Genomic DNA, 62,443 nt, shown 5'->3' with positions numbered 1-62,443 from the left:
GCTTGAAGGCGTTCATTTACAAGACCCTCAACGAGGTCACGACTAAAGCGATCAACTATGGCGCTGTTGTCAAGGGAGAGGCAACACTGGGCCTCTGTAGGCGTTCATTTACAAGACCCTCAACGAGGTCACGACTAAAGCGATCAACTATGGCGCTGTTGTCAAGGGAGAGGCAACACTGGGCCTCTGTCCCGGCCAATTAAAAACAGCCAAAGTATCGCTCGTCTACAGCGTATGTATAGAATAGAATAGAAATGTCGGCACTGAGGAAATAGGCCCATGGCCTGTTGCCGATTCTTGAATTTTTCGTGACTTGATTCACAAGGGATCTGGCCTTTGGATCCCGATCTTTCCATAACTGACGATTGATTGAGATGCCTGGTCCGTAATTTGCTAGGCATTTTAAGACTAAACACATGCTCCTGCATAGCTTCGTCTAGTCTGTTCTTGAAGGCGTTCATACTCGGAGCTTCAACGATGCTATCAGGGAGGCTGTTCCACATGTCGGTGACTCGAAGCGAGAAGAAAGGTTGTCGCATGGATGTGTTACAACGCAATTTTTTTAGTTTATAGCTGTGGCCACTGGTGTTGGTTCTTGTTTCAAATTCTAGTAAACCTTCTGGAACCTTGTATAAGTCATGAGTATACTTGTATACGTGCTTCATAATCTTTAATCTTTCCTCATATATGACTTGCTTTTCAAGCCCGGAATTATCCTTGTTGCACGTCTTTGAACACTCTCTATTAAATTTCTGTCCTTTTCAAGTTTCGGTGCCATGGGGCAGCGAGCCCACATACAAAAAATGTAACTAAGGACTCACTGCAGTGAGTGACAGAGAGCGCATTTTCTCGTCGACGAAAACATGAAGTCACGGACGGACAGACAGACGGACAGACAGTCGGGCAGAAGGACGGACGGACAGACGGACATGGCGAGCACAATAGTGCATTTTTTTATAAATGAAAAAAATGCGCTAAAAAATAAAACAGCGAAAAGAAAACATGTCAAGACAACGTAATGATTATGCAAAATGATCTTACTAAAACTTTGCGCAAGCACGATTTTAGCACATGTCACTGAAAGTTCTATCAAATGCTTATGGCTACATCGATCTGTCTGATTTTTGGTGGAGAGATGCAGAAAAACATAGGGAAGAAATTCTGACCTTTCAAATTTTTTTAACTCTATTACTTTTCGAGTTACAGTCATTCAAAGTTGGTTAACGTTTTTTTGGGACACCCTGTACATCATTAGATTTGTCTCAATGACCTTTTCAAAACTATAATTAGCCTTTTGAATTATAAATTACACTTCAGATTGCATGATTTTTTTGATTTCCCGCCTCAAGGCAGCAGGTTTAGTTTCTAGTTATGCGTATTTATGACCCCTTATCGAGTTATTGACTCTTGCCTTGCCAAAAGTTGATTTCAGTCAGCACTAATAAGATAAAAGTTGATGAGTTTTTATTGTGTTTGCTGAAATCACGATTAGGTACAAATTCTCTGCACATAATATCTGGGTTATGGACGGAACTGGAACGAAGTTTTTTTTCTGATCAACTAAATATATTTTTTCTAGTCAAGGATACATTTTTTTAAGTCAAGGATGAATTTCTTATCGCAAGGATATATTTTTCAAGTCAATGATATATATTTTTATGTCAAGGAAATATTTTTCTTCACGTCAGTGATAGATTTTTTAAGCCATGAGTATATTTTTTCAAGTTAAGGAGATGATTTTTTGAGCTGTTAATAAATGAATGAAGGTCATATTTTTTATTACATTTTTTAATTTTAACTGTAAAGTGTTGTTTTATCATTTTTAAATAAAAAATATGCAATTGTGGTAAAGGGACCAAGGGTGGGCGCCTTGCCCCAAGCCCATGGGCTCATTGCCCCAGGAGTGGGGCAATGGGCCCATTTTGACACTTTTTTCAAAATAGTGTTTCATTAAAAATTGAATAACTCTATAGGCGTCTATATAATTCACATCATACATTCCCCATTAGTTGCACCTTTAAACAAAACAAAGAACCACCTCGTATCAATTAAAACTTCATCGAAAATTTAGTTTGAAAAAAGGGGGGTCGCGCTGCCCCATGTTGCCCTACTGCAAGTGCATGATGTAACAGAAAGTGACCATATGTGAAAAGATCATCTTGAAAATATTTCGAAGGATTTGACCTCAAATTGCGATCATCGCTCGTATTTTGCCATTAATCAGATGACACTTAAACAGGAAAATGCAGCTTTACCTTATTTTCATGTAATTCGTATACATACAAGTTTAAATTACGCGTACAAATATGAATGTTGCAAACAGGTTGAACTGTTCTGATCATATCCCACTGTCTGCTGATCTTTTTGTGTATGAACATGAAAGGAGTGAGGTAAACGTAGCTTTCTTAGGAGTGAGACTAAAGCTACAGAGCTACAATCGAGCTACGGCCACGAGATCGCACTACGAAGCAAAGATTTTCAGTAAATTAAAAGTTCAACAACGGATTACGGAGTGGTTGATTCGATCAATTATTAGGTGAAGAATTAAGAGTGATTTCCCCCATATTGATAAATGCCGAGTGATAAATTTGTTTACGTTTCTTATTTTTGCAACAGTGATTTTTTCGCGTTATTATGTGCTTTGATTTTCTACAGGTCGGTATTATATATTATATATAAATATATTTTATTTTCATCGACTCTTATGTTCTGTAGTTGTCGTGATCAGTTCTTTCGTCTAAACGCTCCTTATTGACCGTCTCGAGTCAGCTACGGTACCAACTTTGCGTTGGTTTAAACTTTAAAGCATTGCAAGTGAAGAAGAGATTGTGAACAAAAATAATGTAAAATAATAACATTAAACAGAAGGTATCTGGCTGAACTGAACAAATTATATAACTTTTTGGTCTTTACAAAATAATATTGGAGAGTTCTGAAATTTTTACCATAATCATTTTTCATCTACTTCAATAATACAGTGACGCGCACCAGAATAGAGTAAATGAGAGTCATTGATAAATTAACTAAATTAGAAAGTTATTGAAATCATAAATTAGCAAATCATTAGTACAATCTGATCATTAGTACAATCTGAGTATTGACTGAGCGTCCACGAGGGCAGGTTGTGTGGTGCCTAGAGCTCTTCGATTGCTCGTTGTTTGCTCTGTAGCCTTGCACGTGCCTTGCTCCCATTCTCTCGTTTCGTTCTTGCTGACGCGGCGATTTTATTATTGACACGTCTTTCTACTGAGTGTGCTCGTTATTCTTTTGCGGCGTGCCACTTGCTTGACTGGTTGCACGTAGTATTCGATCTAGCATAAGCGTAATTTTGATTGTAGCCACAGCAGCCGTTCCGTCTAGGCGCCTCTGTCTGATGGCGGGGCCGCTGCCCTGCACCAGGAGCGTCTCCGAGTCTCCCTCCTCCTGAACTGATCATTGAGGCTCGTTGAAGGCACCTCTGTCTGATGGCGTGGTCGCTGCCCTGCACCAGGAGCGTCTCCGAGTCTCCCTCCTCCTGAACTGATCATTGAGGCTCGTTGAAGGCACCTCTGTCTGCATGATGGCGGGGCCGCTGCTTGCGCTGCTGCTCAAGTCGTCAAGGCAGGGACAAGGCTTCACTGTACTTGAAGGACAAGTGAAAATTATGAACGTCAATTTGCTAAGCAAATTGACGTTCAATGAATACGAAAATTCTCGCTCCTAGCTATGGTGGTCCAAGAATAAGGAAAACCGCGTTGTTTTCTACCATAAAATTATGCACAAGCAACATCAGCAAGTTGATGCTAGCATCAATAATGAAATGTGTCAGCTAAAGTTGTACCTGTTATCATAACATTTTTGCTTTTTGTGCTTGTTGCTCATCCCCGTTATATAGGGAAACGAATTTAAGTGTAGAATTTAATCACATCTCAAAAACGCAGTGGATCTGAAATAATGACGGCACAATGGAATCAGAAACTAGCTGAATATGCAATGAAATAAACAACATATCAAATATGATTGCAATAGTAATGTCGCAATATAAAAGAACTTCTTAAATTGATCACAAATTAACTTACGTAAATACTTGGCCCTAAATTTCAGAATCCTGAATAAAAGATTTTTTCGCCATTGAATTTCATTCTCTGATGCGTACTATGAGCATTTAACTAACTCATTGAAAGATATCTGCGCGCAAAACCAATGACAAAATGATTGAACATAAATATACATATAACCAGAGGGGCAGTAGCGCGCTACATGTAGCGGTAGCGGTAGCGGCTCTACATTTAAGGCAATGTAGCGGTAGCGGTAGCGCCCGCTACATATTTAAGTAGCGATACGAGGTTTTGCCGCTACAGCGCTACCGCTACATTTATAGATAGAGCCTTTAGATTTTACTTAAGGGGATAGGCTACCCTCCAACAAAACTTTTTGGTTTACAGACGAATCGTTTTTAAACTTGGTACACATATGTAAAACAGAAATCTAAGACCTTTTTGTTCATGTAAATTTAAAAAAAATGAAAGAAAACGTGGAATTAATAGAAAACGACATATAAAGGGTACTCTAAAAAAGTTTATAACTTTTGCAAATCACATGCTACAATGTCGAGGCACATATCATTCGATTTGTAACAACAATATCTAGCGACTGTAGAGCCCCGATTTTTTATTTTCCTCATCCTTTTTTTTATTCGCGTTCTTTTAATTTTTTTCACATTTTCACCCCCACCCCCTCCCCCTCCCATATATAAGTCAAACCCTGCTCATATTAAAAAAAGGCTTCTAGAGTCGCTAGGTATTGTTTTTACAAATCGAATGGTATGTCTCTCATTGCCGTAGCTTGAAAACTGTAGGAGTTATAATTTTTTTAAGATGGCGTTTTTTGGATTTTCAAATTGTTCAGGGGAGCCAAATAAAGTAAAATTCATTTAAAACAGAAGAATATGCCCAAAAAGTCTTGATATTGTAGCCCAAGCTTTCTCATTGCCAATTATTTGCATTCAGGGTACCAGCACGCGTCTTTAGACCTATTGATGTTCAATTTAACGTGAATTATAGGCTATAAATGGGACTTTTTATATATAAATATATATATACATATAAAATATTCATTTTACATAACTTTACAACTGCATTACGCAAAAACTATTGCATGTACATCCATGGTAGTAGCTTTGTTAAAAGCGTCTTGTTTGTAGCTTTCAAACGAGTGCAAACACTTTGCAATTAACCTAAATAATGACAAAAATACCATTTATTTGTAAATAATGATATAAAATGATCATTTTATAAAAGTTCAAGACTGCATTACACAAAAAAGTATTGCATGTACATCTATGGTAGTTGCTTTGTTGAACGCGTCTCGTTTGTAGCTTTCAAACGAGTGCAAACACTTTATAATTAACGAGACTAATGATCTATATATACAGATTTAATTCAAATAAATCTTTGTACATATTGTTAAAAAATGTTCATATATATATCTTTAAAATTGTCTTACGCAAAAATTATAGCACGCACAGACATGCGGTAAACTGCGTTAGACGCGCCTTTTCATCAGCTACACAATGAGTCAAGAAAACGGTAAAGTCAAAATTTCCGATTTTTAGGGTAGCCGGTCCCCTTAATAGTATTAAATATTATTTAAAAACCAGCATGATACATACATAATATAAATTCTAGAATAAAACTGTACGAAAGATTTCGGTGTAATGTTGTCAACCTCAGTCTGTGACTAGTGTCAACATTTCAGTTGTTACCTGTTAAGTTGTTACCAGTTACCACTTACAGGTTTTTTTCATCTTTCAGTTTGCTTAGTTATTTTTACACAGTTATTTTTATGTTTCACCTTCCCTAAATGGATGTCTACTTTAATCTACCAATCTCAAAAATAATCCAAATATATACTGTATACAAAAAAGACTGATTTTTATATGTATATGTGGATAATTTTTTAAATTGGTAGATTAAAGTTCACATCCATGTAGGGAAGGTAAAACATAAATATAACTGTAACTTTTATTTACTGTATCTAACCCATACTAGTTCGGTTAGGTTAATTGCAATAAAGTTGCATTGATATGTTTTAAAAATGTTTTATTATCATTAAATGTTAATGAGTAAATCCCAATAGCAGAACAATAAATATTAAGAGATTTCTAATATTTTTGGCCATTGTAGCGGCTAATGTAGCGCGCTACATTTTATTGTAGCGGTAGCGCCCGTTACAATCTAGTGGATGTAGCGGTAGCGGTAGCGCCCGCTACATTTAGAGCATGTAGCGGTAGCGGTAGCGCCCGCTACATTTAGAGCATGTAGCGGTAGCGGTAGCGCCCGCTACATTTAGAGCATGTAGCGGTAGCGGCGCTACATTTCAAAGTAGCGCAGCCCAGTGTTGCCAGGTTTTTTCTAGGCGAGAATACCAGATTGCCTAGCTCAAAATACCAGAAATATACCAGAAATTCTATCGTTCAAAAACAGACTAATACCTCCAAATTTAATGAAACTATTCGTCAGAAACGTTGGTTAGAAAAAAAATTATCATATGTACTGTGCATTTATCTGGCTTGACGATAATTAGCCAAATTGAACACGTTATATTTTCCCCCCTCTGTTTGGAACATTTTGACACTTTTCTTTTCCTGTGTTTGATTACATTGACACTTTTTCCTTTTTTTATCAGTGTCATTGTGGCCCTTTTTCTTCTTCGCTCAACATGAGCAAGCCACCGAAACAGGTCATCTTCATTTTGCTTATTTTCGTACATGCTTGCATATCGCATTATTCTAACATTTCGGGTGTGATCACTTGTTGCGGTTGAGCAGATAGCTTTTGGTCCGAATTAGGGACTCCAGTACCGTAGTTGAAATTTTATTCCGTTGCTTGTTTCCACATAGGTGAGTTGTGATAACACTTGCACCACGAATGCTTTGGAGACAGGTCAAAGTAGACAAGTGATGCAGTAGGCAGCCAGTTCCATGAATGGATGATAATTGTCAAGATCAGTGAAATATTGAATGGCACCCCAGAATTCAAGAGGCACGCCAATATGTGGCACTCTAGAATTCAAAACCACCAAGCAAAAATGGTGGAGCTTGCGTCGCAGAGATCAGTTAAACAACCTCTCTCGTCCTAGGCTATATCATCAGTTCATCACTGATCAGTAATCAATCGAGGATCATCACTCTCGTGCTTATATTGCGCTAAGCACTTTTTTAAATGTTAACAATTAAATTGGGGTTATTTTATCAAGCGGTAAGCTTGCGGTTCCATAAATGGCGGGAAAGCTCTAGTCGCGCCACTCTGATGGTAATCTATATAATCCACGCCTACGTTGGAGGAAATTCAAACTTCAGAGGTGGAACTTAATTCAGTAAATTTGCAATAAGTCAGAAAATACCAGAAAAATACCAGATTTAGGCAAATATACCAGATCTAAAATGTTCATACCAGACACCTTCTGAAAATACCAGATTTGTGAAATCTGGTATAGAAATATACCATCTGGCAACGCTGGGCCGCAGCCCAGCTCTGCATATAACAGTCATGATAATGATCAAATAACATTTCAAAGTAGTAAATTTGGAATACTGGAAAAGACATGACACCAAATGCTCTAGTCGTCGAGTGTGTCGAGATTAAGAACAACTATATATAGCTGACGGGCAAGATGAAGCGGCTAATCAACGGTTCTTAGAGTGTTGCTCTAGGTGCATAAAAAAATACACATAAAGAGAACTTAATACTAAAGAAAATAAATCTTGTTACATGTTAAATGTTACACGTTAAAATAAATCCAGATCAACATGTTTACGAAATAATCATTCCATACATTTACCAACGCCGTCAGTTCAACGGCCAGTGACGTATTATTTGTATAAATATCATATTGAATGCGTCTCTCCTTAACAAATTATTGTAATCTTATCTTCATATCGTCACATTCATAAATTGTAAAGTAAATTAATGAAATGAGAGAGAAACTTTTCTGTTGTTTGAGGATTTTGACAAAAATTGCGTTTAGATGCATGATTAAGAAGTATACGTGACCCGACGTTTACGTGACGACAGCGGCAAGATGAGTAGCATTAAGTATGTTGGTTACATCGATTGTGATTTGTTCTGTCATTGATAGTAATTCCCAAATAAAAATTAAGAGTGGAGCACCTATGTTTTTAAGATGACTATAGGCGGACGCCACAGGTGGAGCAGCTATGATTTATACAGTGAATTAAGGGTGGCGTGCACCACCTTTACCACACCTTTAACCTGCCTATGGCCCTCCTAACCGTAAAGCTCTTCTTCCGCAAATAACTACCCATTGGCACCAGTGGCACATTGACGAGCCACCGATGGCCACTTTTTAAAATGAAGTCTTAAAAATTTTTTAATTAATTTCTAATCCGATGCTTATGTATTTACTGACATAGTTCCACACAGTCAGCATTGTAAGGGCTGCGTACATAGATCTACCACGATAGTACAAGTAACAATGTCGGACATGTAGCGGGAACAAATTTTCAGAGTAACATACACATACCTCGTGAGAAATCGAGTTGATGAAACTCCCTGCCTGCAGGATTCGAACTCCGGTCTCCCACACGCGAAGCAGAGCCTCTACCGTTGAGCTATAGGAGAGGACTAGGCACTAAAGTAATTTTAAAATATTTGACAGAAGTATTGCAAGTACTAATTTCATCGAATGACAGAAGTTAGTGCTACCACCGTGAAGATTAGATGGTTCCATCAACAATTTTATTTGAACATGCTGCTACATTCAAATAAACAGCCACTGAAACAACCTCCGTTTATTCGTAACGAACGATGGTTCAGCTCAGAGTAAAGGCTACGGAAAAATGCTTAATAACCATCGAAGTTTCATAATGTGAACATTACACCAATTTTGACAGCGGTTTGATTCGAAATATTTTATCAAGAACATTCTTGCGTGATATAAGAATTGATATCGCTTGATTATTTTGAAATTTCAGGCGTGAATTACCTGCTCCACTTCGTGTCACTATTTTTCTCTTGCATAATCTTCAATCTTTTGCGTCCAAAAGATACCAGGACCACTCTAGTAGAAATTTAGACTTAAAATCGAAATAATTATCGGACTGTATAAGCAAATTTCCTAAATAATTAAATTCCACTGTCGAAGTAAGCGATAGAAAGACGAATTTTTATTCGTATTCCGGAAAGTAAATAAATTCGTATTTATTCGTAAATAACCCGGAAAGCACGTATTTCAAGCAGGACATGGTAAAGATTAGTAGGAAGCAGATCATAGTAAAGATTAGTAAGATCAGTAGGAAGCTCAACGCCGACTCCCGTAAACCCAACTAGTGTGAACGTGTGCTTACTCGACAGCTCTCTGTGCTTGGGAGCCGCCTAGCCGCTGTGCTTTAGAGATGCCTTACGGATGCCTTACCTCTACAGACTACGTCGACGTGGCTTTAGAGTTTAGAGTTTAGATAAATGGGGCGATTTGAGAATATTGTCAATATTATATAACACACTTAATCGATCCATACAATTTATACTTAATGATACAATAATTAGTCTGAATTTATCGCAATATTTCCAACACAGCCAGTTGGCGTATAAGCATAATTCGTAATAAATTTACTCAATATCTCATGTGAACATAAAAAATTGGATTCGCTGTCTACTTTTGAGAAACAATTTTTTGCGACAAAAATTTTCCATTGTTCTGCGGACAATTTATATCAGAAGCAGTGTGATACATGCCCAGTGGCTTCACTTTGGTTTGGGAAATTTGTGAACACCTTGCTTCTATCTGTCAGTTTTACTCGTACCTACTGAATTCACGCTAAATTTGCGCTAAATTTTCTTAACAGAACTTAATCTTAAATGCTAAGCACACAGAACGTTTCGTCTCAGAACGCCGAACGAACGTCAGAACGCCAAGCACAAGTCATGGTTTCGTCTTTATCTCGAATGACTTGCAACCCAAAAACACCTCTCTACGTTGGATAAATTACAGTGGCCTATACCTTCGTGCACTGTGCAGTTTGGGCAAACGGTTATCGGTGGCTCACAAGAGATTTGTCTGCAATGAGCCATAGATGTTTCAGACCCTATAAATCATCGATGATTCATCGATGGCTCCCACCTATACTCGCCACTCTTTCGATTTATTGGTGTTTTATTGTCGATTTTCAGCAGATCTGGCCACCCACCGTTACGCCACCTATAATCTACTATCGCCACCTATAATCATCGGTGCTCCACCATTAATTTTTATTTGGGTTGTTTCGTTACCTGCTGATCGGAAATCAAAAAACAAACGTTACCTGCTGAGCGGAACAAAAATCAAAACACCAAAAATCACTCCGAAAACAGTCTCAAGGTTCTGACAAATCCAGTAACTTGTAGGTTGATGGCTGGCGTCCTATCCTTAAGGGGAGCGTCTACCCTAAAATTTATCTCGGCTATTTACGAACAGATCACTTTGAAATTTGGTAGACATATGTAAAACAGAAATCTAAGAATTTTTTGTTCGTGTGAATTTTTCGAAAAAATGAAAGAAAACGTGAAATTCTTAGAAAACGGTCAAAAAAGGGGGTACCGTAGAAATCCTACTCCTCCTAGGGTTTTAGAGCTACAACATTGAAACACATATCATTCGATGCGTAAAGACCATATCTATAATTCATCGTGAACGTTTTTTGAAATTCTCATTTTTGTGGGTGTGGCGGCATTTTTTGTAAATTGTTTGGAAATTTTTCGATTTCCCCCCCACACCCCCCCCTTTTGGCGGAATAAAATCCAAACTATAACGAAATTGGAAAAACGTTTACGATGAATTGTAGATCTTTCTTTTGCAAATCGAACGGTATATGTCTCATTGTTGTAGCTTCAAAACTCTAGGAGAAGATAGGTTTTCCGTGACAATAGGTGTGAATGTTGAGGAGAGCGCGACAAAGTCCCGCGCGCACCACAATATGCGCTCAATGTAGCATAGATGCCAAACTAAACGTTTCTGGAGCTTGATTCCACTCAAGGATGATGGGAGCAACTACATGCGCATCTCTCCCTACAAAGCCCGGAGGCACACTGAGTCAGACCTCACAAAAACACTATATTTGTAGTGGTGGACAGCGAATTATCTCATATCTAATTTGTGTCGTGTACGTAAAAATCGACGTACAGAGATGGTAGTGGTACCATTGGATAGGCCAGAATGTCAGCTTTAAGATGAGACTAAACACGTAACTGCAGCACAACTCAAGTAGACACTATATATAAAGAGCTCACCATCTAATTAGTTCCTATCTAATTACTTGAAGAACTCCCCCACCCGCCCCCTTTCATGAAATGTCGTGAAATCATAAATCAACGTAAAGAGATGGCAGTGGTACCGTTGGATAGGGCAGAATGTCAGCTTTAAAATTAGTGTGAAAACCGAAAAAGTAAACATTTTCAATTTTAGGGTAGACGCTCCCCTTAAAGATGAGGGCCTCAGCTATCGCGAGTCGGTTGGCGTCGGGGCATCGCATGACGACGCTGGTGCATTCCTCCAGCACCGTACGGGAGATGGTCTCGTTGTGAGCTTCCATCAGGTGGTTCCTTGGTCTACCAGACTGAAGGTGGCACGTGAGACGTCGGCCTAATGTCGTAGTTGTGAGCCCGATGTAGTCCATATTGGGGAGAAGTCTACAACCTTCTCTATTGCAGGAAAACTTATAGACTACATTGGTCTCTTGGAAAACTCCTGTTTTTTGCAGGGTTATTGTTCATTACAAGATTGTTTATTTTCTTGTTTTTATAATAGATCAGTAGTTTAATTTTATTGTTATTTACGCTCACGATGTTGTTGTGAACGATGGATTGGAGGATCCGTTCATCTGCTTTATAACCGCTGGTCATTTGATTCTCGTAGTAGATGGTTGTAACGTTTGCATTAGTCTCTGGTTCGTTGTTGAGTCTGTTTTGGATCGATCGAAGTTTTGAGATTTCCTTGTCAATTGTTCTATTTGCAAATGTATTATTGACTAAGGTTCTTTTGCAATTTTTCAGCTCCGAATTCAAATCATTTTCAGAGGAGCCGGTTTTGAGTGCTCGTTGGATGAGAGCACTTATTGCGCTTCTTTTGTGCAGTTATTAGCCGTCTGGTCCACATGACTTGTTGGGATTTAGAGCTACCAGGCGCTTGAGAACCTCTTCTTCGTGTATTTCAAAACCTGTTAACTTCGAGCCGATTGGGCGCTCCTCAATATCTGGAATACTGTTCAAGTATGCATGAGTCGACTGTTTACAAGGTGAGAGGGAAGGAGGGAGTGAGTGAAAGTTGGGTGCCTGCGAGAGGTCTGCGAGATGGGTGCTCCACGTCACCCATCTTGTTTAATATATACCATCAGGCGGTAATGAGGCAAGCGGAGGTGGCGAGAAGAATCGGTGTGATATTTCTTATGCTCGTGGTCTGCTCATCATTGTATGAATAATTATTACATTACATAACTAGACATCACTGAATTTCTGATGCCACAATCAACCTATGGTCGATCGTACAGGCTTCCTTTTGTTTCGATTTTGATATGAGTCTTTACGGCCCCACGGTATAATTTAAAAAAGAAAGCAATAGAGTAACTCTAGATTCATAACTATAAAATCTGAGCGCAAAACAAAACTTCATCTTCAAGTATTGTAAGGTTAATCGTAATAATTTGTTGTAAGGTAAGGTTATAAGTATAGTTTTGTGGCTCTGCTAGGTTAAATAAATGATGAAACACATGCTCTCTTTAAACTTTATTTCAACCGCAATGGCCTCGTCGAGGTATAATTGTACTTATTTTACAAAGTTTAGAATATTTACCGTCGGTAAGTTTAGTATTCGAGTATATGGACTTCGCTAGAGCGTTTCACAAAGTTGACAATGTAGTGCTTTTCAGAAAATCAAGACTACTGAAAATCGTAGGTGAATTGTTGGCATAGATCGGGTCGCCTGCCGTAGACCACCACTGCCCTGGATGTAATGGACCATCATGATTCCTGACTTCCGGAACGTAGCCTTCAACACTTCAAGATGTCCGTATTTAGGCCGTGGGTCGAACCAGCCCTCGTTCGAACGGCCGCTTGTCGAAGGACGATAAATTTTGGAACAGAACCATGCTATCTGAAACCTAACCTCAGATGCGGTGAACGTAAAATTACGTAATTTAACGATGCCCGGAAGTCATATTCTATCCGCGGCCTGGTGGTGCACGGCAGGGGGTGGTCAAGGCCGGAAGAGGCCAAAGCCGAGTGGTGCACGGCTGATTGGTGTAGGTCCGGAGAGATCCAAGGCGTTCGATTCAGGGCTTATAGGTGCACAAAATTGGTGGTGCACGGCTGCGCTCCCGCATGGATCCATGGCTTCCTACTAGAAAGACTACAAGCTGTCGTTGTTGGAGGCTCGAGATCGAGCGAGGCTAGGGTGAAGAGTGGACTACCACAGGGTATATACAGTATCGGTACTGGGCCCAATCCTCTTCCTCATTCATATCGCCGACATAGATAGGGCAGTGAACCGCGCTTCTGCATCGTCATTCGCGGACGACACCAGGGATACTAATGACTATCACGGACAGGACGGACTGCGAGAGATTGCAAGAAGACGTCTTTGTAATATATGACTGGGCCCAAGTGAACAACATGCAGTTCAACGGGACCAAGTTTGAGGTTATGAGATACAGAGGTACCGGATGAGCTGGAATGGAGCACCGCTACCTGACACCGGACAACTCGGAAATCGAAGAGAAGCGACTCGTTCGCGATCTAGGAGTGTTGATGAATACTCAGGTCAAGTTTGGTGATAACATAGCAGCAATAACCGCATGAGGTAGACGACAGTTGGGGTAGATCTGGCGGATGTTCACAACATGAGAAGTGGAACCGATGATCACACACTTCAGGGCCCTTGTAATACCTATCCTTGAATACTGCTGCCTGCTCTGGACTCCGTTCACATTTGGCGCAGTGCGGCAACCGGAAGGTGTCCAGCGGCAACCTTCACTTCCAGGATCAGAGGGATGGATGAGTTGAACTACTGGGAGAGGTTGGAGCGACTGGGTCTGTATTCACTGCAGAGGGGACGGGAGAGGTATGTCATTCTGTTTACCTGGAACACGATAACCGGAATAGCACCAAACTTTGAAAGAGAGACCTTCGGTATTGAGACCATAACGATAGAAAGGGAGACTGTGCAGATCTGAGGTCGGATTTCAATCCTTGCGGGAAGGATCCCTTTCCGTGGCATGGCCGAGGCTGTTTAACGTCTTACCAAATGTTCTAAGAGAGGGTGAGTTCACCCTGGAGACCTCCAAGAGACGACTGGACTTTTTCTTGGGCACAATCCCTGATCGACCGCCCTGCACCACTACCAACGGCGAGCAGCTGGCAACAGCATCGAGCATCAGCTGGCCCAAATCAGGGTGGATACGCGATAGTCAGAGGCGGCGATCCATCGTGCTCTGGGACTGCTACGTCCGAAACAAATACTAAGGATACAAGTGTTGGCCCAAAAGCTGTCTACTGCACGGTCTGTATCCTTTCAAAAATCTAGTCATCTTGTAGGCAATATGCATCCAATATTGAATGAACACACCGTGACTTCTCGTCGTCAGGACTTGTTAATTGTCAACTCAGCGTCGTCTAATCAAGCCAACTATATTTTTGTGGCTATCTACGGCCATCGTTTGCAATCGAAAGAACTACTATAAATATAAATCGACGTAAAAAACTCATTCTTCCATTTCGAATATTCAAATTTTTTGCTGCAGGGCCTCTTATCGTTCGTATTCCTTGAACGCACTAAAATGTAAATTTGATTGATCATAAGAAGGATACGATTCCATAACATAGGATTAACAATAAAAACTCTCACTGCATCATAATCACAAATCACATTGAAAAACATGTCTAAATAAAACATAATTCGGTTAGAAAAACCCACGTATAATTGAAAACAAGGAAATTTATTCGATAACGATCAAGTTTAACAAACAATATATATTTTTTTCTTTAAACACCGAATTATGTTATCGTTGTATATAGGAAGAAACACCAATTAAATTTCGTTATTGCGGTTATCAACAGTCTATAAAGTTGAATAGAATAAGTAGAAATAGAAACAATTCGGGAGAACCCTATAAGTTACAGAAACTATCCCTCTATCAAAAACTATCTATCAGTCAAGCCGCGAATGCACAATCATGATCGTCCGAGAGACAGATTCTGTGAGCAAAAGCAATGGAATAATAATGATATTGACAAGAATTTACATTTTAACAATGACCAGCCTTTCTAACAATATATTCTATTCATGCATCCATGCAATACTTAGGCTGACAAATCCAGAGCGGCACAACGTTGTTTGTTTTCCCTGCTTTGAACGTGGATATTGCACTATATAGACTCTCATTTCAAAATTGTAAAAATTAAATTATATAAATTAAATCAAATTATTATTTTTAATTTAAATTATGATATATCAGTTCAAAAATCGAATTTCAGTTTTTGATCATATTTCCCCAAAGTTTCTCAATTTCTTAATTATTATTCTCCAACAAGCTTCTGGTAATATCGCGACATGATTAGTACATGTGGATACGCGCCCGAACAGGCCTAAGTTATGTGGGGCTAGGCATAAAGTTTAAACACACACAAAAACTTTGACAAATACATGTATGTAAGATTATATGTACTTCATAACATCAACCACATTGAAATATAAATGAACGTTCCTTACGACCAAGTCACGACATACTTTCCGTCTCCGTAGTCTTCATCAAATCCAAAATAAAGCTGGAGATCTTCATTGGTCTGCAGCTTAATAAATTATCATCTAATTATTATTACACAACAATTATTAACACGTTCATAATATTCAAATGTATCGCCTCAAGAGGAAAGTTTGAACAAGGTTACTTTTAAAATCACCCCCTTTAGTTCAAGAAATGAAGAAGACATCACGATATCGTTTTCACCTGTGGCTCTCAAGTAGTCATTATACGCTTGCGCAATGTCCCAGCCGCAAAAGTACAACGATCCAACTAAGTATATTAAAAAAATATCTTACAAACAGCTTAGGTTACGGTTCAAATTTTTAACTATACGGACACAAACGATTACATTCATTGTTGAATACATATTCAATAATAAAGCAATTAAAATGAAGCTAGAATATCATCTATGTCTATACTTGAGGGCCCTAGTCTATCTTTTACAATTATCAGCATTAAGTCATGTTAATCGCTAGAATTCTATTAATCGGTGCGACAAATGACACAATCATCAGTAACATCACCTTCAAATGAAATCAGTTCATCAATTAATGATTTGCGCGGCACTCGGGCTCACAAAATTTGCTGCCCTAGCCTTGCCCGCGCGGTACTGATCGGGGCCTATGCTTTCAAAAAAAGTTAAGAGATCGTAAGTTCATCAGCCAATCATTGACGGCCTTCCGAGCAAAGTTCACCAATCATAAGCAAGAAAATAGAGTGTAAGTACTTACGTTCACTTAGCGAGTTTTGAAAGTATGGCCCCGGGCCACTCCAAGTTGCTGCCATAGCCTGGTTGGCGCGGTACTCGGGTCACTTCACCGCGTTGCCCCCCTAGCTTGCCTCGCGCGGTACTTGGGTCACTTCAAGTTGCTGTACTAGCCAGGCTCGCGCGGTACTTAGGTCACTACGATGCTGCCATTGCCTGGCTCGTGCGGTACACGGTCAATACAAGTTGTTGTTCTAGCCTGGCTCATGCGATACTCGGCCCACTATATAAGTTGCTGTCCTAGTCGGGCTCAGGCGATACTCGGCCCACTATAAGTTGCTGCCCTAGCCTCAATCGCGCGGTATTCGGGGCACTGCAAGTTGCTGCCCTACCCTGGCACGCCCGCTTTTTATTTTAGTGACACGTCAGTGTTGGGTAAATCATAATGCTGTCAGGAACCGTCATTTTTATACAAGCAGTAGACTCCCGAGGTCAATCTTGTCAACCTTGCAAAGATATGTAGCAAAGTCCCAGCGCACATTCAGAAAAGTAGACGGGTCATATTTTCCAAATATTGGCACTTTCTTACCAACAGCACGAGGATAGAGCAAACGCAGCACTGATAGGTCCTTGTCTAAGGTCAAACCTTCAAAAAATGGGAAAAAATTATCATATAATAATGGGATAATGTCATATCGTAAAAATGGGAAACATTATGTGTCATTGTCGCCTAATTCGAGGAGCTCGTATGGATCGTACATATCATAGTCAATGAAGAACAAAGCATCATCTGCTCTATAGTACTTCTCGACATTCAGGTTTGGCATGCCAGCGCTATTGGTAACATACCAACCGCTACCTACTAACTCCAAGTCAGCTTCATCTCTATACATCACTAGTTGATTGAAAGGTATCGCATGATTGAGTTGTACTAACTGAATTTTCCACATAGCATATGGACTTAGCATGGAATCACCTGCTTTGATTTTATTATACACCTGATTCCTATGTATTGGTACTCCATTAACGTCTTTTTCAAATGAATATTCGATGTTCTGGCTAAGACTGCCTATAACGTACAACTTATCATCATACCTATAATATGAATTACCAAAGTGGGTAGCACTAACCTTGAAGCTTCTAAGTTTATCGTTTAGCTCCAGCTGCCTGGTCGCATTAGTTACTTTGAGGTTGATTTCTAGTAAATTGAACTTAATGGCATCTTTGTCTGGTGCACTGCCTTTTATGTCAGCTTTAACTACTATTGCTTCGCCAGACAATAGCTTGCTTATCTCCATTTTGTGGTCCTCATTTCTCCATACGAAAAACGAATGGGAAGAATCGTGATGGCTATAAAATATCCTGATGGTCATATATTCATCTATTCGGGCTTTTATATATTCTATTTGTTCTATGGCCTTTGTAGCCAAATCTTCAATATTGCCATAATTAAACTCAAGATGGGATGGAAACACAAACCTTTCTAGATAAAGACCAGCAAACGGGAACACCCACTGCTTGAATGCATTAACAGCTGTTTTGTATTGCTTCAGTATAAGGTTAGACCTAATGACTATTTCTAATTCAACTTGATCAACATCATCAGGACCATGGTAAGCGGCGACGGCTGCAATATAGTTGGCTAAGTTTTGTTGATCCTGGTACTCATGGATGCGATCATATATCTGGATTAAAGTGGTCATAGATTCTTCCAACTTTTCAATGCAACGCTTTAAATCTTCACCTACTTGGAATTCTTTGGTTAACTGATGCACGGATAATTTTATGTCTCTGAGCACGCTCTGAACCTGCCATTTGTTTACGTCAAGCGCAACTTGAGATTTTGTAACCAGCTTGCTGTCTATTTCGTTGAAATATTCATCCATATTTTCTAAGGTTGGTGCTAATGTACTTTCAATTCTATTTTCATATTGCTTAAGCCTCTTGTGCTCTTCTTCTGCCTGTTGGATAGCGTTGCTCAGCGCATCAAGTTTCGCCTGATCATCCTTGTTTTTGACATACGTGTCAGTGCTCACTTCACTAATCTGGATCAACTGACGAACTTTAGCTATGGCCCCTAATGCCTGTGCTGCATTTTCTTCATCGATTGTTGTATTAGTCCTCAGTTCGTTTTCTTTCGTTAATAGTAACTTCTTGATTTTGACCATAAGCTCCCCTGAAAACTGTTTGAGATTTGGTGCTCCATTAGCATCACGAATTGGAAATTGACCCCTTTTAATTTTGTGTAGGCTTTCTCGTATGTCATTCAGCAATGCATTTGAAGTGATTTCATGACCTATGTAATCTAATATTTGATTGTTCTTCGTCAGTTGTTTGTCCTTGGTACTTTTGACTTGAGCTTCCAACAGCCGGAGGTCAGCCGTAACACGCAAAGGCAAAGATGGTGGATGTTGTTGCGCGGTCTGATTGCCTGAAACAAAAGCGTCCGATACCGAAGTTAAGGCTCCTATGAGCCCCTTCAGTGCCTCTCCAACAGTTCCCAACATATCTGCTACTTGCCATACACTTTTTAAATTACCAAACAGGTCAGAAAGAACTAATGCATGTTCTAAATCCTTCTTCTTCTTGAGTAACTCAACCCTCTTGTTGTCAGCCTCTTTTTGCAGTTCTTTAATTTCAGACAGTAGCAGGTCCACTTTATCATCTATCTGCTCGTGCATTTGATCTATGGCAGGTGTAATCTCTTCTACGATGAAACGCTTAAATTCTTCCATTTTTTTGTCGATATCGACTTTATATTGATCCCTAAAATCGTTTAATATGCTCACCTTATTATATTTTTCTTGTAATTTTGCCAAGGCGTTCATATTAGTCTTCACTATATCAAAATATCCCTTTATATCTATGATCAAAGTTGCGTCTGAATCGCTTTTCAAATCATAAAGCTTACTCAAAACAGCTGTATACACATAGGCGAGCGTCTTATTATGTTCTTTCAATATTTCTTTAGTTGTAAAATCATTTGCATATGCATTGATCCTATCTAATAATGATTCATAAAAGAATATCAAATCTTTCTCTTGTAATAGATGAAATTGTCTTTCTAAGCCTCGAAGCTCCCTTAAGAATCCTGACGTATCATACAAGCGTTTAACATCACTACTAATGTCCAATTCACTGAAAAATTGGATGAGATCATTTTTCCTAATGAGGCCACCACGATCAACTTGGAGGTTTTCTCTCGCATAATTTTTATAGTCGTTGATAATCTCCGCTTTAAAATCAATGATGGCTGCTGGTTCTGGGCTTTGAATATTTGTCCTATTATCTCCATCCCTTCCATTCCTTCCAGGAAGAGTGTATCCGCCATTTATTTCTTCTTCATCTAGGAAACTGTATTTTGGAATGAAAAAGCAGTAAGAGGCTCTGCACTTCACTTTTAGGGAATTCCCACGCTTTCCACCAGCTCCTCCTTGACCACCTCTGCCTGATATTCCATCTCTCCCATCATTATTAATGCTTGTTATTCTTGAATCACCACCCAACGTAACTATCTTAATATCACCTGATTTACCCCCGAGTCCTTTTGGTCCTCCATCCCCACCATCTCCACCATTTGTGCCATCTTCACCTTCAATGCGAATTGTGTACATTAGACTGAGACAAAAAATTGTAGACATCTCTACCCGGCTTTCTTCATCACAGTTGTGAACACAGTTATTGGCGCCACAGTCGCAAAAAACCGACTGTGTCATCACAGGTGTAAAAAACCAACTATTATTACGAGTACATACATCCCAGCAGGCGCATTCTGACCTAGAATTGCGAAAACTTCTTAAGGGAGAATTCCCTTCACGACCATCTTCCCCATCGCCGCCATGCTGACCACTTCCACCATTTCCACCACTAGCAGTAATAGTTAACATATTCCCATTATTAAATGTTGTGCCAATGCCAAAAAAACTGCCAGCCGGCCCACCGTGGAAGCCTGGCATACCGTCAGCTCCACGAGGACTGTAATTCTCCCAGTCTGTGCTGCCGTTCCTTGCCTTCGTGGAATTATGCAGCTGACCGTCAGCTCCACTTAAGTTTATAACTCTTTTACCTATTACCTCCCATGTCGGGGCTATCATGGTAAGTTTGAGCTTTTCCCCTATTTTATTTAAATTTTCGTCAATAAATATTTTGTTCAGAGCAAATATTTCAACGGTGTTGCATTTACAATTCGCAATTTCTAATATTGCTTCACTAAATTTGATGGAATCTCCTTTTATAGTGAGTTTATTTGATTGGCATGATGCTTGAAATCTTTTCATCGTCAGATTCGTAACTAGGCTCAATTCCTTGACGCGCAAATCATCGACCGTTATATTTTCTATGTCTTTATGTCCAATCACATCAAATGGTTTTAACATAACCAAGAAATGTCTGAAGTTGTGATGCGTAATAGAGATTCCTTGACGTTTACCTTCTTGCCCCCAGTCAGCAATATTGGCTACGTTGTATCTACTTCTATGTGCTTGTACGTCATATGTTGACAATTTTTCGTACAAGTTGTACAAGAATTCATACCATCCATATGATTCCTTGATATAGGTTGCTGCTTCATGGAGCGGAGTTACCAATTGAGACGCTAACTGCGTGTCTAATCTTTTATCGCTTATACTTTGTAAAAACGTCAGGTGTTTTTCCAAATCAAATAAATTGTGCATATAGCGACTGATTCTATAGATATCAGCACAGGAGAAGATCTCTCGCAACTTCCTTGACAATGTTACCAGCGTGGTTGAACGTTCCATTTCTTCTTTTAAAGTCAGGATGGAAGTGTAACCTGTACCTAATTCAATTAGTAATTGCTGAATTTCCGTAGAACGTATTTGGCCCTGGTAATATTCCTTAATTTTATTCGCGATACTTGATATGTTAGTTTGCTGTTGATAAATTATTTTCGTTGCGGCATCATTGATATCCTTGTGAATGCCCTCTTTGGAGTCAGAGATATAGGACGCAACGGGCTGCAACAAGTCACCCCATGCCCTAGTTCTCTTTACGCTACCACTCACCACCTGCAAAAATTCGAAATACTTCCCTTGTTGTGCAATAATTAGCATAGCCTGAGCAAATCCATCTGTACCTATGTTAGGGAAGCTATTGTTGATCTTTTCAGCCAACTGGTCTGGTGTTATATTATTAAATTCCTCCATTAATTTTGTTGTGAGAGTATGCCCGGAATAAAAATCCTGAAAAAATGAATGAGCATGCGATGGATCTACATCATCAGCCTCGGTAGCGGTAGAAAAAGAGCGTATCTTGCCACGCATTTCCTCTACTACATGAAGATAATAATCCTGCATGAGCGCTGAGAATGTTCGAAGATTTGACCAGACATTGTTGTTAATTCCTTCTATGAGCTCGCCAATATCCACCTTGGACGTATCAGATATCGTATAACCAAAATCTCCAGCGCTCGTTGTAACAAATACGAGGTTTTCATTCACTATTTTTCCTACATGCTCTTTCCCCTGTTGCAAAAGCGTAATATTACTCAGTGGGCCAGGCCCATCTGGTCTTCTAAACATGCCAATCCTCAAAAACTGTTCACCATCCTTGATTAATAAAGTGTTCACAAACTTTAATGCTTGCACATAAAATTTCTTTCGTTCATCGTGAACACTCACACCGCCTAATCGCTCCACGAGCCCCTGCTTGACCTCCTCTAGAAAGTCGCCGATGGTCCCAATAACGACCTCATCTGGCACTAAACTATAGTCACTACCAACTTTAATAAGCATGTTATCAACTTTTGTTACCATAATGGCTATGCTATGTCGAAATTTATCAATATCATTAATAAGATCAGTAGCATGTCTGAGTAATTTCATGAAATCTTGTCTATCTACACCCTTTCTAACCGAAGGATAACTAACAACAAAGACCAATTTAACTCGCTCAGCAAAATCTGCCACTTTTTTTATAAAATAGGTTGTGGCAATTTCCATGCTAAAACTTCTCGTGTCACTAAATCCAGGGCAATCATAATAAGCATCATCCATTTCAGAGTGAACTACTAACTCTGGAAAAATTGTCTTGGACTTTATTGTCGAATTGCCGATTCTATCGTCATCATCAATGAGGTACTCTCCGGTTCCCGCCCTTATTTCTTTTGCTATCAACTTGTCATTGTCCCCAGCGAACCACTGAAGAAACGTACTCTTTCCGGCTCCTGTATTCCCTAATATTAAAGTTATATTCCTGTATCGTTCACTTAACTGGATTTTCTCTTCCCCTTCGTCTAAAAGTTGAAATGTCCTGCTAATCTCACTATTGTTAGTGGAGGTTGACTCCAAAGTGTAACGACGATAGCGTCTACCTTTACTCTCGTCGGAAGTGGACCCTGTTTTCATATCCATGCGCATGACAGAATGGTTAATGCTTTCTACTTTTGGAGGCTTAACGGGGCTTTTTCTTTTCTTTTCCTTCAAACCCTTGAAGGCGGGTTGTTTGTATCTGTTGGGATTTATCGTCACCTGTTGAGAGTTTTTTGCGCTGGAAAAAGATGTTGTCCCCATACTCAGGAGAAGGGCAGTTGCAGAGGATGAAGACTGGCGTTGAATGTCAGATCTCGGTGGACGAGCTGAAGAAGAAGAGCTGCTCCTCATCTGCGCGCCTTGCATCGGAGGGTCGGAGGCCTGAGACTCCAGCCCAGGCATCACCACCACACCCTGAGGACGAGTTGGACTGATGACCAGGAACTTGTTTGTTATAACAGGCGGTACTCTAACTGCTCTTAAGCTTATTACCCAACTGAATCATTATTCTGAATGACATTTAATTGCTTACCGATGTGTCGCTAAAAACTGATAAAATATTGAAAAAAATTCTCAAGATTGCCTCAAATTTCATGCCAAAATAATACTACGCTAGTCAAGTATTTTACCTTTTAAATGTTACTGCAACAAATTTTTCATACGGTAAATGCAATAAGTATCTCATGCGGCTAAAAACTGCAAATAATTTCAAGGAAAATATCATGTTGAATAAATAAATTTGATGTTAAAACCATGATTGCTAAAGGGTAATTATCGCCTTCTCATTAATTTACAGTTTCCTACCCTGATTACTTTGCAATACTCACAGTTCGTACATTAACGTAAGTTTTCGTGGCCACCTGGCTGCCTTCCAGCGTCAGAACCTGTACAAATAAAATAAAAGTTAAATTTGTTTGTTATTTAAGATGCATTTCGTGCACGCATTACTAAATATCAGTAATTAATTTGGGGGTGGGGGAATAATTATGATTGCAAACGAGGTGGAATCGCGCGTATGTTGATTAATTATGGAATTTGCAAAATGAGTTGAAAAATAATTGTAATTTATGGGATTTTAATCAAAGGAATTGGTTTTTATTAATCATTCAGAAGTGCAAGAAGATATGAAGAAGAAAATAGATATATATGAAGATGACAGTGAGTTACGAAAATATAATTTTTTCTAAATTCTCATGAATTAGCTGCATCAATAATCTAATTACAATTTCTGTCTCCTGTTGAACGCCCAAATAATCGCAGAAAATTTTTTCAGTACACTCATTTAATCAAAAATAGAGCTGCAATTATAGTAACATACAATTATATGCTGAGGTGGGCGGCCGCTACTACCCAGTTAAAATTTAAGGCCGTGGCGCGGTTGTTCATCGGCGTGGAGGGCGATTATGAGCGCACAACGGCAGATTGCCGCTTCTCTTAAATCTCGGCGATATTACACTCGTCGGCGGGAGGCGATGGACGGGCCGCTTTGCGACCATCGGCGATAATTTGCGCGAGACTTTAAGGTTGTTTACAAACGAGGGGCCACCTGCTACTTACGACCATGTTTCGGCTGCTATATATATATATATATAATCGATTCCTCAATCGAAAACGTACTTGCGTAAGTTGGTGTTCGAACCTAAACTTGAACTTTGACATTCACTCCTGTTGAACAAAAGACCGTTGATGATATCGTATACCGATGTTTACACAGAGACATTGCATTTTAGATATCTCAGAACACTGTCATTTTCTTGTTAAATGGAATACTTCTTCTATCTGACAAAAAGAATGTGAGCTCAGTTCATAATCAATTTAAATGATTTGAATGCTTACAGTTCGACTAAATGCTCATTCTGCGTTGATGTATGTACGTTCATGCGTACGTTTGTCAAGGCATATGATGGAACGAAATGAGAATTGATTGTACCAATTTTTTAAGCTTACGTGTTGTAAGATAATAATTACATTAATTATAGGACAAAAATATCTGGATTTATTTGGCTATCTTCAAAAACCTCAGGGTGCTTGAAGGCATGGAAATATGATTAAGAGGTGCAAGAGCAGGAAAATACTTGATAAGTACGTGGCAGTAGAAAAGTAATGCTTGCAGCTCCAAGAGATAAATTTATAATTCATGTCATATAACACACATAAATAATACGTAAGCTGTTAATTGGCAGAAAAAGCAACAGATGAACTTTCGGTTATGCATTCAGGGCCTATATGCATATGATTAAATGTTCAGGTCGCTATGAGTTGGGTTGAAACTGCTTGATATTGTGATTACAGTGCATTGCTTGATCACAGGCATTAAACAATGTACCTTCAGTTATTCAAAAAAGATCTAAAAAAATGTAAGATTTTCAGGTGAGTTTCACAATTGTATCATATCGTGTTGAGGTTCAAATAATTCCTTCAGTGAATTAAAATCGTTTTATTCAATGGCGGTTACTGGGCGTGAGTGTCATACACAGCGTACATAACTCTGATCAGTCATCTCACTACTTTTTGAACGAATTAAAAAAAATTTAGTCATTAGTTTAAACAACCTCGATGACAAAACCTGGTCAATGCTTTACGGTTCTTCTTCCTCATAGTTACTTTATCATGTTCGCAGGGCAAAATTTGTTGCTAGCCTCTTTAAATATTTAAATATTATTCCTGTTTAACGTGACGCAGCTTGAGGCAGTGAGTAGCTTACACGAAGTTACATGTACGTTCGAGTTTGAATTGACGCAGCTGCCCGGTGGGCTGCGCTGCATCCGGCGTTAGTTCAAAAGTTGTAGTAGTGATGACCACACGTGAGCGACGAACGTTGCTTATTGCAATCCTGTAATAGTAGTGGGAAAAGTGAACTTGTGAAGTATTCGACTTGAAAATTATAGATTTTAAAAGTTGAACTTTACTAGAAATGTATTCGTTTTTCTGTACAATGGTTCTGCAAGTGGAGTTCATTGAGAAACACGCCAGGGCTACCGGCATTACGGGAACCTAGCGTCGCCATAATGCCGGCATTCTACTTCGCTTAGAAGATTCCGTAACTGGCAGTAATGGAAATTTTTAACTCTAGGTATATGCTGACATGATCATGTTATTTTAGCTGCTCGTGTCTATATACTTCAGGTTTTAATTTCTATCTCATCGAGAAAGCTGGATCCTTGTGTGGAAATGCCAGGTCACTCAAGTTCAACTGTATGGTTAGGCTTAGTCTTCACCAGTCAAGCAGTCACCATGTCGCTGCAAGAGAAACGCGTACAAACACGGATAGAAATCCTATAGTCTCAAGTTCAACTCCGTAAGTAATCAAGTTACTGGTTCATTGTAATTAAATGCTTGTTTTTCGTTGTATCGTTGGGTTTGGTACCAGAATGAAATCGAAGTAATGTGAATTTGGTGATTTTAGAAGAATTGCATTATATTAGAGCATAAATTTCCGAACTTTCCATTGAATATGGCAATGTTAGGAAGGTCACAAGTTCCTACTAAAATTTCGACGATAGCATTTGATCTATTCTTCACAAGCACTGTAGAAAGAATTTTATAGACTCTTGCAAATCAGTTCGATAGACCAATTGGCACGGATGAATGTGTTAGTCTGTTAGAATGTTTCGCACATGCATAATTAACTGCACGCCACCACTCATGTTTGAATGTTCCTCTTTGGCATCCAGTTCCCCCAATTGTCGCAGTGTGCAGTCATCTTCAACACCGCTCCTGTCACCATTTGACACGTTCACAGTTGCACACTCCCGACAACTTGTTACCAGATGGTCAATTCTCGCCAAGTGTTGATTAGTCTCTCATTAAACTGAGACCTGAGAGTCTAGTTCAAATAAAACGTTAGCAGGGCGGTTATCACTTCGATGCTGTGACCTTTAAATGTTTTTTTTCAATACATTTTTCAGCTGCCAATCGTTTCATTGTATTCAAAACCTTACTTTTGTTTATGTTTTATGGAAATTAGTATTTGATCATTTTAATATGTCCTCGGCTGTATATCCCGAGATTCTTTGCTTGTACTGTCATGCTGGAAATGCATGCACGTTCACATGAATGTGTATGCATATCCAGTATGGTAGTGCAGAGGCAATAATCTCGGCGATATACCGCCGAGGTTTTTTTTTAAATAGTCGGAGGCAGCCATGTAAGTTGCGCCGGAGTTTCATGCACGTCGCGCCTATGATAGAGGCGCTGCCGCGCGCGGTCAGTCAATGAAACGCGCCGCAGCCGCGTGCCGTTTAAGAGCGAACCGTCGCGCATAAAAAATGGACATTTCGCCGATGATGCGGAGATGTTACTCGGGCGCATGTTATGTTATGTTAAATGTTAAACACAATGTTATAAATGTTAAAGTTAAACACAAATGTGTATTTCACAAATAGAACCCATTTAGTGAAACAATATGCTTTTCAGCTGTTTCAACCGTTTCAGCACTAGAAACCTAGGACGTCTCGAGCGAATTTACGGCCGGATTCGTGGCCGGTCTCACGAAAAATCTCCAAATTCAATTATCAAGTAATATCTCCCAAACTAATGAACGCAGCTCTATGAAACTTGAAACACCTATTTATCAGAACCTAACTTTGATGTTTAGCTCGTAATTATTTCAAATTTTACCTTCATTCGTGAGTTACGTGTACAATGCGAAACAGGCCGAAATTCGCAGTGATCAAAGAATTTCTTCCAAACTATTGAACAGATTTGCGCGAAATTTTCAATATACATTCCTAACTACCAAACGGTGATATTTTAGCTTATAAAGTTTTTTTCGATTTTACCTTCGTTTGCGAGTTTTTTTTTTCACCGTCATTCTTGACTTCACATTTTCTTATATTCGCCCCGTATCGCCGTGTAATTTGAAACTTTAATTCACGGCGATCAAGAAATTTCTTTTAAACTACAGAACAAATTTCAAGGAAACTTTGTATATAAATACCTAACCTATCAATGAAGATGTTTAGCTCGTGACAATTTTTCTATTTTGCTTTCGTTCGCGAGCTATACAGATATAGGAGGAACGACCGGATTTTCTACCGGCCGGTTTAACCAAGAGCCTTATACGTATTGCCGTATAACTCGCAAACGAAGGCAAACCAAAAAATTGTAAACATAAAATATGTAAGCGCGACTGCTATGCCTGCCGCTCTTACGTCAGCGCCAGTCAGACAACCAAACTTTAACCGTGCAGGGAAGTGAACTTGGAGGACTTCTGGCTGGCGCTGAAGTAAGAGCGTTCGGACGTCACCGTCGCGCTTACATATTTTGGGGGCTCGTCCGGGATTCGTTACTATCTACTGGATATGTTCGGCGCCAGAAACCACGACATATCCGTGCAGCAGGATTGTACACAGCCTGATGCAAGTGTGAGATCGTCACGTGAGCAGATTTGTGCACTGGAATGTAAGCGAGATTCAGGTTCCGTGGATTTGAGTGCTATCTTGAAATTTCAGTCTCTTCTAATGCAATTCATTCATCCTAAAGTTAGGAGTGATTTTCTCGGTGGACTTTTGAATGTTCAAGCGTCTATGAACCTACTGAACGATCTCGATCATATTAGAGCGGTAGTTATTCCACCCTGGAGAGGCTCCTCGACCGTTACCTTGCGTGCTCAACTTAATCTGTCCCGTGCACATTTAACGTCTTTGGTGTGCGGCACAGCCGATATTTTTGAACTTCGGACGTCTACGATGTGGACTTACGGTGCTTGGGCGAAATATCTGAATCAAATATCCAACTCAGATTATTGGAAATATACGCCAGCATCCAGTTTGTGCATCGAACGTCCAGCAGTTGACACCAATCATAAGGACCCAGCGGATGTGCCGGTACGTGAAGTAAGTGTGGAACACAACCCTTCCCTGAACGTGGTGCGTGAGCTTTCGCCTCTTAGGCCAAACGAGGATTACTTTCTGCGCTCATCGTCACCTCGTTCGCCATCAGCAGGGGAGAAGGGAATAGCGAGGAAGACTGACACAGAAGAAATTACATTTTCCGACTGTTGCCAGCGAATATCTTCAGAAGAAGACTCCGGAGATTCCAGTGATGCGAGTCAGCGACATCGCAGTGGTAGACGGACTTCTTTGCGTGCTCAGCGCGAACCTATGGAGCCGTTGCCATTTCAGCCGGACAAGAAGCTATCATTTCACTCTTTCCTCACGGAATTCGAGAGATATTTCTACGCGAAATACCACGGTAACTCACGCGACTGCACCCAAGAACTTTCAAGATTTGTAACGAGTGACCTAAAGGACTACTACGAGGCACTCGGTGGTCGTCGCCTGCAGTTTCCCGAAATGAAGAAAAAACTCTTATCTTATTGGTACAAAACTCGTCGTGTTGGCGGCAGTAAGCGCTTTAGTTATCAACTGTCCGCTGCCCGCGAAAAGCCGTTCCGAGGATCGACGGCCAGCTCAAAACCTGACCTACAGAGGGACCACGGGCAGTCTTCAGATGGAGGCCGCGATGCGGGTGCTCCATCGCACCCACGTCATCAGACACCGTCGTATGCCGGCGCTCGACGTTTTTCTCTGTGTCATTGGTGTGGCCGCAGAGGTCACGAAATGGAAACATGTTGGGAGCACCTTGGAGCCTGTTTATTTTGCGGTGACTTGAAGCACGCGATGGACGACTGTCCTAGATATCGTCATAGACAAGCTCTCCTGAAATGTCCCCGCTGCTCTGGGAACCACGCCGGAAACAAGTGTACTACAGCTCAACAGTTAAACTTTTAAGCTCTGCAGAGAAGAGGGACTCTTCAGAGCTCCACCATAGCAAACCCTCGGTTTGGACGAAGAGGATAGCACTGTATTGCCGGATCCTCACCCTTCGGACCAACAACCTATTTATTTTCCTAGCGTGGTACCGTCGTGCGTTGTGTCCATCAGGCCACCAGACGTGGAATGTTGTGGGGAAGTGCAGCCTATTGTTTACGAGGGGCTTGGGTCTCTTCATGACTGTGTTGGAACGGATCCTGTTGGTACGAGTTTTCAAGAGGTTCCATTTACGTTTGACCGGTAAACCTCCACTGATTCCTCGAGTTATACCAAATCTGTCGTTGATTCGGAGGAGTCTCTTCAGGAAGTTAGGGAATCAATAAAGGCCGAGACGCGGTCGACGGTACCGGATGATTTAGTTTGGTGTTCGTATGATTCCGTTGGAAATGTGCAGAATGAACCTAGAACTGACATCCTTCCTAGAATAAGTGAACTGTCTAGCGGCGCTAACGCCGAACGTGAGTCTTTTCCAACGCATGCAATACTCAGCATGTGCGATGAAACTTGGAGCATGTCAGATAGTTCGGTGGACGAGTCGGCCCGCCTTCTTGATCTCACTGCCCACTGGCGAACTTGCTGAAGTTAATGTAGCACTTATGGGTGACGCAGTCGAGAGTGTCCTTGTCGCTGCTGATGCTGCTCTTTCTCATGCGAGTGATTTCCTTGACGAGTGCGTTCAAATCGTGTCGTTGTCCGGTGTTGACAATCCAGTTGGTGAGTCGTCTAAGGTTGACGGGATGTCTTCGTACTTACAGTCAGTGAAAGACGAGATACAGAAGAACCTAACCTCATTGAGACGTCGATCTTGTCGTTTGGCTGAAGCCTCTTGTGCTCCTAAGCCCGAATCATTGCGACCTCATACGCGCTCAGTTGATGACTTGCCCAATGTTCAACCCAAGACTCTTCAGCGACGTTCCAAATGATCGTGTAAATATGTTAAATAACTCTCTAGATTAAGTTTTACCGAATTTCGTATGTTTTGGTCGTTAATGTGCAATATATTGAATAAATTAATTTTCCTTTGGCGGTTACTTCACCTATAAGTTTCGCTAGATTTGCCTAATGTTATAATAGAACCCTTGTGTAAGTTTAATCGTAAGGTGAAATCTATATTTTCCCGTATTTCTTTCTAACTCTGTGTTATCTTGAATTTTTGTACCGCGTGAATATTTTTAGTAAGTGTCGTATTCTAAATAAACTGTTTTATGCCACAATATAATGCCGGCAATCGCGCTAGTGGGGAAGTATGTAGCCGCGCCTCTTGCGTCTCTAATTTTTGTACCGCGATTTTCCTTGTCATTTTTTTTGCGATCATTCAACAGTTATTCTTGTATTTGTTCTGCTAAATTTGTACCCATTTCTTCCCTTATTGTTTTTGTCTATCGATTTTACTAGTATTTTCATTTAGAGAAAAAGTCTGTTCAGCCTGATCATCCGAAGCGCGTCACTTTCATTCTGTTAGTCGTGAAGCACTTTGAGCTTCACTATTGGTGAATTTTTTTGTGAAAAGTGGTTTGATTGACATGTAAATTTGTGCGTGATTTTTGTGAATACTTATACTGTGAGATCTAAATTTGTGCTCTAATATTTGTGAATTGTAATTATTTTGTTAGGAATATTTCAAGTTAAATATTATAGCCATATCTTAAGTTTATTTATTATTTTTGTTGCAGAATCCTATTAGTTCACTACCACGAACAATAGATTCAGTCGGTGCCGTCCGCTGGGTTTTTGGGTTCATTTCGAGTTTATTTTGTGTTCTTACCAGTGCCTGTGTTACCAATAAATCGTCAGACTACCAAAGTTCACTTCCCTGCACGGTTTAAGTTCGGTTGTCTGGCTGGCGCTGAAGTAAGAGCGTTCGGACGTCACCGTCGCGCTTACAACCGTTGCTGAGGTTAGGTACGTATATAAATACTAAGTTTCGTTCAAATCTGTTCAGAAGTTTAGAAAAAATTTCTTGATACTGCGAATTTAAGCATGTATTGCTGTTTATATCACGAATGAAGGTGAAATAAAAAAACTCGCGAACGAAGGCACGATCGAAAAAATTTTCATGAGCTAAACATTACCGTTCGGTAGTTAGGACTGTAAATTCAAAATTTCGTTCGAATCTGTTCAGAAGTTTGGAAGAAATTACTTGATCACTGTGAATTTCGGCCCGTATTGCCATATAACAATGGCAAAAACAAACGATGGCAAAATTCAAACAATTTTCACGAGCAAAACATTATCGTTAGGTCCTAATGAATACGTGTACCAAGATTCATCGAGTTAAGTTCATTAGTTTGAGAGATATTCCTAGATCATAGAATTTGGAAATTGGCCGTGAGACCGGCCGCGAGTCCGGCCGTTAATTTGTCCGAGTCGTAAACCCAGGAGAGGTTAAAAAAACAGATATGGGTGACAAAACCATCGCTGGGAGTCATGAGCTCGCACGTGTTGTGTACAAATCGTCAAACAAACGTTCGAACTTCAGACTTCCGCCCCCCTTATTGCCCTCCTACCGCCCTCTTCTTCTCTACCGCCCCCAAAATCTTTCCACCGCCCCTAAAGGGGCGATATCGCCCACTTTGGGAATCACTGGGTTAGGTTAATTGCAATGAAGTTGCATTGATATGTTTTGAAAATATTTTATAAACATTAAATGTTTATGAGTAAATCCCAATAGCAGAACAATAAATATTTAGAGATTTCTAATAATTTTCGCCATTGTAGCGGCTAATGTAGCGCGCTACATTTTACTGTAGTGGTATCGGTAGCGCTCGCTACAATCTACTGGGTGTAGCGGTAGCGGTAGCGCCCGCTACTTTTAGAGCATGTAGCGGTAGCACCGCTACATTTCAAAGTAGCGCTGCCCAGCTGTGTCCGTAGGTCATACACGTTGATCGTTGGTGATTTTAATCATCCATTGCTATACTGGACAGATGGATCCTCTCCAAGGGATGAGAATCACCCAGCATCCTTGTTCATGGAGTCTGTGAGAGACTCCTTCCTAGTCCAGCACGTTACAAAGCCAACCCATTATAGAAGTAAACAGACTCCCAATATTCTAGATCTGGTGTTTACTAGTGACGAATCAATGTTAGATGAGCTTCGTCACGAGGCTCCATTGGGCAAAAGCCATCACCAATCATTGTTTTTCAGTCTAAAGTGCTGTACAGAGAAGACGCCTCGAAAGCGTGAGCGTTTGAATTTTGCGAAAGGCGACTATGATAATCTCCGTGAGGCAGTGAATGCAGTGAATGTTTCGAACAGTATTAAGGATATGAATGTGGCTGAGTCATGGTCACTTCTCAAGGACACGGTTATGTCTGCAGTTCATGCGTGTATACCTAAAATTAAGCTTGGTGGAGCCAAAAAGACTCGGTGGATGAACAGTACAGTTCTAGCTAAGCTGAAAACAAAGGAAGCCTACCAGCGTTATTTACAGACTCGTAGCGATGCTAACTATAACCTATACGCAAGAGCTCGAAATCAAGCTAAAGGAAGCTGTCGCACCGCAGTAAAAACCCTCGAAAAAAATATTGCTATAAATGCAAAAAAAAAGAACCCGAAAGCCTTCTTTTTGTACGCTAGCTCGAAGTGCAAGATGAAGGACGGTATTTCTGATTTGAAAGTAGATCAACGAAAGATATCCTCTGATGAGGGCAAGGCTAACGTTCTTAATCAGTTTTTCAGTAGCGTATTCAATGAAGAGGACTTGAACAGTATTCCAGCTATTGAGGAGCGCCCAGTCGGCTCTAAATTAACAAGTTTTGAAATAAAAGAAGAAGAGGTTCTCAAGCGCCTTATCGCAGTAAATCCAAACAAGTTATGTGGACCAGACGGCTTCCACCCCATATTACTCAAACAGTTAGCCGGCCAACTGTCCTAGCCGGCCCTTTGACGTCATTTTTTCGAAAAGCTTTGAACGAAGGGATCTTGCCGGCTGACTGGAGAGAAGCTCAAGTGACACCGTTATTCAAAAAAGGTGACAAAAGTTGCCCGGGCAACTATCGCCCTGTCAGTTTGACAAGTGTCGTTTGCAAGGTAATGGAATCTGTTGTGAGGGATCGATTGATAGATCATCTGACTGCTAATAATCTCCTATCAGACTATCGTCTATCAACATGGCTTTATTGCCGGGAGATCCTGCACCACTAACCTCTTGTCTACTCTGAACGAAAGGACCCGCCTGCTGGTCGAAAGGGAGCCAGTAGATGCAGTGTACCTCGATTTTGCCAAGGCATTTGACAGTGTCCCACATGAGTGGCTGTTGCGGAAATTGCAGTCTTTGGGAATTGACAGCAATGTACTTAAATGGTTCATAGATTTTCTAGTAGGGAGACGACAACGTGTCAGTATTAATGGGTCCTTATCAGACTGGGCTCCAGTGCGCAGCGGCGTGCCACAAGGAAGCGTTCTCGGGCCTGTTTTATTCATTGCGGTTATAAACGATTTGCCAGAAGCTGTGTCTAGCGTGTGCTCGATGTATGCTGACGACACAAAAATTTATAATACAGTGAAGAATACGTCGCAAAAAGTACAGTTACAAGGTGATCTTGACAGGCTGGTTGACTGGGCTAATAAGTGGCAGCTGCGTTTTAACGCTGACAAATGTAAAGTAATCCACCTTGGCAGTTGGCAAGAATAATGAACAGCATGATTACAGTATGAGAAGACATGGTTGCAACGACAGAGTGATGATGTCGAAGTAGACAATGGAAAAAGATTTAGGAGTTGAAATCGACAATGAGTTGAAAATTTCTAAGCATATTGAAGGTCAAGTTAATAAAGTCAATAAACGACTTGGACTGATCAGACGCTCTTTCGAGTTCCTAGATGCAGAAGCGATGAAGCAGTTGTTTGTTGCTCTCGTGCACCCGAAACTAGAGTTTGGAAACGTCGTGTGGTCACCGAAACTTGAAAAGGACAAAAATTTAATAGAGAGTGTTCAAAGACGTGCAACAAGGATAATTTCGGGCTTGAAAAGCAAGTCCTATGAGGAAAGATTAAAGATTATGAAGCTTCCAAGCCTCAGTTATCGACGTTTGCGTGGGGAACTCATTGAAGCATACAAGTATACTCATGGCCTATACAAGGTCCCAGAATGATTACTAGAATTTGAAACAAGAACCAACACCAGGGGCCACGGCTATAAACTAAAAAAACTGCGTTGTAACACATCCATGCGACAACATTTCTTCTCGCTTCGAGTCACCGACATGTGGAACAGCCTCCCTGATAGTATCGTTGACGCTCCGAGTATGAACGCCTTCAAGAACAGACTAGACGAAGCTATGCAGAGCATATGTTCAGTCTTAAGGGGAGCGTCTACCCCAAAAATTATCTCAGCTATTTACAAACGGATCACTCTGAAACTTGGTACACATATGTAAAATGGAAAAAAAACTCACATTTTGCTCGTGTGAATTTTTCGACAAAAATGAAAGAAAACGTGAAATTCATAGAAAACGGTCAAAAAAGGGGGGATTTTGAAATCTATCTCCTCCGAGGATTTTCAAGCTACGACATCGAGACACATATCATTCGATGCGTAAAATCTTTATCTATAAAACGACCAAGCCGTTTTTTGAATTTCTAATTTTTGCGGGTGTGGGAGCATTTTTCGTAAAGTTTTCGGAAATTTTTCGATTTTACCCCTTTACACCCCCCTTTTTCAGGAATAAAATCCAAACTATGACGAAATTAAAAAAACGGCTAGGTCGTTTTGTAGATCTATTCTTTGCGAATCGAATGGTATATGTCTCATTGTTGTAGCTTCAAAACTCTAGGAGGAGATAGGTTTTCCGTGACAATAAGTGTGAATGTTGAGGAGAGAGCGACAAAGTCCCGAGCGCACTGCAATAGGCGCTCAATGTAGCATAGATACCAAACTAAACGTTTCTGGAGCTTGATTCCACTCAAGGATGGTGGGAGCGACTACATGCGCACCTATCCCTACAAAGCCCGGAGGCACACTGAGCTACACCTCATAGAAACACTGTATTTGTATTTCTGGGCAGCGAATTAGCTCCTATGTAATTACTGAAAGAACTCTCCCCCCGCCCCCCTTTCATGAAGTGTCGTGAACGTACAAATCAACGTACGGAGATGGTAATGGTACCGTTGGATAGGCCAGAATGTCAGCTTTAAGATGAGACTAAACACGTAACTGCAGCACAACTCAAGTAGACACTATATTTAAAGAGCTCAGCAGCTAATTATGATTAGTATAGGAGAATATAACTATAACCGTTAAAGATTTATTAAAACCGACGATGATTAGGAATAGGAATAAATAGGGATCGTACACATATGATTAGTATAGGAGAATATAACTATAACCGTTAAAGATTTATTAAAACCGACGATGATTAGGAATAGGAATAAAGTATAAATAAGATAAGAATAGGGATTGGTGGTTAGAAGCGAATTTTGAATTAGGGGGGGTGGAGCTCGAGCCGTCTAGCGCGCATGCGCGAGACCGGGGGAGTATTTAAGAGCGAGCGGGCCACCGCGAGGCAGTCCCGTACCGGTGTTAGAAGCGTGTAGAGCTACTGGACGGCGTTCTACGACTTAGCCGAAAGATAGACGTATTTGTGGAAAGAGCTCCGCGTGTGAGATAAAAAGTGTCCGTTCAGAAGAGAATATTTTAGCACGCCGTTTTCTAATTGACGAAGTCCTGCTCAGGGAAGTTATCTGAACACTACGTTATCGACGAAGATAGTTCATTCCTGAAGTCAACGAAGAAATCAATGATTGGGAAGAAGTCCTCGTATTCTACTCGACGAAGCCCTGCNTCAATGATTGGGAAGAAGTCCTCGTATTCTACTCGACGAAGTCCTGCTCAGGGAGACTAAGTTAGCACTACGTTATCGACGAAGATAGTTCATTCCTGAAGTCAACGTCTACGAATTGGCTACTAAGAAAGCATCTGGAAGCCAGCCACTGTGGAGAACTGGGTTCACGCCGGACTTCACCGCCAGATTCGTCAGGGACTGGGTCACTTCTACAGATCTCGGTGATGTACATCTGTGAAAATTTGAGATACTAGCAGGGCCGTTTAGCCACCTTTGTTTAACATCGCTGATTTAGTTTCAATTTATAATTCTGGGTCTATTAGTAATATTGTCTAATTTCTGTTGTCCCATGAACAGCTGTTATAGAATAGGATCTCTTTCGACAAGTAAACCTGTGTACTCGTATTCTCACCGTTCCTAGCCCTGTATCTAGGCATATATAGGGTACTTTTCTTTTCTGGTATATGAAGTTGATTGATGGTTGTGTCATTCTCCTTGTTAAGTCGCATTGCCAGCAGTAGAGAACCTTCCATCGCGTCCTTTTAGCCACTCGGTACGAGAAAAACCAACCTGACAGTATTTTAAAATGTTTATTGAAAACTCTACCGAGAGAAAAGTCATTCATGAGATAGAGAAATAGGTACCGAAATAACCGGTTGTAGTGAAATAAATATAAATACTTGTCGTCGCAAACCCCTATAACGATAAGCATAGTTTCGGTTGCATATCACTACATCAAGACTAAAAGAAAAGTAGAAAAGAAAATTAACAAAACAGCTTTTTCTAATCAATTAGTTCCTATTTAATTACTTAAAGAACTCCCCCACCCGCCCCCCTTTAATAAAATGTCGTGAAATCATAAATCAACGTACAGATATGGCAGTGGTACCGTTGGATAGGGCAGAATGTCAGCTTTAAAATGAGTATAAAAACCAAAAAAGTGAAAATTTTCAATTTTAGGGTAGACGCTCAGCTTAAAATGCCTAGCAAATTATGGACCAGGCAATAAGTCCAGCAGCTATCTCAATCAATCGTCAGTTATGGAAAGATCGGGCCGGATCCCTTGTGAATCAAGTCACGAAAAATTCAAGAATCGGCAACAGGCTATGGGCCTATTTCTTCAGTGCCGACACTTCTATTCTATTCTAACTCCTTGCCCCAGCATTTATAGTACATACTTTAGGCTCGACTTCACTAAACAAACCTTATCGTTCGTTTTCCACATTTCATCTTCCACCGTAAATTCTGAAATAAGATGACATATTCACAACTTACTAACAATAGGGGCACATCACCTGCGGTTTTGTAGTAAGATTGATGTTTTCAATACATATCATATTATTTCGTGTCGGACTGTACGTATGAAATATAGATGAAAAATTCCTCGACTTTTTCAAGATTAGAGGACAGTGTGTAGATGGCTGAGCTTGCAATATCAACATTCGATTAAACAAAGGCAGAAGCGCATCGTGTTCTGCGGATAGATATTTCTATTCCGCAATTATGTTGTGCTGTTGAAACGATTATTTGGTTGAAGAACACAACTCATGTTGTCTTCTTTCTAAAGTTGTTGTGCTAGACGTGCATCGTATGATTGCTAATCATAGTTATGATACAGTTCCAGTTACTGAATTTTCGTTTTTTTATAGGACTCCAATGAAATCAAGTAATAAGTAATAGTTACTAAACCTATATAATAAGTATTACATTTTATAATATAGGTTCCCATTTTAACGATACTGTGTTGTAGTCACATATGAGTCAATGCACTGGCACAAAAGAAAAGTTTCTGCACATTTAGCGCCCGTTTACTCAAACACAGGTTCAATGCAGTAAAAACAGAATTAAACTAAAATATAACGACCTCGAGACAGTCAAATTCTATCAAACTCGTTCAAATTATTCCGCAAAAATGTATATTTTTAGGAAAATTCGAAGAGGAAATGCCACATTGAAAATTACTGTACATACTACCGAGTCCAACATTGAGTGATGTTAGTTCAACTTGACCATTATTTTGAGAATCATGTTGAATTATGCTGCCTGTAACAAATCAAACGGTGCTTGTGCAATAAAAAGATGTCGAAACTTCATAACGCAATTCTTGATTTCGTAATTATGAACCCTATTAAGGATGGCGTCTTCATAGGTACTCCATATATTAACCTGACCGAGGAATGCCTTGCGGTGCACTTTAATTAACAGAACTTACAGGCAAGATGGCGCCGGCCAAGATGAAGACTTCGACGACCTTCATTTGGGAGGCGATCGCTTTGCTGGGAGATCACACTGAAAGATTTGTGATGTCTGCACAATATATGGGATCCTTATCTGCCGTATATCACGGCTATTAATTGTACTGGAGTCTCTACACAGCACTGTATACAATAGATCGTTTTGATGGGAGATCACACTGACAGATCTGTGATGTCTGCGCAATGTAATACACTCAGTCAGAGCTGCTGGTTCACGGCATTCAGTTTAATTAACGGGTCTTTCTAGATAGCGCTGCTCAAAATACATACTTTAATTAATCACCTTAGTTGCGAGCTCCGGGAAATACATTTTACAGCGTTTACGGTGTAAATTTCAATTTGGGCTCTGGTAGAACGAAACTGAAGATACTGATCGCTAAAATGTTCTTCTGTCCTATCCTAAAATTTAGCCGAAAGAATGTAATTCAGGAATGAAGGTTGAGTTACATAAATGCCAATGCTCATTAAAGCATGAGTAAGTCAACCAAAAATAAACTAAATTAATTTATCACTACTATTTATACCAGAATCTGGAAAGAAATAGTAAAATAAGTCAATGTGAAGAACCTGCACATGAACTTCACTGAACTCGCGTAGGTTATCACCGCATTCAGTCACTGGGCTCCTCTGTCTGAGGGGCCGCTGCTTGCGCTGCTGCATAAGTCGTCAGGGCAGGGACAAGGCTTCACTGTACTTGAAGGACAAGTGAAGGATTTAAGAAATAAATAAAATAATAAAGCTCACAGTAGTTGATTGTACGTAGATTACTACAACAATAACTAATGTGATAAGGGTATACTCCAACAGAATGAAGATTATTAATCAACTCATATTATGAAAATATAAATTTGAAGATAAAAAATACATGTAAAATCTTCACTGACTACTAGCCATCATATGGTTACAATTAGCACTACTAAAAATACTTAACCAGGATTCTAGCCAATGAAAGCTGGCCGGGACTTAAACTAATGATGTACTAGATTATTATGTCAAGTTGTCTCATATTTGTCGTCGCTGATACGTCGTCAAGCAGGTAATGCAAACATGTGACCCAGCGGATGCGTTGTTATGGATACATAATAACAAGTTTGGCTACCAGGCCACTCGGCGTCAATAACTGATTCAATTCTTCAGAGGTGTATTCGCGTATCCACATAATCCAGAAATAATATATTTAAGGAAAAATTCTTCTATGTTGGCGCAACTCTAGAATGATAACCCAGCTACGTCGTTCGCATCTAATGTAATAGCAGGAGGCTTAAAAGAACAATACTCCTCTAACATAAAGCGCAACACTGACATCCGGTCACCCAGAGCGATCGGAGCGTTATGGACGGGGCTTCCGCATAAAGCTTGGAAGTGCTGCGCATTGACATGCAAATTGTTTTACTTGGTCCACGGTTGCGAGCCAATTAACGTACAAAACTTTTTGACAACGAGGAATTTAAAAGCAAAGAAAACGCCAAGAAAATTCACCATATCGATATTGAAAACGTTTCGGAGCCCAGTTCCATCATCAGTTCGACTAAACTAAAAATTAAAAAATCATTTTACAAGTCAAAATTCAAAGACAGACATAAACCTAAACACGACCTAACATTATATCGAAATAAGCAGGATTAGAATGGAACAACTTAGTCCTATGGGTACGACAAGAATATAAAAGCCTAGCGATTCACTATTTCCAGATTATATGAACTAAACGCATTATTGAGACACGGTTTTCGTTTGAAGATATGTACAGACTCCAAAATTATCAAAAAAAATCCCCCTAGATCCCTCAAAATTATTTTGAGGGACCTAGCCAAGAATAAGGATCTAGTTAAATGCAAGCCTGATAAAGGTCGCGGCGTGGTTCTGGTTGACCGTAACCAATACACCAGCAGTATGCTTGCTCTCATTTCTGATCCTTCGAAATTCGTGGAAGTCACTAGCCCTATCTCTAAAAACATTTTGAAAATTGAAGATCAAATTAATAACTTCATTCGCAGACTTAAAGATACCTCCGCCCCTGCCTCCGAAACTTTGTCTAAACTTCACGTTTCTGGTTCGTGCCCTGGCATATTGTACGGCCTTCCTAAAATTCATAAGCCTGATTTCGCTTCGAAATTTCAATTCCGACCAATTTTTGCTGCGTATAATACCCCGAGCTTTAACATAGCTAAATTTTTAGTTACCATTTCGAATTGTCTAACTACTAACCAGTTTACTGTTGATAATACGTACTCCTTTGTTGACCGTTTGAAAGATTTTACCGATGTTCAGCACCTGCAGACTATGGCTTCATTCGATGTGGAAAATTTGTTCACTATAATATTCCTCTTGCAGAAACTGTTTAAATCTGCCTCAACTCTTTGTTTAAGGATGTGAATGATCTGGTGATCGGTCTTAACCGCAATGTTTTCAAAAAGATTTTGGAATTATCAGTCATGAACTCTTTTTTCATTTTCGCTGGTAAACTTTATAAGCAAGTTAATGGCTTAGGAATGGGCCTTCCCCTTGGTCCCACACTCGACAACATTTTCATGTGCTTTCATGAAGTTTCTTGGTTGGCCGATTGTCCCATTGATTTTAAACCGATTTTTTATAATAGGTATATTGATGATACCTTTCTGATCTTCAAACATCCCTCTCATGCGGGCCTTTTCTTTGATTATTATCTAAACCTCAAACATACTTCAATAAAATTCACTATGGAATTAGAATCCAACAATTGCCCGTCGTTTCTCGACTGCTAAGTTACTAAGTGTGGCGGTCGTTTTCAGACTTCTGTATATCGAAAACCGACATTTACCGGCTTGGGTTTGAGCTTCTTTAGCTTCTGCTCGTTTCGTTTCAAATTTAATAGTCTTCAAACTTTGATATACTGTGGCTATAGGCCGGGTGTGTTCTACTTTCCATGATATGCATTTGGAATTCGATTTCATTCGTAATATATTTCAGCTTAATGGTTTTCCATTGTGCCTTGTGTATAGTAAAATCAAACGCTTCTTATCTAACAAATTTTCTGAATCTGTGACTGAATGCGATAGTAAGAAAATTATTTATTGCACCCTACCATATTTTGGTAGTGCGTCTGAAACTAAGTCCAGAGAACTAAAGATGTTGTGTTTGAAATATTTCCCGAATATAAATTTGCATGTTTTGCTGGTAAATAATTTCGAAATTGGTTCTTTCTTCAGGTATAAGGACGTTAATCCTGCTCGGATGCGATCAAGCGTTGTGCACGCTTTGCACCTGCGTACGTTGGAATGACGTCGCGTAACTTCTACATCCGGGTTTCTGAACACCGTGGCAGGAGCTATCGTTCTAACTTGCCTCTCGCCGAGTCTCCTCATTCTTCCGTGCGCCTCCATGCTGAACAGTGCGACGTGGCTGTATCTGAGAGTGATTTCAGGATACTCGGTTCCATTTCTGGCTGCTCGGATTTCAGAATTTTGGAGTCTGTACATATCTTCAAACGAAAACCGTGTCTCAGTAATGCGTTTAGTTCATATAATCTGGAAATAGTGAATCGCTAGGCTTTTATATTCTTGTCGTACCCATAGGACTAAGTTGTTCCATTCTAGTCCTGCTTATTTCGATATAATGTTAGGTCGTGTTTAGGTTTATGTCTGTCTTTGAATTTTGACTTGTAAAATGATTTTATTCATTTTTAGTTTAGTCGAACTGATGATGGAGCTGGACTCCGAAACGTTTTCAATATCGATATGGTGAATTTTCTTGGCGTTTTCTTTGCTTTTAAATTCCTTACGAACTTGCGATAGAAGCAGACTGATAATATAAGTTCTTGACAACGCTATTAAACGTTCAATCTACTTTCGCAATCGCTCCGGTGAACATTGTATATATCGATTGTAATCATTCTTCCAACGAAAAAAGTGAATATCGGTCACTAAAATTTTTTCCCTTAGAAATGTAAAACACTTAAGCGACCAGATACTACCAATTAGATTCTAGATTAAAACAACGAATGCCACCAAATATGTAGGTATCGTCATTCTTGAAGCTAAAATGCAGATTGCTTTCGATTTAGCTACAGCTGTATCATCTGGATTCATTGCTTCCTTCCAAAAATTGGCTATGCATATATAGGTACCGACACGACGTTGGACATCAGGCATAGTTTAAAATTAAATGTTTATTTTCTAAATAAACCTATAATTAAATATCACATTAGGCAATCAAAAAGTATCAGTAAAGCGCTGGTCGAAAATTTGCCTGCACACTTAGCCCAATTTCTACATGTTCTCTCTCCACGCATTACCATTAACCATTCGCTTTTACCCCATTCCTCCTCGCTATCCGTCTATGTTTCTCTCTACCCGATTACGGAAATTCGAGTCAATCCTTAACTACTGTGACTACCTCTGATGACAAGTTATAGAAGCCACTAACTACGAATATTATAGACGAAAATTGGCATGATTCTTGTAGAGAATTTTTATGGAACTATGTATATCAGCCAGTGCCTAGTTTAAATTCATTACTTTTCCTATACGAATACAGCTTCTTTATCCCATTCATTCGTCACGTCCTCTTTCATTTCTATTTCACGTCTTATTGGTCGGTCAATCACAACTTAGATCACCACCGTCACTATACCTCATGGTTTTCCGTTATTCAAAACATAAATGGAATTTTCAACCCGATTAATCAGTTCAACATTACTGTGGATAGTATAGCGATGCCAAATCTACTGCTGAAAGATTTAGCGATGCTAAATCTCTAAATAATCTCATTGAAAAAATGTACCGTGATCGAGCTTTACTGCAACATCAGGTTTTCCATCAGGGTTCATATGTCATTCTAGGTTTCTTATTCAAAAGAATGAAAAATGTATTCAAAGTTCTGTGAGTTTGGATCATGAGCGTCAACCAGAGCGTTACTAATTGCTAGTTATTTTCAATGGAAAATGCAGTGCGTATAACGGCTCGAAGTCTCATAGTTTAAATATTAGACTCCATCAATCCAAGCGTGAACACTCGATTGTTATTAGCTTCACGAATTCATCGATTTACTCGTATCAGAACGTCAGTCGGAGCGAGATCAATCACAGGGAGTCATAGTTACCTACCGTGTTGATGATCACAGTAAACAAATGTTGTCCGCCGATCGAGCACATAAAAATTATTCCCCAATTCTAAAAACACCAAAATGCGCAGTTTTATGTTTTAGCTCATTCTGACATCATGTGAGGAATATCATACTAAACATTTTACATGGAATAGTTAACAAAAGAGAAATTTTGAAGATACCATTTCTGAAAAACATCACAGGAGGCAGAAGATAAAGTGGTGATTCATCCGCGGCTTTTCTTTCGTGAAGAAAAAATAAATGAATAAACTAATAAATGAAAGAGAAGAAATTCGTTCATAATTATTATTCTTTAGTATGAATACATGAATAAATTGAAAAGAATTGCATGTAAATCATTTTGTGATTCATGACCAAAACAGACGTTAAAAAATGAACGATTTCGTGTCCTACATAATTACCAGCGCAGCAGTGAATGAGACGGAACAGTTGTCCTTTTGAATACATCAAGGTCAGCTTCACCTGCTCATGTTTGAAGCAACACTTGCGTCTGCTTCAAATCACGCGTGGGGTGTGTTCGGCAGGCTTGTTTTACATGGTCGCTCGTAGGGGGTAGTCGTACCCCAGTGAAGAATATATTGAGCGTGTGCCGGAGGCCAGCTTTGCCAAACTTCACACTTGGTTCATATTTGTTTCCGTAGGCAAGAATATTAGAGGGAATAACAGCCTATGAAGTCAAGCGCTCAAAGCCATAGCGCCGCGGATGTGAAAACAGCTACACGATAAGCTTGCTAGAGGTAAGCCTGGTCACACTGCAATTGGCCAAACCTTTTCCGGCCTAACCTTCAAGCCTAACCTACACAATTTGCAACATTTCTCCACCCAAAACAAATCTGAGCTGTCCTAACCTAGCCTATTGGCTGTAGGAAGTTAGAAAGGCGGTCCAAGTGTGCTGGTAGAGCCAGTCATTGGCTGCAATTGAAGGTTGTGAGCCGGGACAGCGTGAATAGGTTAGGCCAGTAGAGGTTAGGCCGGAGTAGGTACAGCCGCATGAGGAGCTGCCTATACTTATGAGCGATCATGCTTAAGCATTGGCTGAAGACCTACGGCGCTATTATCTTTAGGCAGTGCGTCGCTTGTCTGGATTACGGAGTTCAAGCGTAGTCTGCGGCTTCTAGCTCTGAGGCTGAGTAAAGTTAATGCATGGTGAAGCTTGGCCTTAGCTCCAGATCTTATTTAGGAGTAAAATTTGTGGCCTATGGCTGTGCCGCCGAATATATTTGGTTGCCGGTTCGTAGTTGCGCTCACCACCGACAAAGTGAAATTGTGGTGAGGTTTTGTGGCTGTATATGAATATAGGATTGATATATACAGTTGTAGCTGCTCAGCTCAACAGTCTCTTGTCGACCAGGGTTCCGCTGTTTACTAGGGGAGTGTGCCGAGTACACTCTCTCTCATTCTTTTAGCTGCCAGCATCGGGATTGGCCACCCGTTTTGCACCTTATGAAATCTCGGATGAAGCTGTCTGTGTTTTTCTAGCGGAGGATTATCATCAGCCGTCAGTGTTTTCCAAGCGGACAAGTATCGTCAGCCGTCAGTGTTTTCCAAGCGGACAAGTATCGTCAGCCGTCAGTGTTTTCCAAGCGGACAATTATCGTCAGCCGTCAGTGTTTTCCAAGCGGACAATTATCGTCAGCCGTCAGTGTTTTCCAAGCGGACAAGTATCGTCAGCCGTCAGTGTTTTCCAAGCGGACAAGTATCGTCAGCCGTCAGTGTTTTCCAAGCGGATAATTTTCGTCAGCTTTCACTGTTCGCCTGATTGAGAAATCTTGTTAAATGGTCAGTGGTCACCTGACCCTGGAATAGTATAAATCGCTTATGTTTATCTAATGGAAAATACCGTAAATTATCTGATTACCTAATGTAAAATTTTGTAGATCGATTGTGCTTACATGGAGGAAGAACATCGTACGCCGTTTGTGTTACCTATATAGTGTGGGATATCCTTAGCCGTTTGAGTTTACCTGGTTAGTATTCTTAGCCGTTAGGGGCATCTTTTTAGCCGTTTGTGCTTATCTAGTATAGGGTAATTTTTAAGTCTGTGTTTACTTAGCACTGGGGAATTTAGAACCGTCCGTTACCTAGTGTATGGTGTTCCGAGCTGTCTGTGTTTACCTAGCGTAGGATATTTCTTAGCCGTGTGTGTTTCCTAGCCGTCTTGGGTTTGCCTAGCGTAGGATATTTCTTAGCCGTCTGCGTGTACCTAGCGTAGGGTATTTTAACTGCCCGTGTTTATAAGTTTGAAGATCGTGTGTTCTTTTAGCTTCCGTAATAAAGATTTATAAAGTAGATTTTAACTTCATTTTTCTGGCCTACTAGTTTTCGGCGGCGATTTATTCCACTCTCCCGTCGCGGGATAGCTAGTGTATGTTGATCTCCCGCAACACAGTGTCTAACAAAAATTTCAAGTGGCATTTTGATTGATATTAAATCCGCTTCAAATTAACATAATTTTAATGTAATTTATTATTTTATAGTAAAATAGATTATTGTGAAAAACTTATATCTCGAAAATTAGATGAAATTGAATTTATTAATTTAAAGGGGCGATATCAACTAAAAAGTCGGGGACATTTTTGTGGGACACCCTGTGTTATTGTGAAGTTTGTGGTCATTTTAATAGATTTTTGTGAGAATTTGTGAATACTATTTGAAGATGACAAAACATTATACCTATCACTCAAATCGCCCCTCAGCCTGATTGGCTCTGGTGTCATAAAGTCGGCAATTTCAACAGATAATATTTTCAGTGTCCACAATATACCTGAATTTCAACAGATGATATCTTCTGTGTCCACAATATACCTGAATTTCAACAGATGATATCTTCTGTGTCCACAATATACCTGAATTTTAGCAGATGATATTTTTTGTGTCTACAATATACCTGAATTTCAACAGATGATATCTTCAGTGTCCTCAATATACCTGAATTTTAACAGATGATATCTTCAGGGTCCACAATATACCTGAATTTCGACACATCCTATCTGCAGTGTCCACAATATACCGGAATTTCAACAGATGATATCTTCAGTGTCCACAACATACCTGTATTCCAACAGATGATATCTTTAGTGTCTGCAATATACTTCTGATGCAAATTTTTCAATTATGTTTACAAGAGGCAGACCATTCAATAGATTAGCAGTCGTCATAACAAAGTTTATGGCTTTTTATTAAGGCTTCACCGTGACAATTTGACTGCCTTTGGACTAAATAAAATAACACTAAAAAAAATTCTTTTTAATGGTAAATTTAATAGTAAATACCACTGAAAATATATTAAAATTGTTTTGAAATTATTTTAACAGTACAAATGTAAATTATAGGGGGCACGATAAATTTTATTTTGCAGATGAGACAAGTCATTCATCTAAATTTTTTTTTTAGAAGAGTGGCAGAAATTGAGTTGATATTGAAAGAAACGGAAGTTTTGCTAGATAAAAAAAAGTTGTGGAAAATAAGTTTTGCTAGGTAATAAAAGTTTTGATGGGAGAGCAAGGCATTCGTTTGCAGATCTCAGGATTGCTGCCGTTTGCAATTGATTAAAGTAAGTACTTTGTATGCAAAATACTTGAAACTGATTACATTATTATAAACTTAAAAATAACTTAATCAAAATATGAAGCTGATGACCATGCTTCGACAGGTGCTGGTCGACGTCTCATTGTTGATCAAACCCGCAATGAAGCTCAGGATCTAGCCAATGCTTTTTTTGTCCCGTAACCAACCATATATAAGGCAACCCTCGATCTGTGACAGAACAGAAACGAATGTTGGATTACCTCCGGCATACTACACCGTGAGTATTGGGCTCAAGTTCATGGAGCATGAATAATATTTCATGGATTTTTCGTCAGTTATGCGCTTATTTTCGTAGGTTTATTTCTGCTGAAGTAACATTTAAACATATTTTAGAGAAAATTAGGCACGTCAAACAGTGACACAATGCGCCAAGATGTAGGCGTTACAATATCGTCTTGATGATGTCATGGCTTCTTTCGCTGTGATTCAAATTCATGTGTTCTCACAACTTGACACTCAAATAGAGGACAATTTAATAATATGAAAATGGAATATTTATTTAATAGTATATTTCAATACTCATATACATTGGGATGATTTGTGATATACAATTCAATACAAGAGCGTTCTAATTGAGGTTCAATAAACATCACAATAAAGTCACAAAGAGAAGTTCACAAGCCAAACACAACAGCCAAAACAAAAGTTATTCACTCTCCTAGGTTACAGCAAATCTGATGTAATATAACATTCTAAACAAGAATTACATTCAACATCGATTCAACATTTCGTGAAACGCCCTCGCTAAGAATTGCCACTGAACGGCACCGGTGAAAACTTCCAGCATGGGCATCGCACAAAAATGTTCTGCAATAGTGAAATGAACATCGTGGCAATAACATAATCAGAGGTACCTCGTGCACAAGACTAGCTTTACCACCATGCAATTGTGTTAAACTACTTGGAGTCTAACTTGGAACGCAAAATGTTACAAATGCAATTACAGCTACGTTGGAAAAACAATATTGTCTATAGAGTGAAGTTAATCAGAATGAATTAACACTATTAGCAATCGAGGCTCATGATTTTTTTTTATCTATCGGCCTAATATCATTTGTTATTACATTTTAACACTTCAGTAGAACTTAGACTCTAGTCACTCTACAAGGTGGACAAAATAACTATCTTAGAAACAAGTTCAAATTTAATGTTTTGTTATTTTTCCCAGAATTTCGTTATTTCTCCTAATGTTGCGCAAAGATTTTGGAATCTGCTCCGTATTAAATATTCCTAAATATTTATTCGATTGCTCACGAGTTTCCGACACAGCAGTCGAGGCCTCGACTTGGCAAATACGCGTTCAGAAAATACAGATCATCACAAGCTCCGCCCGCACCGTTTGAACGCTACCATGCGTGTGGTTCAGTGCATGTGGTTCTGGGGAAGTGGAGTACATAGTCTTAAATAATGATAGTAATTAGAATCATAACTATGATAATAATTCGAATAATTTCAACTGAGAGTCGCACATTACCATTTTACCTTGAAAAATGTCCTAAATAGCAAAACTTCATGATAATAAAATATATGTAGTCGCCTAGCGCTCTCAACAAGTCTTTACAATCGCATTTAGCTGTACTCGCCCACATACCACGATCCAACTTGATATATCAAAGAAATACTTGAAAACAGCAAAGTTAACGGCTTAAACTGCTATTGACACGCACATAAAATATTACATTTATTAATTAACATCTATTCAACAATAACACAATTCAAAAGAAAGTAGAATATCAGGTATGTTTTTTACACCTGAAAGCTATAGTTGATCTTTAATAATGACAATGTTCTCTAGCTATGAAATCACGCTAGTCACTCAATCGGCTTCCTACAAGTTGCTGCCCTTGCCTGGCTCGCCCAGTACTCGGGCCACTACAAGTTGCTGCCCTCCCCTGGCTCGCCCGGTACTCGGGCCACTACAAGTTGCTGCCCTTGCCTGGCTCGCGCGGTACTCGGGCCACTACAAGTTGCTGCCCTTCCCTGGCTCGCCCGGTACTCGGGCCACTACAAGTTGCTGCCCTTGCCTGGCTCGCCCAGTACTCGGGCCACTACAAGTTGCTGCCCTTGCCTGGCTCGCGCGTTACTCGGGCCACTACAAGTTGCCGCCCTTGCCTGGCTCGCGCGGTACCCGGGCCACTACAAGTTGCCGCCCTTGCCTGGCTCGCCCGGTACTCGGGCCACTACAAGTTGTTGCGGTTTTGTAGTAAGATTGATGTTTTCAATACATATGTTATTTCGTGTCGGACTGTACGTATTAAATATATATGCGAAAATCCTCGACATTTTGAAGATTAGAGGACAGTGCGTAGATGGCTGAGCTTGCAATATCAACATTCGATTAAACAAAGGCAGAAGCGCATCGTGTTCTGCGGATAGATATTTATATTCCGCAATTATGTTGTGCTGTTGATAAGATTATTTGGTTGAAGAACACAACTCATGTTGTTCTGTGTTGTGCTGCCTTGTGTTGCGGTGTTGTGTTGTCTTGTTGTTCTGTGTTATGGTGTTACTGTTGTATTGTGTTGTTCTGTGCTGCGTTGCGTTGTGTTGTGGTGTTGTGTAGTGTTGTGCCTCTTGCCTCTGGATCTTCTTTTTACGACCTTTACTTTTTTCACTTCTGCTGTAGCTGGTCTCCACAGTTATTGTGCAGTTACTAAGCATTTCAGATGCTTTTTTTAGTCTTCTTTCTAAAGTTGTTCTGGTAGACGTGCATCGTATGATTTCTAATCATAGTTATGATAGTTTCTGTTACTGAATTTTCGTTTTTTATAGGACTCCAATGAAATAACGTAATAAGTAATAGTTACTATACCTATACGTATATAATAAGTATTACATTTTATAATATAGGTTCCCATTTTAACGAAACTGTGTTGTAGTCACATATGAGTCAATGCACTGGCACAAAAGAAAAGTTTTTGCACATTTAGCGTCCGTTTACTCAAACACAAGTTCAATGCAGTAATAACAGAATTAAAGTAAAATATAACGACCACGAGACAGTCAAATTCTATCAAGCTCGTTCAGATTGTTCCGCAAAAATATATATTTTTTGGAAAATTCGAAGAGGAAATGCCAGATTGAAAATTACTGTGCATACTACCGAGTCCAACATTGAGTGATGTTAGTTCAACTTGACCATTATTTTGAGAATCATGTTGAATTATACTGCTTGTAACAAATCAAACGGTGAACCGTTTGATTTGTTTGCAATAAACGATGTATCTTGCAGTAAAAGATCTTGCAATAAAAGATGTATCTCTTGTGCAATGAAAAGATGTATCCAGAATTGATCTAAAATAAACCAAATGAGTAGTCGAACTTCATAACGCAATTCTTGATTTCGTAATTATGAACCTTATTAAGGATGGCGTCTTCATAGGTACTCCATATTTTAACCTGACCGAGGAATGCCTTGTACAAGGCTTCACTGTACTTGAAGGACAAGTGAAGGATTTAAGAAATAAATAAAATAATAAAGCTCACAGTAGTTGATTGTACGTAGATTACTACAGCAATAACTAATGTGATAAGGGTATACTCCAACAGAATGAAGATTATAAATCAACTCATATTATGAAAATATAAATTTGGAGATAAAAATTACATGTAAAATCTTTACTGACTACTAGCCATTATATGGTTACAATTAGCACTACTAAAAATACTTAACCAGGATTCTAGCCAATGAAAGCAGGTTGGGACTTAATCTAATGATGTATTAGATTATTGTGTCAAGTTGTCTCATATTTGTAGTCGCTGATACGTCGTCAAGCAGGTAATGCAAACATGTGACTCAGCGGATGCGTTGTTATGGATATATATTAACAAGTTTGGCTATCAGGCCACTCGGCGTCAATAACTGATTCAACTATTCAGAGGTGTATTCGCGTATATCCACATAATCCAGAAATAATATATTTAACGAAAAAATTCTTCTATGTTGGCGCAACTCTAGAATGATAACCAAGCTACGTCGTTCGCATCTAATGTAATAGCAGGAGGCTTACAAGAACAATACTCCTCAAACATAAAGCGCGACACTGACATCCGGTCACCCAGAGCGATCGGAGCGTTATGGACGGGGCCTCCGCCTAAAGCTTGGAAGTGCTGCGTATTGACATGCAAATTGTTTTACTTGGTCCACGGTTGCGAGCCAATTAACGTACAAAACTTCTTGACAACAAGGAATTTAAAAGCAAAGAAAACGCCAAGAAAATTCACCATATCGATATTGAAAACGTTTCGGAGTCCAGCTCCATCATCAGTTCGACTAAACTAAAAATGAATAAAATCATTTTACAAGTCAAAATTCAAAGACAGACATAAACCTAAACAAGACCTAACATTATATCGAAATAAGCAGGACTAGATAGGAACAACTTAGTCCTATGGGTACGACAAGAATATAAAAGCCTAGCGATTCACTATTTCCAGATTATATGAACTAAACGCATTACTGAGACACGGTTTTCGTTTGAAGATATGTACAGACTCCAAAATTATAAAAAAATCCCTCAAAAAAATCCCCCTACATCCCTCAAAATTATTTTGAGGGACCTAGCCAAGAATAAGGATCTAGTTAAATGCAAGCCTGATAAAGGTCGCGGCGTGGTTCTGGTTGACCGTAACCAATACACCAGCAGTATGCTTGCTCTCATTTCTGATCCTTCGAAATTCGTGGAAGTCACTAGCCCTATCTCTAAAAACATTTTGAAAATTGAAGATCAAATTAATAACTTCATTCGCAGACTTAAAGATACCTCCGCCCCTGCCTCCGAAACTTTGTCTAAACTTCACGTTTCTGGTTCGTGCCCTGGCATATTGTACGGCCTTCCTAAAATTCATAAGCCTGATTTCGCTTCGAAATTTCAATTCCGACCAATTTTTGCTGCGTATAATACCCCGAGCTTTAACATAGCTAAATTTTTAGTTACCATTTCGAATTGTCTAACTACTAACCAGTTTACTGTTGATAATACGTACTCCTTTGTTGACCGTTTGAAAGATTTTACCGACGTTCAGCACCTGAAGACTATGGCTTCATTCGATGTGGAAAATTTGTTCACTAATATTCCTCTTGCAGAAACTGTTTAAATCTGCCTCAACTCTTTGTTTAAGGATGTGAATGATCTGGTGATCGGTCTTAACCGCAATGTTTTCAAAAAGATTTTGGAATTATCAGTCATGAACTCTTTTTTCATTTTCGCTGGTAAACTTTATAAGCAAGTTAATGGCTTAGGAATGGGCCTTCCCCTTGGTCCCACACTCGACAACATTTTCATGTGCTTTCATGAAGTTTCTTGGTTGGCCGATTGTCCCATTGATTTTAAACCGATTTTTTATAATAGGTATATTGATGATACCTTTCTGATCTTCAAACATCCCTCTCATGCGGGCCTTTTCTTTGATTATTATCTAAACCTCAAACATACTTCAATAAAATTCACTATGGAATTAGAATCCAACAATTGCCCGTCGTTTCTCGACTGCTAAGTTACTAAGTGTGGCAGTCGTTTTCAGACTTCCGTATATCGAAAACCGACATTTACCGGCTTGGGTATGAGCTTCTTTAGCTTCTGCTCGTTTCGTTTCAAATTTAATAGTCTTCAAACTTTGATATACTGTGGCTATAGGCCGGGTGTGTTCTACTTTCCATGATATGCATTTGGAATTCGATTTCATTCGTAATATATTTCAGCTTAATGGTTTTCCATCGTGCCTTGTGTATAGTAAAATCAAACACTTCTTATATAACAAATTTTCTGAATCTGTGACTGAATGCGATAGTAAGAAAATTATTTATTGCACCCTACCCTATTTTGGTAGTGCGTCTGAAACTAAGTCCAGAGAACTAAAGATGTTGTGTTTGAAATATTTCCCGAATATAAATTTGCATGTTTTGCTGGTAAATAATTTCGAAATTGGTTCTTTCTTCAGGTATAAGGACGTTAATCCTGCTCGGATGCGATCAAGCGTTGTGCACGCTTTGCATCTGCGTACGTTGGAATGACGTCGCGTAACTTCTACATCCGGGTTTCTGAACACCGTGGCAGGAGCTATCGTTCTAACTTGCCTCTCGCCAAGCCTCCTCATTCTTCCGTGCGCTTCCATGCTGAACAGTGCGACGTGGCTGTATCTGAGAGTGATTTCAGGATACTCGGTTCCATTTCTGGCTGCTCGGATTTCAGAATTTTGGAGTCTCTACATATCTTCAAACGAAAACCGTGTCTCAGTAATGCGTTTAGTTCATATAATCTGGAAATAGTGAATCGCTAGGCTTTTATATTCTTGTCGTACCCATAGGACTAAGTTGTTCCATTCTAGTCCTGCTTATTTCGATATAATGTTAGGTCTTGTTTAGGTTTATGTCTGTCTTTGAATTTTGACTTGTAAAATGATTTTATTCATTTTTAGTTTAGTCGAACTGATGATGGAGCTGGACTCCGAAACGTTTTCAATATCGATATGGTGAATTTTCTTGGCGTTTTCTTTGCTTTTAAATTCCTTACGAACTTGCGATAGAAGCAGACTGATAATATAAGTTCTTGACAACGCTATTAAACGTTCAATCTACTTTCGCAATCGCTCCGGTGAACATTGTATATATCGATTGTAATCATTCTTCCAACGAAAAAAGTGAATATCGGTCACTAAAATTTTTTCCCTTAGAAATGTAAAACACTTAAGCGACCAGATACTACCAATTAGATTCTAGATTAAAACAACGAATGCCACCAAATATGTAGGTAGGTATCGTCATTCTTAAAGCTAAAATGCAGATTGCTTTCGATTTAGCTTCAGCTGTATGATCTGGATTCATTGCTTTCTTCCAAAAATTGGCTGCTATGCATATATAGGTACCGATACGACGTTGGACATCAGGCATAGTTTAAAATTAAATGTTTATTTTTTGCAAATTTTATCCTGCTTAAGATAATATGTTTATTTTCTAAATAAACCTATAATTAAATATCACATTAGGCAATCAAAAAGTATCAGTAAAACGCTGGTCGAAAATTTGCCTGCACACTTAGCCCAATTTCTACATGTTCTCTCTCCACGCATTACCATTAACCATTCGCTTTTACCCCATTCCTCCTCGCTATCCGTCTATGTTTCTCTCTACCCGATTACGGAAATTCGAGTCAATCCTTAACTACTGTGACTACCTCTGATGACAAGTTATAGAAGCCACTAACTACGAATATTATAGACGAAAATTGGCATGATTCTTGTAGAGAATTTTTATGGAACTATGTATATCAGCCAGTGCCTAGTTTAAATTCATTACTTTTCCTATACGAATACAGCTTCTTTATCCCATTCATTCGTCACATCCTCTTTCATTTCTATTTCACGTCTTATTGATCGGTCAATCACAACTTAGATCACCACCGTCACTATACCTCATGGTTTTCCGTTATTCAAAACATAAATGGAATTTTCAACCCGATTAATCAGTTCAACATTACTGTGGATAGGATAGCGATGCCAAATCTACTGCTGAAAGATTTAGCGATGCTAAATCTCTAAATAATCTCATTGAAAAAATGTACCGTGATCGAGCTTTACTGCAACATCAGGTTTTCCACCAGGGTTCATATGTCATTCTAGGTTTCTTATTCAAAAGAATGAAAAATGTATTCAAAGTTCTGTGAGTTTGGATCATGAGCGTCAACCAGAGCGTTACTAATTGCTAGTTATTTTCAGTGGCAAATGCAGTGCGTGCGGCTCGAAGTCTCATAGTTTAAATATTAGACTCCATCAATTCAAGCGTGAACACTCGATTGTTATTAGCTTCACGAATTCATCGATTTACTCGTATCAGGACGTCAGTCGGAGCGAGATCAATCACAGGGAGTCATAGTTACCTGCCGTGATGATGATCACAGTAAACAAATGTTGTCCGCCGATCGAGCACATAAAAATTATTCCCCAATTCTAAAAACACCAAAACGCGCAGCTTCATGTTTTAACTCATTCTGACATCATGTGAGGAATATCATACTAAACATTTTACATGAAATAGTTAACAAAAGAGAAATTTTGACGATCCCATTTCTGAAAAACATCACAGGAGGCAGAAGATAAAATGGTGATTCATCCGCGGCTTTTCTTTCGTGAACAAAAAATAAATGAATAAACTAATAAATAAAAAAGAAGAAATTCGTTCATATTTATTATTCTTTAGTATGAATACATGAATAAATGTGAAAGAATTGCCTGTAAATCATTTTGTGATGCATGACCAAAACAGACGTTAAAAAACGAACGATTTCGTGTCCTACATAATTACCAGCGCAGCAGTGAATGAGACGGAACAGTTGTCTTTTTGAATACATCAAGGTCAGCTTCACCTGCTCATGTTTGAAGCAACACTTGCGTCTGCTTCACTTTATGCGTGCGGTGTGTTCGGCAGGCTTGTTTTACATGGTCGCTCGTAGGGGGTAATCGTACCACAGTGAAGAATATATTGAGCGTGTGCCGGAGGCCAGCTTTGCCAAACTGCACACTTGGTTCATATTTGTTTCCGTAGACAAGAATGTTAGAGGGCATAACAGCCTATGAAGTCAAGAGCTCAAAGCCATAGCACCGCGGATGTGAAAACTGCTACTTGATGAGCTTGCTAGAGGTAAGCCTGGTCACATTGCAATTTGCCAAACCTTTTCCGGCCTAACCTTCAAGCCTAACCTACACAATTTGCAACGTTTCTCCCCCCAAAACAAACCTGAGCGGTCCTAACCTAGCCTCATTGGCTGTCTATAGGAAGTTAGAAAGGCGGTCCAAGTGTGCTGGTAGAGCCAGTCATTGGCTGCAAGAAGGTTGTGAGTCGGGATAGCGTGAATAGGTTAGGCCAGAAGAGGTTAGGCCGGAGTTGGTACAGCCGGATGAGGAGCTGCCTACTTAAGAACGAGCATGCTTAAGGTGGGGGGGGGTATACCCTAAAATTTTCGAATTTGGCTTTTCCGTTTTTCAGTCTCATCTTAAAGCTGACATCCTGCCCTATCCAACGGTACCATTGCTATCTCTGTACGTTGATTTATGCTTTCACGACAGATCATGAAAGGGTGCGGGTGGGGGAGTTCTTTTACAAATCAGTTGGGAACTAATTCGCTGCCAGCACTATAAATACAGTGTTTGCTTGAGGTGCAGCTCAGTAACCCGCCTGGCGTTGTATGAGGAGGTGCGCATGTAGTCGCTCTCACCATCCTTGAGTGGAATCAAGCTCCAGAAACGTTTAGTTTTGTATCCTTGATGCATTGAGTTCCTATTGCGATGCGCGCGGGACTTTGTCGCGCTCTCCTGAACATTCACACTTATTGTCACGGCAAACCTATCTCCTCCTAGAGTTTTGAAGCTACAGCGATGAGACATATACCATTCGATTTGTAAAGACCATACCTATCGAGTAACGAAGCCTTTTTTTAATTTGTGCATAGTTTAGATTCAAATGGGGGGGAGGGGGAGAAAATTTGAAGAAAATGAGAAGAAAACGGAAAACTGCGTGTAAAAAAACTAAGGCAAAAATAAAAAATCGGGCTTCGTTACTCGATTGGCATAGTCTTTACGCATCGAATAATATGCATCTCAATGTTGTAGCTTGAAAACCCTAGGAGGAGATAGATTTCTACAGTAGCCCCTTTTTTGTCCGTTTTCTATGAATTTCACGTTTTCTATCAATTTTTCTGAAAAAATCATACGAATAAAATGTTCTTGAATTGTGGTTTTACATATTTGTGTGAAGTTTCAGAAAGATCCGTTAGTAAATGTGGAAGTTTTCCTGGAGGGTATCCCCCCACCCTTTAAGCATTGGCTGAAGACCTACGGCGCTATTATCTTTCGGCAGTGCGTCGCTTGTCTGGATTACGTAGTTCAAGCGTAGTCTGCGGCTTCTAGCTCTGAGGCTGAGTAAAGTTAATGCATGGTGAAGCTGCATGGGCCTTAGCTCCAGGGCTTATTTAAGAGTAAAATTTGTGGCCTATGGCTGTGCCGCCGAATATATTTGGTTGCCTGTTCGTAGTTGCGCTCACCACCAACAAAGTGAAATTGTGGTGAGGTTTTGTGGCTGTATATGAAAATAGAATTGATATACAGTGTCTAACAAAAATTTCAAGTGACATTTTGATTGAGTTTAAATCCGCTTCAAATTAACATAATTTTAATGTAATTTATTATTTTATAGTAAAATAGGTTATTGTGAAAAACTTAGATTTCGAAAATTAGATGAAAATTGAATTTGTTAATTTAAAGGGGCGATATCAACTAAAAAGTCGGGGACATTTTTGTGGGACACCCTGTGTTATTGTAGAGTTTGCGGTCATTCTAATAAATTTTTGTGAGAATTTTTGAATACTATTTGAAGATTACAAAACAATTATACCTATCACTCCAATCGCCCCTCAGCCTGATTGACTCTGGTGTCACGAAGTCGGCAATTTCAACAGATAATATTTTCAGTGTCCACAATATACCTGAATTTCAACAGATGAGATCTTCTGTGTCCACAATATACCCGAATTTTAGCAGATCCTATCTTCAGTGTCCACAATATACTGGAATTTCAACAGTGATATCTTCAGTGTCCACAACATACCTGAATTCTTCTGATGCAAATTTTTCTATAATGTTTAAAAGAGACAGACCATTCAAAAGATTAGCAGTCATCATAACAAAGTTTATGGCTTTTTATTAAAGCTTCACAGTGACAATTTGACTGCCTTTGGACTAAATAAAATAACACTAAAAAACTCTTTTTGTAAATTTAATAGTAAATACCACTGAAAATATATTAAAATTGTTTTGAAATTATTTTAACAGTACAAATTTAAATTATAGGGGGCACGATAAATTTCATGCTGCAGATGAGACAAATCATTCATCTAAATTTTTTTTAGAAGAGTGACAGAAATTGAGTTGATATTGAAAGAAACGGAAGTTTTGCTAGATTAAAAAAAAAGTTGTGGAAAAGAAGTTTTGCTAGGTAATAAAAGTTTTGATGGGAGAGCAAGGCATTCGTTTGCAGATCTCAGGATTGCTGCCGTTTGCAATTGATTAAAGTAAGTACTTTGTATGCAAAATACTTGAAACTGATTACATTATTATAAACCTAAAATGAACTTAATCAAAATATGAAGCTGATGACCATACTTCGACAGGTGTTGGTCGACGTCTCACTGTTGATCAAACCCGCAATGAAGCTCAGGATCTAGCCAATGCTTTGTCCCATAACCAACTATATTTTGGCAACCCTCGATCTGTGACAGAACAGAAACGAATGTTGGATTACCTCCGGCATACTACACCGAGAGTAAATTGGGCTCAAGTTCATGGATCATGAATAACATTACATGGATTTTTCGTCAGTTATGCGTTTATTTTCGTAGGATTATTTCTGCTGAAGGAACATTTAAACATATTTTAGAGAAAATTAGGCATGTCAAACAGTGACATAATGCGCCAAGATGGATTTATTTATTTATTTATGGATGCCTTACAATATCGTCTTGATGATATCATATGGCTTCTTTCGCTGTGATTCAAATTCATGTGTTCTCAGTCTCACAACTTGATAATCAAATAGAGGACAATTTAATAATATGAAAATGGAATATTTATTTAATAATATATTTCAATACTCATATACATTAGGATGATTGGTGATATACAGTACAATGCAATACAAGAGCGTTCTAATTGAGGTTCAATAAACATCGCAATAAAGTCACAAATAGAAGTTCACAAGCCAAACACAACAGCAAACCAAAAATTATTCACTCTCCTAGGTTACAGCAAATCTGATGCAATATAACATTCTAAACACGAATTACATTCAACATCGATTCAACATTTCGTGAAACGTCCTCGCTAAGAATTGCCACTAAACGGCACCGGTAAAAACTTCCAGCATGGGCATCGCACAAAAATGTTCTGCAATAGTGAAATGAACATAGTGGCAATAACATAATTAGAGGCACCTCGTGCACAAGACTATAGGTATTACCATCGTACAATAGTGGTAAACAACTTGGAGTCTAACGTGGAACGCAAAATGTTACAAATGCAATTACAGCTACGTTGAAGGCGTTCATTTACAAGACACTCAACGAGGTCACGGCTAAAGCGATCAACTATGGCGCTGTTGTCAAGGGAGAGGCGGGGTGCGTGAAGGCGTTCATTTACAAGACACTCAACGAGGTCACGGCTAAAGCGATCAACTATGGCGCTGTTGTCAAGGGAGAGGTGGGGTGCGTGAAGGCGTTCATTTACAAGACACTCAACGAGGTCACGGCTAAAGCGATCAACTATGGCGCTGTCGTCAGGGGAGAGGCAACACTGCATGGCGCCTCTATAGGCTCTGTCCATCACCATGCAGGCCTGTCAAAGTTCGCTCGTCTCCTGACGTCTTATGTGTATGTATGCTGCGAGCGAATGATGACTTATGCTTATGTATACTGCAAGTCATACTAACATTTACTAACTCCTTGCCCCAGCATTTGTAGTACATATTTTAATTTATAGGCTCGACTTCACTAAACAAACCTTATCGTTCGTTTTCCACATTTCATCTTCCACCGTAAATTCTGAAATAAGATGACATATTCACAACTTACTAACAATAGGGGCTCATCACCTGCGGTTTTGTAGTAAGATTGATGTTTTCAATACATATGTTATTTCGTGTCGGACTGTACGTATTAAATATATATGCGAAAATCCTCGACATTTTCAAGATTAGATGTCAGTGCGTAGATGGTTGAGCTTGCAATATCAACATTCGATTAAACAAAGGCAGAAGCGCATCGTGTTCTGCGGATAGATATTTCTATTCCGCAATTATGTTGTGCTGTTGATACGATTATTTGGTTGCAGAACACAACTCATGTTGTCTTCTTTCTAAAGTTGTTGTGCTAGACGTGCATCGTATGATTTTTAATCATAGTTATGATACAGTTTCTGTTACTGAATTTTCGTTTTTTTATAGGACTCCAATGAAATTAAGTAAGAAGTGATAGTTACTATACCTATATAATAAGTATTACATTTTATAATATAGGTTCCCATTTTATGGAAACTGTGTTGTAGTCACATATGAGTCAATGCACTGGCATTGACCAAATGAGTAGTCAAACATCATAACGCAATTCTTGATTTCGTAATTATGAACCTTATTAAGGATGGCGTCTTCATAGGTACTCCATATTTTAACCTGACCGAGGAATGCCTTGCGGTGCACTTTAACAGAACTTACAGGCAAGATGGCGCCGGCCAAGATGAAGACTTCGACGACCTTCATTTGGGAGGCGATCGCTTTGCTGGGAGATCACACTGACAGATTTGTGATGTCTGCACAATATATGGGATCCTTATCTGCCGTGTATCACGGCTATTAATTGTACTGGAGTCTCTACACAGCACTGTATACAATAGATCGTTTTGATGGGAGATAACACTGACAGATCTGTTAACTACGCAATATAATACACTCAGTCAGAGCTGCAGGTTCACGGCATTCAGTTTAATTAACTGGTCTTTCTTGATAGCGCTGCTCAAAATACATAATTTAATTAATCATCTTAGTTGCGAGCTCCGGGAAATACATTTTACAGCGTTTACGGTGTAAATTTCAATTTGGGCTCTGGTAGAACGCAACTGAAGATGCTGATCGCTAAAATGTTCTTCTGTCCTATCTCAAAATTTAGCCGAAAGAATGTAATTCAGGAATGAAGGTTTAGTTGTATAAATGCCAACGCTCATTAAAGCACGATCGAGTAAGTCAACCAAAAAGAAACTAAATTAATTTATCACTGGTATTTATATATAGCAAAATTTAGAAACAAATAGTAAAATAAATCAATGTGGAGAACCTGCACATGAACTTCACTGAACTCGAGTAGGGACAAATGAAGGAATTAAGAAATAAATAAAAATAAAGCTTACAGTAGTTGATTGTAGATTGCTAATAATTAATGCGATAAGGGAATACTCCAACAGAATGAAGATTATAAATCAACTCATATTATGAAAATATAAATTTGGAGATAAAATTACATGTAAAATCTTCACTAAATACTAGCCATTATATATGGACTTTTTTACAATATTAGCACTAGTCGTGTAGCACGCAGAAATATCATGAAGCCAAAAATAGTTAACTGGGATTCTAGCCAATTAATGTAAGCTGGCTGGGACTTAATCTAATGATGTATTAGGTTATTGTGTCAAGTTGTCTCTTATTTGTCGTCGCTGATACATCGTCAAGCAGGTAATGCAAACATGTGACCCAGCGGGTGCGTTGTTATGGATACATAATAACAAGTTTGGCTACCAGGCCACTCGGCGTCAATAACTGATTCAACTATTCAGAGGTGTATTCGCGTATCCACATAATCCAGAAATAATATATTTAAGGAAAAATTTCTTCTATGTTGGCGCAACTCTAGAATGATAACCCAGCTACGTCGTTCGCATCTAACGTAATAGCAGGAGGCTTAAAAGAACAATACTCCTCTAACATAAAGCGCAACACTGACATCCGGTCACCCTGAGCGATCGGAGCGTTATGGACGGGGCTTCCGCATAAAGCTTGGAAGTGCTGCGCATTGACATGCAAATTGTTTTACTTGGTCCACGGTTGCCAGCCAATTAACGTACACAACTTCTTGACAACGCTATTGAACATTGAATCTACTTTCGAAATCGCTCCGGTGAACATTGTATATGTCGGTTGTAATCATTCTTTCGACGAAAAAAGTGAATATCGGTCACTAAAATTTTTTCCCTTAGAAATGTAAACCACTTAAGCGACCAGATACTATCAATTAGATTCTGGATTAAAACAACGAATGTCACCAAATATGTAGGTAGGTATACGCGTCATTCTTAAAGCTAAAATGCAGATTGCTTTCGATTTAGCTTCAGCTGTATCATCTGGATTCATTGCTTTCTTCCAAAAATTGGCTGCTATGCATATATAGGTACCGATACGACGGTGGACATCAGGCATAGTTTATAATTAAATGTTTATTTTTTGCAAATTTTATCCTGCTAAAGATAATATGTTCATTTTGTAAATAAACCTATAATTAAAATATCACATTAGGCAATCAAAAAGTATCAATAAAACGCTGGTCGAAAATTTCAACGATAGATCGGCCCTTCAGCGGCTAAATTAAGCGCGGAATGCCTGCACAC

The 62,443-nt window shown here is 39.4% G+C and overlaps 1 protein-coding gene across 1 annotated transcript; it reads right to left on the bottom strand.

Moving 5' to 3' along the window:
• Positions 1–14,992: 14,992 nt before the first annotated feature.
• On the bottom strand, positions 14,993–38,977 carry LOC108668780. The gene is made up of 3 exons (XM_018156033.2): positions 38,518–38,977; positions 23,572–23,628; positions 14,993–23,158 (listed from the first exon to the last, which is right to left on the bottom strand). The coding sequence occupies exons 1-3, from the start codon at positions 38,560–38,562 to the stop codon at positions 17,189–17,191; spliced, it is 6,072 nt and encodes a 2,023-aa protein (XP_018011522.1). The 5' UTR covers positions 38,563–38,977; the 3' UTR covers positions 14,993–17,188.
• Between the last annotated feature and the right edge of the window lie 23,466 nt (positions 38,978–62,443).

This window comes from Hyalella azteca, unplaced genomic scaffold, assembly GCF_000764305.2.
Source record: "Hyalella azteca isolate HAZT.00-mixed unplaced genomic scaffold, Hazt_2.0.2 contig3145, whole genome shotgun sequence".
In the NCBI taxonomy this organism is placed as follows: domain Eukaryota; kingdom Metazoa; phylum Arthropoda; class Malacostraca; order Amphipoda; family Hyalellidae; genus Hyalella; species Hyalella azteca.
Note: the sequence above shows the minus strand (reverse complement) of the source record. Positions and strands in the feature narration are given on the sequence as shown.

Bases quoted from the DNA above. Each gene is read 5' to 3' on its own strand.
- LOC108668780 (XM_018156033.2), bottom strand. From the start codon at position 38,562: ATGAAGGTCGTCGAAGTCTTCATCTTGGCCGGCGCCATCTTGCCT. The intron at 23,629-38,517 runs GTAAGTTCTGTT...TTATTTGTACAG, and splicing joins TGGCCGGCGCCATCTTGCCT to GTTCTGACGCTGGAAGGCAG. The intron at 23,159-23,571 runs GTGAGTATTGCA...ACTCGTCCTCAG, and splicing joins CTTACGTTAATGTACGAACT to GGTGTGGTGGTGATGCCTGG.